A 60,160-nucleotide genomic window follows, 5' to 3' on the forward strand; every position below is an offset into this window, starting at 1 on the left:
TTAGCCGGATCCACTCTCCTCCCTTTCTTGAAGATCGGCACCACATTGGCCTTCTTCCAGTCTTCAGGCAGTACACCAGAGTGCCAGGAGTTTTCAAAGATCTGTGCCAGAGGCTGGGCTATGATGCTTGCCAGCTCGTTGAGTACCCTGGGGTGTAGATTGTCAGGGCCGGCTGACTTGAAGGTATCTAGCCTCTCAAGGTGTTCCTGCATGAGGTCAGCTTTAATGGAGGGTAGGGAATCACCCTCTCCTGGACCTCCCTGTCCCGTAGCGGGCATGGGTGTCCCATGAGACTGATGAAAGACCGACGCAAAGTACCCATTTAATAGATTGGCTTTTTCCTGGGCGTCAGTTGTTCAGTTGCCCCATCTGGTTCAGCAGGAGTCCAACGTTGCCCTTGCTTTTCCTCCAGCTCCCCACATATCTGAAAAAGGACTTTTTATTGTCCTTGATGCTCAAAGCTAGTTGGAGTTCAGTTGCAGCCTTGGCTTTCCTGCAGGACTGGACCTTTTACTCCCTGCAGGACTGGACCAGTGCAGAATAATCCTCCTTGGAGGTGAATCCCATCCTCCATCCTTTGTAGGCCTTTGTTTTTAGCCTCAGGAGGTTGGCTAGGTCCCTGTGCCCTCTTGCTGCCTTTCCTCTGAGATGGGATCGAATTAGCTTGTGCATTGAGGATCGCTCCCTTGAGGAGCAACCACTCTTCTTGAACTCCTTCCTCCCTGGGGTCGTGGTCCCTTAGGGCCTCACTGAGCTTGTCAAAGTTGGCTTTCCTGAAGTCAAGGACCTCCGTGACTTGCCAGCTTTATGGCGGATGGTGAAGGTGATCAGCTCGTGGTCACTGTCACCCAGCTTCCCTTCAATCACTAGGTCATCGATTAGGTCATCCCTAGTAGCCAGTACCGGGTTGAGCAGCACTTTACCTCTCGTTGGCCCATAGACTTGTTGAGTCAGATAGAGATCATCCACGCATGATAGGAAGCTTTTTGACCGCTCAGATTTTGCTGAGTGATCCTCCCACGAGATGTCCGGGTAATTGAAGTCACCCATGACAACCGTGGTCCTGGGAATCTGGGACCACCAGGGAAATTCCTGAGGTCCAGAAGACAGCTAAGGATGAGTCAACATTTAGAAAGGGTAAAGAGGATAGGTGACCCTGGTAATTATAAACCTGTCAGCCTGACAGATACAAGGGAAAATAATGGCACAGCAGATACGGACTCAGTGACTGAAAAATAAAGAGAAGGTAACATAATTAACACCAATCAGCAGGGGCTTGTGGAAAATGGATCCTGTCAAACTAACTTGTAATCTCATCAAAAAAAACCCCCAAAGGTGTCAAGTTTTGGTGATAGGCTAATAGTGTTGGTGGAATATACTTGGACTTTGGCAAGACATTTTATTTGGTACTGCCCAACATTTTGTTTCACTATGTAAAAAGGCCAAAAAATGGCATACGTTAGCAGGAATGTAAAAAAAAAATGGCTAACTGTTATATCTCCAAATACAATTGTAAACTGGGAATTATCATTGAGTAGGTGTGTCTCTAACTATATCCTGCAGGGGTCAGTTCTCAGTCCTATAATCTGTAAAATGTTATAAATAAACATCAGGAGTGTTACTCGGGGTAGCTGAGCCATGGCCAATCCTGAGCACCGACTTAGAGGGGGCACCAGAATGGCAGCCCCCAGGGAAACTTTGCCTTGGTAGCACAGACCTACACCACAGCTTTAGTTGCAGCAGGCCCTGTGCCATGCAGGAGCAGATGGAGGCAAGCAGACGGCAATGCAGCAGCCAGGTTCTTTGAGTCCCTGAGGTAGGTAAGACCTCTCTCAGGTCTTTGGTATCACTCCCAGGGTGCATGGGGTTTTGCCCAAAGTGCATAACTTATTTACACGTTTGATAAACATCAAGCAAAACAAACACTTTATGAGTGAGATGACCTATTACAGTTAGACTATGTTAAGAACACATTAAGGCTCATTATCAAGTGCTAAGTGCTTTCTAGGTATTTTAAAGTTAAACCACTTCAGAGGAGGATTATCTCTGAGCTGTGCTAACTAGCTTGTGTTAAATTAATTTCTGGGTATTCGCCTGAGATAAAACCACCAATTTGCAGCCCTCCCGTATCCCAGGAGGCACTACTCCCAAATGCACTAGCTATTATTCAGGACTGCAAGGCCCTGGAATGATAGCTGGGGACAGCTGGACAACAGCTGAGTGGGAATGGGGTGATTGGGGTAGAAGAGAAAAGAGGTAAAAGGGGGCAGGAAGGTGGAGGGGAGAGGGGGATGTGGAAGGGGTGAGGGGTGCATTGGTAGGACCAAAGGTCCACGTCTGAGTTTTCTTTAATAATGACCACATGTATATAATACTCAGTCTTCTCCAGTCCTCTATTACTGGCCCACCTGCTGAATCTCTACTGTTAGAGCTCTCCTAATATCTCACTTCTTACCACCCATCCAGCCTATATAGGAGGGTGGAGTGGGCACGCTCAGGGTTCAGATCCATTTTCTTTCAGATTACCCATGTACTGCAGAGGCCAAAGTCCCCTCCTATTTAGAATCATAGAAAGTTAGGGTTGGAAGAGACCTCAGGAGGTTATCTAGTCTAGCCCCCTCAAAGCAGTATCCCAGCTGAAGCTTTGTCTAGCCAGGTTTTGAAAACCTCCAAGGATGGACTCTGGGTAACCTGTTTCAGTGTTTTACTACCCTCCTAGTGAGAACATTCTTCCTAATATCTAACCTAAACTTCCCTTGCTGCAACTTGAGACCATTGTTCCTTGTTCTCTCATCTGCCACTACTGAAAACAGGCAAACTCCATCCTCTTTTGAACACCCCTTCAGGTACTTGAAGGCTGCTCATAAATCCCCCTTCAATCTTCTTTTCTCTAGACTAAATAAGCTCAGTTCACTCAGTCTATTCTCAAAAGTTTCCCATCCCTCTCACCATTTGTGTTGCCCTCTTCTGGACTCCCTCCAATTTGTTCACATCCTTTCTGTAGGGGAGGGCCCAAAACTGGACATAGTACTCCAAATGTGGCCTCACCAGTGTTAAGTAGAGGGGAATAATCACTTCCCTTGACCTACTGGCAACACACCTACCAATGCAGTCCTGTCAGCCTTCCTGACAACAAAGGGCACACTGTTGGCTCATATTTAGCTTATTGTCCACTGTAACCCCCAGGTCCTTTTTTATCAGAGGTGCTGCTTAGCCAGTCAGCCTCCAGCCTGTACTGGTGCATGGGATTGTTCTACCCTAAGTGCAGGGCTTTGCACTTGTCCTTGTTGAACCTCATGAGATTTCTTTTGGCCCAATCCTCCAATTTGTCTAAGTCACTCTGAATCCTAGGCCTACCCTCCAGCATATCTACTACTCCCTCCAGCTTGGTGTCATCTGAAAACTTACTGAGGGTGCACTTCATTCCCATCTTCCAGCTCATTGATGAAGTCATTGAACAAAACCAGCCCCAGGATCGACCCCTGGGGCACTCCATTTGATACCAGCTGCCAAGTAGTGATCAAGCCATTAATTACTACTCTCTGAGTCCGATGCTCCAGCCAGTTTTCTATCCACCTTACAGTCCTTTCGTCCAGCCCATCCTTCCTTAGCTTGCCTGCAAGAATGTTGTGGGAGACCATATCAAAAGCCTTTCTAAAATCAAGGTACACCACATCCACCAGTCTTCCCACATCCACAGAGCCAGTCACCTCATCGTACTTGCATTGTTACAACTCCATTGAGCCAGATCCTGCCCCTCATTACTAAAATGCATTCCAGAATACAGCCATGTCTTACTATGGAAATGGCTCCAAATCCATGTCAGAGTACATGGTACATTTGGCATTAAATAGTTATTAGGTAAAATGGTATTTACCTTGGGATCAGGGGCCAGAACCCAAACCATTCTCCCTTCCAGGGCTGGACCCTTCTCCCAGACCAATAGAGTGGGGCTTCTTTTTGCTTTTCTTATGACCTTATGACTCTTTCCCTCTTGGCCACTCAGTATACCATCTTCAAGATTTTGGAAGTGAGAGGTTGGCAGGTATTAACAGCCATATCTGTCCCATAGCTTGGTGGTTAGGGAGGCATGGGGTCAAACCTTCATCCCTGGGGTGGGGCCTAGAATCCCAGTTTCCCCACATTTTGGACAAGTATTCTAACCACTAGACTATTTATGGAAGAGAACCAGGATCCTTATGCTGCCTATGTCGACATCTGGCTGCCAGGACAAGAGGGCCCTGTTAAGACACATGTGCCTGATGCAGTCAGAGGGCAGAAGCATTCTACACAGACAGAAATATCATATAAATTTACCAGGAATGAATGGAAAGCCACGTACCTCCTGGTCAACTGATGATTAATTTCTGGAGACATCTAAGTGCTGCCCATTTAAATGAATGGGAAAGCTGTGTGCCCCTACAGAGCAAAGCACAGTGCACTCTCCAGGGGTTCATGGGCTATACACTAGTACCCCTTGAAAGGACAGAGTCTATTCCACCTATTGGGCAGCTAAGTGGATGATGTACCCAAGTGCAGTGATCCCACCCTATTCAACTTCATCTGACACTAAGAATGCGACACAAACAAGGAAGGAGGAGAACCCACCCACCTTTTGTATTACCTTATTTTCAGGGTGTCTAGTAGAGTGGAATGAAATCACTGTTATATGTGATCACATTCACTTACATGCTGAACAAGGCCCTAGTAAGTGAAATAGGATTTAGCCATGGGAGCTCAATCTCAAAAAGGAAAGCAAAGAACTGATTTGATCAGTGTCCACATGCTTGTAAAAGAGGCCTCTATCCAATTACTAAGAAGAGGGACATGAGGCCTCCAAGACAAAATATTTTACATGAAGAAAGAAAGAGCAGCTCCGAGCTGGAGATTATTAAACCAGCCCAGAACCTGAAGAGTGAAGGAGATTAGCAGGGTAAAGCTCACATGGAGATAAGTCGAGAACTGTCTGTACCTAACCTAAAATGTTTCGAGTTACGTTTCACACTTACAACGTTTATAAATTGACACCCTGTTTCAACTTTGTGATGTCGGTTTCAGCTTTGCAATACAACGCTTGATCTGACGTGACACCATACCAGCAAACAAGTTCGCTGCATTGCCCATGTTGCTGGAGAACATTTGTCCAAACTTGCTTGGACACTTTCTTTAAGAAAGCAGACGATACTCCAAAAAAACCTGCAGCCAAAACTCCTGAGGAGACTCCAGACAAGAACCCTTCAAAAAGTCCAGCAAAGTCACCTCAAAGAAGTCTTTCTAAATCAATATGATTGCTATTTACAATATAAATGCATTAATGTAGCCATTCATCTATAATTGATTGAGTACAAAATTCTGGGTTATTTTTGGTGAAAACAGGGTATCAGGCCTTGGCTCAGGAACCACTCCCCATTTATAACATTGTTTCCTATGGGGAAAACGTTTCCGAGTTACAACTTTTCGACTTTTAAGACCCAGTTTTCAGGAACCAATGATCTCGTAAGCCCAAGAACTGCCCGTGTTTATGTTTGTTGTGAGTCTTCTTTCATCATTAGACTTCTGAGTGGCTGAAGAGGAGTTGGGAGGCCACTGAAGAAGCCCAACAAGTGGGCATTGATTACATTTTAGAGTTTGTGAACACACAGCCTTGTGGATAGGAAGATGGATCCTACAGGCTACCTGAGGCCCCAGGATGGCTTGCCCATGGGGAACAAGCTACCAGAGGCCCATAAAGTCAAGAGATGCCCTGCCTAGCATCAGAGGCAAAGACTGGGCTAGTATGAGGTGGCCCAATGACAAGCAGGGGAAGGTGAGGTGCCTACAGATTTACTCAAATAATTAGGGGCAAACTCTTAACATTTGCATTTTTTCTTCCATCAGAGATGTGGCAGACAAGGACAAAGTGGTGCCCTGGGGAGATAAAGTGAGATGCAGGATCAGTGTGGCTGCTAGGAGCCACCCCAGCCAGTATTGAAGCAGCAGTTACAGCACTTATCTGAGGAACAAAGCACTGATAACAGTGGGTCTTTCAGTCTAGTAGACTGTCAGCATAGGGATGTGGGTCGACAGGGCAGGGTGGGGGGGAAGGGGTTAAGGGGTTGGGGTTAAGGAGGGGTGGGGGGAATCAGGGAGACTAGCCTGAAGGGTCATAGCATCAGAACCAGAGCTGGTGATCAAAGTTCAGAAACAAGCCAAGTTAGGAAACAAAAAAGATCAAGAGATATGCAGAATGACAAGAGCACAATCAAGAAAGGGGAAAAACCCCACTACCCAGGCACTTCCTGTTCCTTTCTCTAGCCCTCAATACACCAAGCTCCTGGTCAGGAGCTGTAAACCCGCCACTGAAAAGGGTGTCTTTACATGTGCTCGCAGGTGGAGGGGTATGTTTTAATTAGCAACTCTTAAGAGCCGCTCTTATTAAAGTACCCACAGCTTCTCGTGTATTCAGTGTCCCAAGCTTCAAAAAGGTGGCAGGGGCACTTTACCTAAAGCTCATTTGATAATCTTTTGTTTAAGTACCCCCACTGACATTTTGAAATGTGGGGACGCTGAATACATGTGATGCTGAGGCTGCTGGAGTGTGCTAATTAGCACACTACAGCAGAATCAATTAATCAAATCTGCTCCTATGCCTGCTAATTAGCATGAATCAGAGCAGACCTCCGACAGTCCCAGGGAGTGGGGCATAGTCTCAGGCACTGATCAGGGTCTTAGGCAGTTACTGTCCAGCAACTGCAGCAAGGATGGCAAGTCTGGATAAAGTGCTGTGTTGGTCAAGCCAAGGCCTGGTATTTGAGGCTGCAGGCCTGCCAGGACAAAGGTGGACAAAGGTGTATTTAGCCAGAAGTTGTATCTAGACAAAATCAGACTGAGGCACAGTTAGGTGCAGTTTTTAACCAGGAGTTGTGGTGGATTCTCCATCACTGCCGATCTTTAAAGGAAACTTGGATGTTTTTTCTAAAAGCAATAGCGTAGCTCAACCGCAACTACTGGACGCCAAGCAGGAATTAATTTGGAGAAGTTTTTTGTCCTGTGCTGTGCAGGTCAGCCTACATGATCACATTTTTCTTCCGTCTTCACTGCTTATGAATTCATGAAGGCATCTGGTCCTGACTTGACGTGTCAGGAAATGGAGACTCCCCACTGCCTTTGGTGGCTTGTTTCAGTGGTGAAGCCAAAGCATTTGCCCTGTTAAAATGTCTTTCTTTCTAACTGCAGTTTTTTCAGCTTCAGATCCCAGCCATTGGTTCTTGTTCTGCCATCCTCTGCTAGATTAAATAACTGTCTAGTTCTCAGTGCTTTCTCCCCATAAAGGTACTTATCTGCTGTAACCAAGTTTTTTTTTAATAAGCTAAACAGACTGAGTGCCTGAAGTTATTCATGGTAGGTCATTCTGTCAACCCCACCAATCATCTCTGACTTCTACCAGCTCTCCAAATTTTTCAACATCCTTTTAAAATTGTGGATGCTAGGACTGAAGGCAATATTTCAGCCTGGGTGTCAGCAGTGGCACATGCAGGGGTAAATTCATTTTTTTTCTACTCAATACACACCTGTTTCTCTAGTCAAGGCTTTCATTAACCTACTTTGACACAGCATTACACCGGAAAGTAATATTGAGATATTTGTCCACCACAAAACTTAAATCCTTTCCAGAGTCACTGCTTCCAGCCTGCCATTCTGCAGCTGTGGCCCACATCCCTTGTTCCTACATGTATTACTTTGCATTTGGCTATATTAAAACACAGACTGTTTGAATGGACTCAGGTTACCAAGCAATCCAGATACCTCTGTATGACTGGCCTGTCCTTCTCATTATTTCCCATTCTGCAAGTCTTTGTGTCACTCACAAAATTTATCAATAGTGATTTCTCTATTTACTTCCTAATCATTGCTGGAAATGTTGACTAGCATTGGACCTAATGCCAATTCCCATGGAACTTCACTGAAAACACCAGCATTCAATAATCATTTTCCATTGACAACTATTTTTGTGGTCTGTCAGTTAGATTATTCTAAATCCAATTCATGAATGTTTTATTGATATTGTATAGGGCTATTTTTTAAAATCAGAATGTCCTGTAGCAGTAAATCAAATACTGTACAAATATCTAAGTATATTACGTTCATACTGCTACTGCTATCAACCAAACTTGTAATCTCATCAAAACATAAAACCTGGTTTAACAAGGTCTGGTTTTCATAAAGTCATGGTGACTGTCGTTTCACCAAATTCTTTAGATGAATCCTCTATCAGCTCTTCCGTTAGTCCACCCATCTTTAATATCAATCCAGAAAGTGTAGGAATACCTGAGTTAACCCACACAATATTGGAATATTGGCACAATATTAGTTCACTTCTAGTGTTTCTCTGGAATTTCAGTGGCAATCCAAAATGTAGTAAAAATTAACATCATTGACCAGAAAACACCTACCCTGACTACACACTCCTCAGTGGGGACTGGGGTCGTGGGAGCACTGAAGCACATAGTTGACAGCCCAAAAATTGCAAGTTTAAGGCAATAGGAGAAGCACGCATGGTGTAGCTTGTCTGACTCCAGTGAATCTGAAAATACTGCTAAATACCTTGTTACAAGGATATGAAAAAGCTAAGTCCGGTACAGTCCTCCTGCCCATCTTTGGCTGTGCCCTCTGTCTCTCATTTCCCGCAAGGTGCCCAGTTCTCTCTTTCAATCTTTCTTCTCCTTTTTTGATGTTTACCAGTCAGGAGCCCTAACAGGCAGCCTGGCCAGTTAGCCAAACCTGCCAGAAGCTCTAAGTGGTCATCCCACCTCAGCTAATAAGCCAGCTGGCCACTGTTAGGACTTCCTGATTGCCTTTTGGGGAGAGCAACCTCCCCATTTAAGTCCACCTGTGGCAACCGAACTTCAGGCAAGATTGCTGGCTGGTTTGTGGTCTGCTATGGTAAGCTTTCCTGAATCCTATGCTCTTGGTTCGCCAACTTCTGACCCTGCTCAGCTCTGCTTCTGGAATCTGCCTGTTTGGAAATTCCCCTCAGCTTTGGTAATCAGTCTTGGATTCCAGATATCTGATTTGACTTGTGACTGGGGCTTTGCTTCTGTAATTCTCCCTTGGTTTGGGTACCATGGACTAGCTCCTGTCTCAGGCCCTCCACTAGTGGCCTACCCACTAGGCCAAACCACCTACACCCCAGTCTATACAGCTTCCTGTGGGCATCTCTTACTGGCATAAATTGTGTAATCCCCAGGGTGCGGATGCTCAGGGTAGGTCACCTGTGTTATCATGCCAGAAGGCAGGAGTTCAAAGCTGGGATTCACAAGCCTGGAGTTTGCAGCTGGATGTCACAAGCCTGAAATTTGGAGCAGAATCATGGTCAAGATTACAGAGATGAAGTTACAACCTGAGGCTAAGTACTAGAGTCGGATTAAGTTAGATGTTCCAAGAAAGCCAGAGGCATAGCACGGTGATCTGTTGCCCAGGCTGCTTGCTGTTATCTGCTCTCATCTTATAAAAACTGAAGCAGGTGAGGCCCCTGTGGGATGATGCATCCTGGTTTGATTGCTTTCACCCAGGGGCTGGGGTAGCATCCTCTCTAGGTCAGAGGAGCTGAGGTGAAAAGATGCTGGAGATGTGGAAAGCTCTAAGAATGCATTTCTTCCCATCATTTATGTCCAGGGTAACAGCCTGGACACATTGGGTACATCTACACATTAAGGCTATGGAAAGCTTTGGTCCCTGATTCGATTTGGCAGAGATTTGGCCTGATTTGATGGCTGAATCTCCAGATCCAAATCGAATCATAGGACCCTTTAATCTCTCCGAATTGAATTTTAACCCTCCAATTTGATTTGGAAAGATTTGGATATAGACACAGCTTTAACTGTTATTTCTACATACCTCTAGGTAGCAGGGGCTTGTGAACACTGCGATGCTGGGGCACATGGAGTGTCCCACAGAAGCATGGGGAGCTCCCCCGCGTGCTCAGCAGCAGACTCGGAGGTGGGCTAGAAGCACTTCTGATCCACTTCTGGGTCCACCAGGGAGCACGTGAGGGGGGTGCATCCCCACGGCTCAGCAACTGGTGCCTCCTGGATGTGGGGGAGGCACCCGGGGTCCCTCTGCAGCCAATCACCGAGCCAGGGTGGTAGCAGAGGGGGGGCCCCCCCGCACACTCCCCGACAGACCCAGAAGTGGAGTGGAAGTACTTCTGGTCCACTTCTGGGCTTGCTGCCAAGCACATGAAGGCCCCCCACCCACACTCCTGTGGGATGCCCCAGCATCACAGCAATCATGAGCCGTGCCTGCTACACAGCTTTAAAGCTGTGTCTATGTCCAAATGGCTGATTCCCCGAATCAGCATCGACTCTTCAGATCTGGATTCGGCTGAAAATCAAATCAGGGCCAGTGATCTAAATCAACAAATCAAATCACTGTCCCTAACTTGGACTGAATCCAAATCCGAATCAAATAGGGACTGTTTCGCACACCCCTACTACACATTCAATAATCTGCTGTTGCTACTGAGCACTAAATTCAATACTTCTAATATGAGGTAGTAGCTACATGTGCAGTAGGCTGTTCTAATGTGCAGTAGCGAAAGTGCACACTTTTTTAGGGATACTTAATGTGCAGTAGCCTAATTTTACTGTGCATTAGCATGGTAGCATGGTTTTTGCAATGATGCTCTAATGTGCAGTAAAATAGGCAACTACATATCAAAGCACATGTGCAGACACACCCACAGAGTGGAAGGGAGCTGTGAAGCTGATAAAATGGCATTAGAATGAGTTAAGCAGAAAGCAAAGATTAAACAAGAAAAGAGAGGTGCTAGCTGTGAAGTCAGTGTCTATAGCTGGATCTAGGACATCATGTTTTGGGATCATCTAGCTTTTTTTTCCAGTTGCTTCAATACAGCAATAATGGGTTTTGGTGTTTTCCTAAGAAAGTGAGCCATGCAGCCCTGCTAGGTGCTGTGACCATGCTATAATCTGGCATTAGACGGGGCAAGACTCATGCCCTCTGGTGTGTGTGGACTGAGCCTGATGTACTGCTTAACCCTATTTGATACAGGGGCTGCATCTACACAAGATGCTGACTGGGTAGTAGCTCATTGCAGCTGCACAGTCGCATTGCATGGCACAAAGCATGATGAGACACTACTGTGCAGTAGTAATGAGCTACTGCACAGTCAGAATCACCAAAAAGCCATTTGGGGACACTACTGCATAGTAACTCCAGTTACTGCACAGTCAATTAATACTTGTATATGCAAATATTAAATGACTGTGCAGTAACAACTACACAGTAGACCTGTGCGAAGCGGCTAGTATTCACTTTGGATTCGGCTGATTCAGGGGACAGTGATTCAATTCGGTGATTTGAATCACTATCCTGATTAGATTCAGCTGAATCCAATTTGGAGATCTGGCTGCTGCCAAATCTCCGAATCTCTGAATCAGCCAAGTCAGGCCCATCCCCTGCCCTTCTCCCAGCCTGGCAATGGCTGCCCTGCCGGCCCGAGCTCCTGGCACGTATTAAAAAAAAAAAGCCCCAACTCACCAGGTGCTGCCGGGCAGGGGGCGATCCCTGCTGCCTTCCAGTGCCCCACACTGCATGGGGGGCTCTGCACAAGCCCCCCAACCCCCCCAGCCTGTTCCCCCAGCCCCACCACAGGTCCCCCGCCCAGGCCAGTGAGGGGAAATTGGGGGGCTTTTCCAAAGATTTGGAGAGCTTTGAATCAATTCAGACCTTTAAGTTGGTCCCCTATTCGATTTGGATTTGGAGGTTTGGCCACCAAATTGCTCCGAATCTCCTTTAAGTTGAATCACCACCCGAAGCTTCACACAGCCCTACTACACAGTCAGCATCTCATGTAGATGCACCCAGGGACTTGTAGTCCTTAAACTTTGTCCTGCCTAGTTAGTAATAGATGTTTGCATCTACATGTGTGTTTTAATGCTTTTTAAAAAGTGCTTTTTAGTTAATGTGCATTAAAACATGATAATGAGCATTAAGCATAACTTAAAAATTATGGGCATATCTACACAAGCATTTCATAGACATTAGACATTAGACATTAGGGCTGGAAGGGACCTCAGAAGAGCATTGAGTCCAGCCCCCTCATCGAGTCCAGCATTAATGTGCTTTAGTTAATGTGCATTAAATCTAGTACCTCCAGGTGTTTATAAATATGCTCTGGGATTGGGCAGGGGGGAGCTTTAATTAGAGCAGCTCCAAGAGCCGCTGTAATTAAAGTGCCTGGAGCATCACGTGTATCAGCATCTCCACGCTGAAAAATGGTGATTGGGGCACTTTAACTAAAGCATGGGGAAACTGATACACATGGTGCTGTTGTCTGCTGGAGCACAGTAATAACCACATTTTAGTAGGCTTGATCAATAAATAGAGTCTGCTCAAACAGATTAATTACAGTGCATGAGAGCAGCCTTGCTGCATGTGTATAGGCCCCCTCCAGGCACATCTACACATGCATTAGCACACTTTAGTTAATGAACATTGCATCTAGTACTTCCATTGTAACGTACTAGGAAAATGCATATTAGCTTATCTTAATACACATTAACTAAAGAGCAAGGGGCACCTATACACAATGGACGTGTACTCTGACACATGCTACAAGTCTGCTGGAGCATGTTAATTAGCACACTCCAGAAGGCTCTGCATCACGTGCATTCAGCATCCCCGCATTTCAAAATGGTGTCAGGGTGCTTTAAGCAAATCTCATCAAACGAGCTTTAGTTAAAGCATCCCCACCACCATTTTGAAGCATGGGACGCTGAATACACATGATGCTGTGGGCACTTTAATTAGAGTGGCTCTCAGACGCTCTAATTAAAGTGTGCCCCCCTCCACCCCACCCTGGAGCATGTGTATAGATGGTCATGATTATTAAGTGATAATTAACCTATTTTAATGCACATTAATTAAATAACATTAGCTAATGGTCATGATTATTAAGTGATGATTAGCCTATTTTAATGCACATTAACTAAATAACACAGTTTTTTAGGGCATTTACATACATGTGGGGACCCTGCTCCAATGCACTGGAAATCCAGCAAGTCAGAGCGAGACTTGATTAATCAAGTCTGCTGGAGCACATAAGTTAATGCACTCTGGCAACCTTGCATATCATGTGTATCAACAGTTCAGCGCACTTCCACGCTGAGAAAATGCTGGTAGTGTGCTTTGAACTAAAACATGTTTGATGTGCTTTAGTTCAAAGTTCACTGCCACCATTTTCTCAGTGCAGGGACATACTGTGCAATCACTTTTAATTTGCACAGCTCACTAATTAAAAGTGCCTGGTGCCACAGCCTAAGCATGTGTAAAAATGCCCTTAGTGACACTTTAATGTGCATTAAAATTGCACTTTAAAGTGTATTAAAAGGCTAATGTGCATTAAAGCACGTGTATAGACACATCCTCCACTGTGAGATACTAGGAACATGTGCATTAGCCTGGCTTAATGCGAATTAACTAAAGCAAACTCTTTTTAAGTGATGCTTTGATGCGCATTAGCCTATTTTAATGCACATTAAATTAAAAGCACATTTTACGTGATGCTTTATTATGCATTAAAATAAGCCATTGCACATTAAAGCGCATGTGTAGATATGTTCCACGTCCTTTAGTTAATGTGCATTTAGACAGACTAATGCACACAATAAGGTACTGGATTTAATGCACATTAAATAAATCATGTTAATGCATGTGTAGACATGCCCACTATGTAGTCTTTCTAGGCTTAGAATAGGAGGACTGAACCGAAAAATCTGTAGCCTCTATACTACATGTGCAAAGCATGATACCCTCAAACCTTCGGACCAATTTCCCTTAGAGCATTCTGTGTCCCTTTTTGTCCACAAAAACAATTTCCCTTCCAAATTCTAGCTTTGTATCCCTACCTTTTAGCAGGTACCTGGGTCACTTAGTTATACCTACAGACAATCAATCTGTAAATTCTCCTTGCATTCAGAACGTCTGGGGCTAGGGTATTTACCCCTCAGTCTTTCCCACAAAATATTCTTGTTGGGCAAGAGATCCAATGAGAACATTTTCAAAATGGATTTGGAAGCCTAATTCCTACTTTTACAAATGCCTTCAGAGCAATGATCCAGAGTATTTTGGTACCTGGACAGGCGGGCAAATGTATGGTGGAATTAACTACTGCTTCCAATAGGAATGTATCACCCAAATCACTTCGGTGTTTTAAAAACCCTACCAAGCACTGATTTTCTGCTTTAGGTGCCTGGATACTTTAAAAATCTAGCCCTTAGGAGCCTATTTAGCTCGGATGCTTGTATAACTCTCTCAAGGCCCTTCTCTACATTTAGAAAGACACGTAGGTTCCTCAAGATCTAGCCTCAGAAGTGTAAGTCACTTCTGAAAATGAGAATTATGTTCCCAAGTCACTTAGGAGATTTTGAAAATGTCTTGCAAAAGCTGAAAAAAGGTTATCCCACAATGGGAATATTGCGGGGATCTGGATGACTGGAAGGGATACTAAACAGGAAATATGGAGGCAGCTTTAGTGGCAGGTGTTTCAAAGGCTCCTGCTCTGATACCTGCATGTATTCCTGGAAATGGAAGGTGGGATGGGCAGTGTGGAGAAGAAGGATATTAACAAAGGAGGAGGTTGGCATCAGTGGGCAGCGAGCAGTGGGTGAGTGCTGTGATACAGGCTATCAATTATCTGAAGTATCAGTAAAAGTTAAAAGTCAGTAAAAATAGTTATCAATAAAAATGTCAAGATAATGCAGGAGAAATATTTTTTTTCACTCTCTTGTACATGTTTCTAGCCTCTGTGATAGGTTTAATACATAATCCAGTTTTACAGGCTGTTTTATGACTAGGGTGGTAGGTTTAAAAAAAAAACCAGACTGACGTGAAGAGAAGAGGCAGTACCTCAACCACAAGCACTTGCGCTCCTGTCACACACAGATCATGGCGTGATGGTCCTGCTCTGCAGCCAGTTGGACCAGCTGAGCAGAATAGTGCCTTTGGGTCATGCAACCTACCCATAGCTCAGGAGCAGGTTCCACAGAGTGCATAGCATAGTGACTTACATTGTTATTTTCTTATTTTAAAAAATAGTCAAAAGCCCACTTTTCAATCATGGGCTCTGCATTTGGGAGCTCAATGCTGGTATGGACAGGCCATTGGCAAGTGAAGGCACACACTGTTGGAGTGTAAATGAATCACCCAAGTGCAAATTTAGCCACCAAAGAATGATAGTCTCACCTAGGCAAGGGCTGGCATAAGGCATCACTCACAGACCACCATTCAGAGTTGGGAGGTGGCAGAGAGGATGCAGTTACACATGGGAGCAGAAGGACCTTGGAGTAGGACAGCATTAGCTAGAAAGAGGATGATGACAAGGCTTCTGGCATCAAAGGGCAGAAGAGACTTGGAATAGCAGGGGGGCTAGTGGTATTGAACTGCAGAAGGGGCACAGGGTGGAGGCAGCCTGAGGAGGACAGGCAGGGATATTCTACAGTGGCGACTGCCTGGGTCACTGGGAATGGGCTGCATTCTCGGTGAATGACTCCTACTAACAGCGCAGCAATCACATGGAGACCCAGAGCCATTCACATGCCCAGCCACAACACCATCTGCTTTCTCATGTCCTTGCATGGCTGTGGCACAGACAACTGCTTTTTCCCCACAGAGGTACTAGTGCCTTCTCTACAAAACAAGTTATTTACTGAGTCTTCATGTTGCCCATCACCCTGGGTCCAGCCCAGCCCTGAAAGTGCTAGAGACTCTACTTTCCATCCCCAGGGCCTTGCTGGTAGGCCAGTGGCAGATCTGAGGATATTTGTTCTTGTCCCCTAGTGACCAGTTCTGATGTTCTGCATCCTGGACCGTCTCACAACAATGACAGCTGGGGTGAGAAATATCCCATCACCCCAGAAGGACCATCTAAACTGATGGGCATTTGCATGTCATGCTCTTCTTCTGAACTCCATTTGGTCTTTCATCATCCCAGCCCAAGGGTCATAGAGGACCATTTCATTGTCCATCTCTCTCTCTCTCTCTCTCTCTCTCTGAGTCACCATTATTGCTGCCTTCTCCATCCATTCTCATGCTCATGCACCAGAAAGCATGTGTGTGCCTGCACATATCCACACATGCATGCAGACCCAGGCACATACCTGTACACACACACACTGAAGCCAACAGCCAGGCCTGTAATATTTAAAACAATTTTATTCATGAAAATATGCTGTACAATGCACTATACACAGTTCTTTACATTGCCACATACACAAACTCTAATAGCACAATCAAGAAGGTTACATCGCCTACAATATATGTGCGGTGAGAGATAACAGCCTGTCAGAAACCCTCCCCCCAAGTCTGTACAGTTATAAATATGAGGGAAAGAATGAACCAAAACATCTGTATAAAGCAAACTGCTGGAGCTGGTCACTCCAGAGCACCCTCCCTTCTCCGTAGAGCCTTCTCCTCTACCAGATCGCTCACTCCTAGCCTGGGGTAGTGTTTGGGGTCACTGCAGCCAGGGACCACCAGAAGCCAAGGGAGCTGATCTGGTATGAAGTTCTAGGCAGAACAGCTGTACTTAGGCAGAGGGGGACAGACATGGCTTCCATCCTCACTGGAATGAGCTGGCAGGCTAAGGTCTGGATGGCCATGACCAGAAGAGGAGCTTCCTACAGGGTGGGGTTGTAGCCTGTGGTCCAGAAGTCATTTCCAGAGAGAGAATTTAAAATAAAACTTGAACGTCAGCCACAGATTTCTCCAACTCAAAGCAGTGAAAACTAAGACCCAACTTGCCCCTTCCCTGTGCTTCCCGCAATGTTAAAAGCCAAGCTCCTGGGGGTCTTCTATGTGGGGCTGCAGAACTGGTTCCTTGGCTGCAGGTATGCTACAACCGTTGTTCAGACTTGATCCCATGGCCAGATAATGCCTCTTGTGGGCAGAGAACTGCCATGTCCTCATCATGACAGAGAGCAGTGGACTAGTCCAGGCTAAGCATAGTTGTTCCCTCCTCTGGTCAGGCACACTGTAGAAGACAGCATGGCCAGCTCATGACCTTCCTAGACCTGGTCTTCCCTGCAGTCAACATGGGGTAAGAGCATCTGGCCACTTTGGGCCCTGCCTGCATGGCTGCTTGGGGCCAGCCAAGAAGCACCTTATAACTGCCTGCTTATGAGGGTTGTTGGGAGACACTTGCAAACTGGCTGAGTCTGGGGAGCCTTGGCCAATGACTTGCAGCTCTGCCAAGGGGAGCAAGTTTCCACCCTCAGGTACTGGGTGTAATCTGCAGACAGATGGCCTCAGACCACCCTGGAGAACATGGGCCACAGAATTTGGGAAAGGCCAACCCAGAGATGGATTTTTGTTCCTGAAGCAACCCTTCATTTTTTTCACCCTCCCCCCATCTGCATCCCTGATGATACGGCACTCAACATCTCTTCTTTCCCCATCCCTGAGCCGTCCTAGCCCCATGCACACAGGCCTACCCTATCTTGCCTGCTGTACTCTCTTCCAGTCTCCTGGGGCCACCTGTCTGTCCTGCCCTAGGTGTTGCAGAAGTCACCTCTAAACCATTGCTACATTTTGGCTTCCACTCCAGCTGGTTCCAGCCCTCTACTTAACATCACCCTCATACACCTGAAGCTGAACGGGTCCTTCCCTGGAGACTCAGGCATCACTGGGCTCTCTCAGGTGACCAAATGACCTGCCCAACTCTCCACCCACTGCCCAGCCCCCCCTTGCACTGCACAATGACGGTATACACGACGCTTACCAACACGACTCCACCGCACACACAACAACCCCACGGTCACGAACCACAAAGACACCTTTGCAATAAGACGTGCCTGGGGGTGGATTCCCAGGTCAAAAACACTGCGGGGCAGGGAAGGAGGACAGGATGAGTAGGGAGGAGCATGGCAGGCCTGGGAGGCACAGGAGAGGGGTCTTTTCTCTTACTACTACCCTGCCCCATTGCTGATGCGGCTACCTCTCAGTGCTATCGGATGGCTCAGGACCAAGTGAGGCCAAGGGGCTCTCCAGACCTGCCAGGGGCTTCCGTGTTCCTCTTCCCCTTTACTCAAAGAGGAAAGTTTACTGCCAGGTGTAAGCTCAAAGGTTCCCCTCACCCATCAGCAATGCACTCTAGGAAGTGTGTAGCAGGGGTAGAAAGCAGTAACTGAGGTTTGGAGGGAGCAGGGGCTAGTCTAAGATGGATGAAGTCCCTGATGCTCAGCTCCAAGCATCCTAGTGAGACTGTACCAGCACAGGGCAGAGCCAGGCCACAGACCTAAGCCAGCTGAATGTCAGGATGCCTGTTACCCAGCAGCCAGGTTCAGACAGGTGGGTAGAGTTTACCTCCGGTATTTCGGATTCTCCCCATGCTGCCCCTCTCCTCCCTGCCCCCCTCCCTACCAGCAAAAGCAAAAATCAGAGTGTCCAAAAGGAACAGAGAACTTGAAGCAAAGCCAAACTGGGCATGGACTGTGACAACCCATGCCGCCTGCCCAGCCACCCAATGGCCACACACCAAAATTGTATCCATCAATCTGCCTTCCTACAAAATAACCAGAGGCCCCAAGTGCCTGGCCAGTGTCAGCAGAGACTATAATGCTACCTGCAGGTGGCATATCTCTGAATGCCTCTGCCCTCTATTGTGCTGTTAGATGCATGTCTGATCACCTGTCTAGAAGAAACTAGATCCCTTCCCTTTTGTCCCAAGCACGGAAGGACAGTTAGGACACAGCCACACCCAAATGCTCACAGCACTTGCAAGGGGCCCCAGCCCTCAGTCTCCAGCATCATCATGGCAAGGAGGTCAGGCAAAGATGCCAGCCTCCTAGCTGACAGTCCCTGGCACCTCCACCCCACCCCCTGGGTGCACGGCAGGGTATTAAGTAACCACTTGTTATTAATTTCTGTTTTTGACTAATCAAATGTGTCTGAAAACGAAATCTGAATGTATAAAATGAATGAATTAATTTTCTCAACAAAATAGTAACTTTTTTTTAAAAAAAAGCATTTAAGAAAGACTATATATCATAGAATATATTAATTCTGTACATGATAAAACAATGTAAACATAATTAATTAACCTGTAATGTCTTTATAAATAGACTACGACTGCTATGTACCTGGAGCAAAGGTGATCAATGGTACATGGGGCTTCCTTGTGATTATCCACTGCAAACATGTTGGGCAGTTTGGGTACCAGATGGAACCTCACTGGGTAAGGGGGACAACTGGATATGCCCACCCACGGGGTACTGCCTTTCCCCAGGCAAGAAGCAGCTGCCATGACTGGGACATGTTGCCTGGACCTTGATGCACATGAGATAATGCTGAGGGCAGGGAGAAGGGAATGGAAAAGGGATGGGACTGAAAAAAATAATCAGTTGGTAATGAATGAATCCTTTCTCTGTTCCTAGGGGAGCCTTGGGGACTCATGGAAGAGCCAGTGACATGCTGAGAGAAAGAAGGGCAAGCTTCAGGGTGGGAAGGGGAACAAATCCCCCAGGGAAGGCAGCCCTCCCCTGGCATCCGAGTCAGGACTCCAACCCACCTGAGCTGTTGTACTCAGCTCCATGGATCTCTGTCTGTTCAGAACCAGGTAAGCCTGAATCTAGATCACAAGCCTTGGACCCCTGGATCAAAAGTGTCCTTTCCACACTGAAGGGGACACAGGCCCATGAGGAAGGATTCATCATAGCTACAGCCAGGCAGCCCCATGGAGTCAGGGACCCCTGGCCCCTAATGATGAGGCACTTTGCCACCTTGGCATCTAATGGTTGTGGCTCTTTGGTGATCCAGCAACCTCACCCAGATTGTGCCAGGTTCAGTGTCAACTGGACTGGAAAACCTAAAGCAAACCCCAGTAGAGTTTGCAGGAGCTGGGCACCAGAGCCAGGAGCTCCATTTCATTTTGGAGCTCAGCACCAGAGCTAAGACCGCAGGGAACTGCATGGGGAAGCTCAGGCTGCAACACTTGGAGCAGGTGTCAGTTTGACTCAGTATGGAGGCAGATGCTGCCTGCAGTGTGTAGACACTGCTCTGGGCAGGCTGGGCTCAGGCCTGCATTGGTCAGGAAGCTGGAAGTTCTGCACAGCTTGAATTTGGTCACCAGCACCCTCAGTGCCCAGCTCCAGCAGCATCACTGCTGCCTTCCCCCCCAGCTAAGACTTATCAGACTGGCTGGCCCCATTCAGAGTCCTACTGGGAGCCAGTCCAGAAGCCCTGGGCTGGCACCATTCTTGCTGAATGTGAGGAGGACCCTCCCCTCCCCATGAAAGCTGATCCCCTGCTTAGCATCCCAGTGCTCTTTGAACTGCTGTCACCTACTGGGCCAGCTCAGGTGTCTTGTGCCCATGGCAGCATTTGCCCAGGTGCAAAGCAGTCCCTCCCTTGGGCTCACATTGTTAGAACCCAATATTTTACCTTGGGGGCTTCTGAGATTGGCAAGCACCTGCCTCTCTCTCTCACTCACTGCCATAGGCTGGCAGTCCCCAGGTTCAAGCTTCATGGCAACCAGCACAGTAACCCATGGGGCAGGAATGGGAACATAGGTTAAACTAATGTGAAAACCCAGGGGCACAATACTAAAGTGCAGGATGGCAGTAGGAACATTGGAACCCTAAGCCCCTTTCCAGGGGACATAGAGAAGCCGGGGACCCTGGAGCGGAGCTGCCCCAATTCTGGAGCCATTTCACATTGCAATCCAGACCCAAGTTTTGAAATGCTTCCAGAGCCAAGACCCCCTGAGCTAGTCCCACCTCCAGATCTCAACACTGTGGCTGGAGCAGACTCCTGATATGAACCCACAATGTCTGTGTCCATTCATTTACCCTGTCACCGGTCTGAGAGCAGAAGGCAGTTCTCAGCAGAGCTCTCCTCTAGCTGCTTTTCGAACCCCATTATTATTCCATGGCAAGAGAGTGCATGAAATCAAATAAATAAGCCCCTATCTTTCACCTCCTCCCAGCCAGTCTGGAGTAGAGGGGCCAGGCTAGCAGAGCACCCAACACAGGGCCAGCTCCTGGCACAGTACAGTGGGCCCAAAGAACAGGCATTTGAGTGTGCAACCATGGATAAAGCACCTGCTTTGCATGTGCACACATGTGCAATATACAGACAACTTGCCAGTTATTGGTGTTTTTCTTGCAGGCACCAAGGCTGAAAACGTGGCCATCCACAAAGTTGGCTGAGATCAGAAGCCAGAAGCCAACTTTGGAGCAGGCCCCATGTGCGTGGGTGCTGCCAACATGCTGTACCAGCTGCTAGATCTACATAGTTCACAGGCTTTCCCTTGCTCACCAGATTGCCATCAGGTAACCAAACATGTTTTAAGCAGTACAAGGAAATCCACAATTTTGGTATGGACTTCGTGGGTGGAAGGGCCTGCAGACTGCAGCTCATTTAGATGACACACAGCAAAGGGATCTTGCTAAAGTGGTGAGCCTCCCTTGAGTAGAGGAGATCATTTTACTTGCAATTGGTACTTAAGTGTCTGAAAATGCTCAGATTAAAACAAGCCCTTCTAAAGGTGTGTGTGGGGGGGACCCGATCAAGGTACCCTGCTACAGGACACTACATCTACAGCAGGCTCCAAAACCCAGCACAAGGCTAGCAGATGTGAAGAGTAGGGGGAATCAAATAAAGTGGCAGCAAGGGGTGAGCCACCACTGGGGACAATTTGGAAAGGTTTTCCCAACAAATGCAAATCCCTTTGGGCCCAGACACCCAGCCTGACTTGCTAAGGAACTTCACAAATGGCACAGTGAGCTAGGGAACCTGCCTAACCAGTCTGGATTGAACAAGGCTGCCCTTTGCACCAATGCCTGTCTGCTCTCTCTTATTTTTACAGCATGAGGTCTAGAAGCTGGTGTGGGAGTTGCAGCTCTCCAGCAGATTCTGGAGGTGGCTTGTCTGGAGCACCCAGCAGTACTGTACCTGGAAATGGATGGGGCTGTGTCCTATGCCTGTACTGATGTTTTACCTATGGTTTGTGTTTAGTGTTGATCTCAAGTTTAAATGGATGGCTCTAGCCTGTCTTAACAAATAAAGGCAGAAGAGAAAAGAAAAAAAAAAAAAAAGAGTTTGTTTCAATGTTCCCCTTGTGACTGCTTGGTGGAGAAATTCTGGGTGAGCATCACCCTGGCACCCAGCTCTGATTGGTGGGTTGAGGGGCGCTGGGCAATGAGGGCATGTTGAGACCATTCTGTGGTGGAAGAGCCGAGTCAAAGTTAAAGTCCATCTCATCACTGTCCATAAAGTCATTAAGGATAATGGACTCCACGTCACACTCCAAGCTGCCATTGAACATGTCCAGATCAAGGTCTGCTGGGAACCTGTCTTGGCCCAAAACCGGGGGGTGAATGGCCCCTTGGTAGGGGCCCTGTAGGGAATCCAGCAAGCTCACATGTGCCCCTTGGTTATTAGCGTAGGAATGGAGATGCCCATGATGGGGCATGGCTGCCATGCTGCATGTGTCACTAGGCAAGCTCATAAGGCTGACAGGATTAGGTAAGGCACTGTTGTTGACAGCAGGATGGTGACTGGCTGGTGACGGGTGATACAAAGTGTTGTTCTTCATTAGGGAGGCAGAATGGGCAGGGTAAGAGGCTAAGCCCTGATCCCCACCTCCACACATAAGGGCATTGTGTCTGTGGCTGCGGGACTGCACCATGGTGCTGGCTTGAGACATGGGCAGGTCACCCTGGGCCATGCTCTCTTTGTGCGTGTAGGAGATGGAGGACAGCAGGTCCTGCAGTGAGGCATTCCTGTATGAGCTGACGGGTGAGAAGGTGGCTTGCTTGTTCTCCTGGATGGTCTGCATGGGCAGACGCCGCATCAGGTTCATGGCTGGCTGGCTATAGATAGTCCCACAGTATGTGTTGGTGGCAGCCCCCATGGTTGAGCACTTGGAGTTGAAGGTGAAGCTGGAGCTTCTCTGTCTGAGGGCTCCTGAGGGGAGCTGCTGGGAAGGGCTCATGCTGTAGTTGTCCTGCAAGTCATCCAAGAGGCTCTCCCCGAGCCCCTCATTCAGGTTAATGGTGCCAGTTAAGTCAGTCAGCCGGGGCAGCTCCACAGAGCACCTGGTATTCAGGGAGGGAGACATGGTGCTGGATGGACTGGGGTACATCAGTGGGGAGGATGGTGTCCCATCATCGTCCTCCAGGTCATCTGGCTCATGGTTGGCCATAATCGGTGAGAGGCGCCCACTCATTGTGCTGGCCGAGGAATTGGCCCGTGTCCGGAAGTCGGCCCAGGCATCGTACTCATCACTGGCGTGGGATGCAGGACTCTCAGACCACTTGGCCTGCTGGGAGGATGGGCTGTCTTCCCCACGCTCCTGCGTGGCCTGGAGTTGCTTCTTCTTGCTGGCTTTCCCTTTGATCCTCAGGAACTTGCTGTTGTTGTCCATGGACACTGCCCGCCGGCGAGGCGTCTTACCAGTCTTGCCCCCCTCAGGGTTCAGCATCCACCAGGAGCTCTTGCCAGTGCCCTCGTTCTGCACACGGATGAACCTGGTGTGCAGGGACAGGTTGTGCCGTATCGAGTTCTGCAGAGACAACAAAACACAGAGAACCCTGGGTCATTAGAAGGCACCAGCACCCTGGTCCCCTCATGGCCACACCTGTCACAGCTGAAGGAGAGCTTCCCTGGGCTGAGCACAGGTCTGGGTAGCAGCCATAGGATAAGGCCACCTGTTTCCAAGTCCTGGTTCACTACAGAAGCAGTGTGCACTCTCCAAAAAGCACTAGGTTTAGCCAGACAGGGACTCCTCAAAGGCTCTGACTGCCTTGGATAATGAACACCTCACCCCCTTAGGACAGGAGCATCATAAGGGCAAGCTCTTTGTTTCAGCCTCCGCCCTGGCCAGGTGAAATCATGGGGCAGTCAGCCCCCATCACTCATTTGGGGCTTGGCCTCTCTATGGCTGCCGAAAAAGGAACTTGTGAGTGCCATGGGAAAAGTCTATAACATGGACATTGCACTGATACAACCAACCCCCTGCACACAGGCCACTGGACAGACCCCATTCTCAGGCATGATGATGTTCTCTCTGAAGGATAAGCCAGGAGTGGCTCCTTGTGGAGACTGACCCTAATGTCAGAAACAGCAACATGGGAGTAAGAATCAAGACAAGCCCTGAGCACCTGATAATATGAACCACCCCCTTCCACCCTCCTCGCTTCCCCCTTGGACCCCCAGCTCCTACTAGCAGAGCCTGCCCTCCGATACCTGAAGCCTGCTGTCTGCCTTCCAAACACGGCCAGATGAAAGTGCAGCTCTGGCTTGCTGCTGCCGGGTACCTGGGAGTCCCATGTTGCCAATCCCCATCCTGACTCTCTCAAACACACTTCCTCCCTCTCCCTCCCCAGCTCTGCTGGGTTCTTAATCCCCACTAACAGCTCCTCCCTCTTCCCCCACCCCACATCAATCCGTGCTCATGCTAGCCTCTGGAGCATCCTCGCCCTGGAATCAGCCGGCTGGAATGGTCAGGGCACACCAGATACAGCCCACCAATTGGGCTGGAGGCCTCTGCACTCCTTATCTAGGTGTCTGGTTCCCTGGCATGTATAAAAAGCATACATAAAATTAGCAGAACCTTCTGAACCAGTCCTGAATAGGAGCTGTGTCTGGCTGCACCCCCAGCAGTACTGTGACTCAGACACAGCTCCCTAGTCACTGCCTTTTATTCCCTTTTGCACTGGCATTCACATCAGTCAACCAGTGCCATAGAAATATTTGTGGAAGAAGATGTAGGGTGCCGCCCAGGTGAATATTTATTTGCATACCACAAAGGTTAAGTCAGCCATCTCAAAAGCTTTTTTTGGCCTTGAGGAGCATCCATTCAAGAGCATAAATAAGAGCAGGTGACTTAGGTGACTGCCCATACATTGCCAATAGCAATTCACAAGCAGCTGGGATGGCCTGTAGTTCCCCGGTTGTCCAGCTAGTAACTTCAAGCAGTTGGCCCAGTCAAAGCAGGTCAGAGCCTGGCTCTGGGTAATTCATAAGCAACAAACAGGGCAGGAATGTCTCCATACCTCACTTCCCTGGCTCAGGGGCTTCTCACACTTCTTTGCAGCAATTTTTCCGTCCCAGGCAAATGCTGCTATTGTACTACCTTGTGACAGCTCAATGGTCATTGATGCATGGGGCATGCATACTGGATCTGATCTGGATTGTGGGTCTGGGGCCCACCTCTAGTGCAAAGACATACTGGGAAACTGTGTTACTGAGGGCAAGCTTCTGCCACATCCCTCCCCCTCCAGCCCCCAACTCCTGTCCTGCCAGCTGCTTCGTTCCTGCCCCCAAGATGTGAGGAGGAAAGCTGGATGTGCACAGGAGTCAGCACAACAGAACCTAACCCTTTGCTTTTCCTCCACCCCTTTGAATTCAGGAGCTAGGGTGGTTACGTGGAAAGTTCCTGCTTACAAACAAGAGCCACTTCAGATCCCTGAGTACCTCACAATTGCGGCTTCGCACAGAAGTTGGGCCGGTTCAGCACCAGACCCCCAGGGAGAAAATGCACATGTCCTCCCAACCCACCCAGGGATATGCGACAAAGCCTGTCCCCGCTGCACACTGCCGGCACCCGCTGCCATTTGAGAGATTTTTGACACCGGAGAAAGCAAGTTTCAATGTTGCAAATGGAGCGACAGGAGGAGGCCGCGCCCACCGACTCGTACCACTGCTTTGATGCTAATGCCGAGCGAAACAGCAAGAATTCGATCCAAGACAAACGAGAGAGTCTGTGACCTGTGGATTATCCCTCGGAGTCCGGGGGAATTTTCCCATGGAAGTCCCAGTGGGGCTCCGCGCAGCAGATTAGCCCCGCTGACAATAGCAAGTGTCACTTGTGGCGATGCTGAAGAAACCCTGGCTACCCCGCAGCAAAGGGGTGAGTGCTCTTCCTCACGCCCCCGTGCACCAGGACCTACGAGCACTGTGCTCTGCCCCCTCAGAAGTGTCCTCTGCCCCCTCCCAGCCTTGGGTGCCCCTTCAGAGACCCTGCAGAGCAGAAGAGGCTGGCAGACGAGGGCAAGTAGCAGGGGTGGAGATGCCCGTGGCTGCAGAACTGACTTGCCGAATGAGCTTGGGAAAGTTGCCTTCATGCTCTGTGCCTCAGTTTCTCTGGCTGTCAGCAATGCTTCCCTGTCATAAGGTTTGGAGCCCCCCCAAAAAGGTGAGAGCCAAGGGCAAGGCCCAGGAGTGGGGTAAGATACTCCTAATTCTTCATGTCGGGAAGCCATGGCTGGAGCTTCAAGTGACTCGCCAAGGGACCTGTAGCTGCCACAGTAGGCAGCTAGCTGGGGCTAGGGGTCACAACAGCAGGGTGCCAGTCTTAGCTGAGGGGGCTGTGGTGAGGGGAGCATCAGGTGAAAAGGTAAGGGTTTAGCCCCACTACAGGAGGCAAAAAGTGGACAGGGAAGAAGTTGCTGAGGTGCCGGGGAGAAAGTTTGGTGCCTTTGCCAGCATACAGTGGAATACTAATGAAGAGGCGAGTGAGTTACAGGCCTCATATATCATATTATGTAATGGCTTACTTCTCTGCACTTCATTTATTTGGAGATTGCTCCCAGCCTGGCTCCTCGCCAGCAGCCACCAAATCCAAGTCTACAGAAATCAATCTCGCGCTGACTGATTAAGCCGTGTTTAGAACTAATTGCTCCTTCGTGTGTGGGGAGAATAAATTACGGGCTTTAATTTCACATCTTTAAAATGCAACTGCAGGTACAGGCTGGCCATTAACCCCTTCCTGGGCTGCCCTCAGCACAGAGCAGGGTGAGGACTCAGTCCCATCCCTGCCAGGTTGGGTTGGGAGGGTGGCGGAGGGGTGGCTTTGCTGTCCCCTGCCCCACAGGGGGGCTTTGGAGTCCAGGCAGTTCTGGGCTGTGGCAGCATGAGGTTATTTGCCCGTGGAGGCAGCACCTGGCACTGCAAGGGGGCTGATGAGGAGCCAGCACTGGCCCTCTGCCCCCTCCGATCTGGTGGCTGTACACAGAAAGGCTTGTCATCATCCCCAGGCAGGGATGGCTGCCAGCTGCAGCTGGGAGGCAACCAAGACACAAGCAGCCCCTTGGATGCACTCCCCAGCCCAGTCCATAAAACCCAGAGGAACAGTGGTTGTGTCCCTGTCTCCACATTGCACCAGCTGCTCCCTGGCTCTTAGTCTGAGTCCAGGGCTCTCCACTTCTCACACTCTGCCCTGCACTCTTGAGACCCCCCTTTTCTGTACCCTTGCCCCTCCTTCCTCTCTACGCCTGCCCTGCACGCATCACCCCCTGCGGCTGGCCTTCCCACTCCAGCTCTAGTTTTGATCTCCCACACAAAGCCATGGGGGACACTTGATAGTCCATCCCAGGACATGCATGTGTAACCAAAGGCAGGCAGAGCCCAGGGTGCAGAGGGGAGCCAGCTGCTCTGGAAGTCAGTGATACAGGGCCTGAGGGTAGGTCCTGTAGTTGGCCTTTTGTAGTGGTGACAGCAGGGACTGGCTGTTTCATGCTGAAACCTGGTAGAGGAAAGGCTGCAGAGACTTCAGCATGCTCTGTGCTGTGGACATCCTGAGCTTGACTGAGGACAGCAGGGGGCAGGTTCCCCATGCCACAGCTGGGACTCAGAGTTGCCTTGGGGTGATGACCCCATTAGGGAGGGGGGGTACCCAGACTCCTTCTGCCAAGAGCCGGGTGAGAAGCTGCTTGCAGATGGGTGGAGCACCAGAAAGGCAAGGGGCAAGGTGGGAGCAGGCACTAGATGGCACTAAGGGGAGGCAAAGGTGCTGCCTATTACTCACAGAAAGAGAACTGCTGGGCAGAATGCCACTTCATGCCCATTCTCCCTAGCCCTGTCCCCCAACCCCCCAGCCCCCAGCTGCTGCACACAAGCATTCCCCCTTCCAGTGACCTTGGTTGCTAAGCACTTCTGATGCCTGTCATGCACTCTGGTCCAAGGCATACTCAGAGCCACGGGCACTGCCAGCCACCAAGGACCTGGGCTTCAGTCCAGTTCTAAATGTGACAGACACCACCTCCCCCAGCACCCTGGCTATGCAGTAACCGCCCCTTCCCAGCAGGGCTCACAGGCACCTGTATCCATGCCAGGATGGATGAATACCCTGCCACAGTGCCTGAGACGTGCCCAGGGGCAGCTGCAGCCTCCTGCCTGGCCCCTGCTCCTGTCACATCTATTCGGCTCTGCAGGTGATTTTTGTGCTGCTGTTGAAAGCTCAGGCTTCTTGCTGCCAATGCCTCCTGGGGCACTTTAGTCGTCCAGAAAAGGCAGCCAAACAGAGAAGGCTTGGCAAGCCATGCACACAAACGCAGGGTATAGGACCGGCCACTCTTCACACTACAGCCACAGTGGATATCCAGTGCAGAGTGAGATGCCGTGGTATCTGAGGAAGAAGGGGAAGCACAGCACAATTCAGATCTGAAGCCTTATCCCTAGGAGGGACCATGTGCAAGCAGCTCTGCTGCCATCACCAGCCCTGAGCCTTCTCTGCCACTGAAACTAGCCCTGGGAGTCTCAGCAGAGATAGACTGCCAGTAGCCTCAGTCATTTGTTTGACCTTGCTTGGGACAGTCTAATCTATACTGGTTCCAGTGCCACAGCCCCAGCTGTCTTGGGGCTCTCAGGTGCCATAAGCAATGGTGTACAGAGTCTGCACAGACCTCTGGTGAGGGTACGGCTCCTACAGAAGGGTGGAGATACTGCAGACAGCTGCATATCACCCACTGATTAGGTTGTAGGAGCCTAGGGGCAGGACATCCTCAGATCACCAGGCAGGAACTGCCTGGGTAATAATTACCCAGTCCAGGGTTATCGATGTCTCACGCAGAAACCTGCTGTAGCCTAGGCAATACCAGGGCATAGAGTCCCAGCAAGGGCCACTAAGTGAGCCCAGAAATACTAATCTGCCAGTCTCAGAGGGGGAGTAGGACCGGTGGTCCTGGTGCTAGTGGGGTGGGGGCAAGCTATGCAGAGGCTTGTCCAAGAAGAGTGACACTTTGTAGATGCCAGATAGCTCTCTGGCGACAAGACGTGGCAGCCACTCCTGCTCTCAGCTAGATCCAGCCCAGCATCTTTGAACAGGACTGCAAGCTGTATGATCTGTACTCCCACCCACCCAGACTGAAGTGTTGTGTCAGGACTGAGGCCTGCTAGGGCAGGGGACAGGAGAGCAGCTGGGTGGTGGTTGCAGAGCCATGCTGTAAGGCATCAGGGCCTCCTCCAGGAGAGGCAATGGAGGATGTATGGGATCCCTGTGGGCTGTCCCATTGCTCTGCCACTGAAGGCTTGGCAGGTGCTGTGATGTGCCATGGCACTGCCAGGGAGTAGTGCCTTGCACTGTTTGCTGAGCTCTGCAGGAGTGCGTGCTTGTCCCTGCCTGCTGGCCTAGCTCCCTCCCCAGAGCAGCTGCCCCTCAGTCTCCCCAGTGCCCACCAGGCCAGACACACACAAACCCCATGCTCCTTCACCAGGGCTCCTGTGCTTTGGCCTCCAAGCCACCCAGACAGACATTTCAAGGTGCTAATCCCCAAAGATGTTCCCATGATGGATTAGCTGTGGCAACTCCATTCTGCCTGCTCACTGTCCCTCCACCCCCCTTCCTGGCTAGACCTGGCCAGCTGGACTCCTCTGTTGCTTGTTCTAGCCAGCTGGTCAGCTGCAGTGACAGCTGTAGTGCCAGGGCATCAAGCTGGCAAGGCAGAGAGCTGGAAGCACTTACATTATGCACCACTGCAGAACTGCCCAAGAGAGGGGTGCTGGGCTGGGGCCTTTGCAGGGAATACATGTGCCCCTGAAGACCTTCTACCCAGCACTGCTCTTTGGCTTTTCCAAGGGACTTTCCACACTTGAACACTCCCTCCAGCATCACAAGGGAATCTCTGACACTGAAGAACCTTCCTTCTGAGCACCCTTTCCCCAGCCTATGACCTACAGCTTCATCCTGGCAGCATGGACTGAAATATCCCCTCTCCTCTCCCAGAGAGCACCATGCCACAGCCACCCCTACTGCCAACCTCTGCAAGGCACAAGCCACAGTTACCTTCCAGCAGCTATACCATGGTGAAGGGGACAGAGAAAGAGACATGGGCAAAGCCAGGTGGTTTCCAAGCAGTTACTGCTTTAACCAAGGGACACTTGCCCCAGGCAAGCTCTAGTACCTTAAACCAGTGTGCAAGCTCCGTTGTCATCCAGGGGCTGGGAATGGCCTGGGACTGGTGAGAGTGGGCCCCAGCAGCTGCAGCCAGAGCCTGTGGGCAAAGCTGCTTGGCAGCCTCCATCCTGGCATGTCAGACTGTGATCATCTAGCTCCAGGCTGGCCATGTAGCCCTGTGAGGTGCTAGGTATTGGCTCCAACCACGATCCTTGGGAGCAGCTCAAGGCAGAGCTTCATTCCCTAGATGCAACAGGCTGAGCAGGGCTGCCCCACCCCTTGTGCCAGGGACTGATTCAGAAAAGGGTCGTGGGACTATGCATCCTGCACTGGGAGACACCTACTTACCCTGCAAGTCTCCAGCACTCCCTGTGTCATGGGCATGAAGGCCTGGGGCTGTAGATGGGTGAACAATGCTGTTCTAGCCTCATGACTCAGTGTACTCAAGCTCCTCTGCAAATGACTGTGATAGCCTCCCAGCTCTAAAAAAGGGTTAAGTAAGGCCAGTGCTCCAGGGCACACACAAGGCAAAGGGAATTTGTCTTCCCCAAGGGTCTGGCACTGGAGAGGATGGGAAAGCTGGGCAGAAGCATCACCATGGGGGGAAGCAGGGGGGAGGGAATGCCTGGCTCATGCTGGGGGGCTAGGCTGCCAGCCAGGAAGGGAACTTAGCCAGAGCAGTCACGGAGAGGTAACACTAAGGCCAGATGGAAACGTTCCTGCACTGAGATTCCCCTGCAGTATTAATGACTGAGCTGTAGTGTCAAATACCGTCCCAGCTGCCCACTTCTGCTGAGCATTTCCAACCCGCTGCCTTTCTCCTTTTTTAGGCAATTCCAACAAGTTGGAAATCGCTCCCTTCTGAGAACTTGGCACCCAAAGCCACGCTGGACTTGGTAACAGGGCTGGCCCGGGGTTCTGCAGCTGGGCCAGCATGCGTGTGGGGATGAGTGTGGGGCTGGATGCTGCAGACTCATGAAGCAGTGGGACCAGGCTCCGTGGGGGTGGGGAGAGGCTGTAGCTCATCGGCCATTGCAGGCAGGGAGGCTGATGCTTCTTGCTTCAGAGAAGGTTCATTAAGAGCAAAGAGCAGCAGTAATTAATTCTCACTGAGCCCTGGCTGGGGCGAGCTGGGGAGTCAGAGCCGCCAGTGTCCAGCACTCTGCTTCATTAGCACCCTGATGCGCTTTGCTTGCTGCGTCTGTGTAGGCACTGGTGGCAGGGCAGAGGGGCCAGGCAGGGAGAGCGTGTGTGGAGGCGGGAATGGGGAGCTTAATTAGCAGAGTGAAATAAGACAGTTTGCTTCCTGCTTCACGCCTGCAGCAGCAGCCTTGGGGTCAGATGCTCAGCCCCAGAGCCAGTGCCTTGAAGCGGCAGTTCTCTTCTTTTGCAAGCAGCTCCAACCAGCCCCCCAAACCCAGGACTGAGAAAGAGGCCTCTCCTGGTCCTGACCTTGGCTCTCAGAGATGAAAGCCCTAGGTGATGACTGCTGTGAGGTTCTCCTCCCATTCAGCTGCTCTGGACACAGCTTGGTATCTGGATGGTCATAGCTGTAACCTCTCCAGGGTACAAGATCCCAAAGCCCAGTGAAATCCTTATGATACTGAGGCAGTCCTGCCTGCCTGCCTCCAAGCACTTCCCTGGCACAGCCCACCCCAAAGCTGCTGGAACTGCATGCCAAGGTCCCTCATTTAGCCAGCCTGCCGTATCTTTGTTAGCCTATGCTGTGGTGCCAGACAGATCCCATTTGCACCATAGCCACCCATGGCCAGCGACCTCAGCTTGCAGGGTCAAGGACAGAACCACCCCACCGTGGCAGTACAACCTCTTCCTCAGGGTTTGGTCCCAGGTCACCTGGCCAGAGCCAGGGGATGGGGCAGTGTGCGCCAGGGGGGCGGTACTCTGGGCATAGGACAACAGGGAAGTGGTTCCATAACAAACTGGGCACCTTGCCCTTTGCTCTATTGCCCACGAGAATGTTACTGCCTGTAGGACAGTGCCAAAGGGACCGGCCAGGTCATTCCTGACCAATCACATGTTATCACCTCCTGCAAATGAGTGCAGTGACAGGAGCCCAGATGCTTCTCCCCACTGTGCCTCGAAGCCAGCTCTGGAGTGTGCCCTAGGCTCACTCTGACCCACTGGGAGCAGGCACCACACTCACCCATCAACCCGGAGCAGAAAGAGGCAGGTCTGCTCTCTGGGGAGTCAAATGGTGCTGTGGGGCAGCGGGGAGGTTGCAGAGCCTGTAGTTTGTTTGACACCCATCTGTCTATCTGTCCATCCATTCATCCAGGCACTGGTCTGGCTGAGCTCCTCTGCAGACCTCTGGCTGGCTCAACAGTGTAAGTAGGTTGTTTCCTTCTCTCAGGGCCCCAGTCATTCACCGGCTTGTTTGAAACACACCGGGCAATCTCAGTCCAGTTCTGAATGAGCCCATCTCCCCATCCCAGAAACCATCAGATGGCCCCACCAGCCCTCTCACTGGGCTGCCCCAGATGAGCTGTGCAGAGATGAAGCCTGAATACAGGAATCCTCTGGCCCCGGTCTGAGTGAGGCACAGCATGTATGGAGCTTGCAGGGCTGGCGCCATGGCTAAGCCTCTCCAGGCTGCTGGCCCAGCCATTCACCACTGCTCCCTTGCTTCCAAAGGGATTTCTGCTATAAAACACAAAGGATCCCGAGTCCCGCTAGCCTTGGGCCTGACAAGTCATCTTCACCCTGACTGTTCTAGGGAAGGGCATAGGGCACAGGCACATTTTTGCCCTCACTTCACTGCCCTCAACTTCATGGGTTCTGGGTCTGGAGTCAAAGACACCAAGTCCTGGCTGCAGGAAAGGAGTACATTTACATGCACATGAATATTTCAGCATGAAGACATGTCTGTCTGAATTATCTGGGACTTCGGAGACAGCCTGGGTACAGCAGGGCAGGGGAGCAGCACAGCACCTGCAGCCCCATCAACATATATCTACCCACAACCACATGAGCCTCCGTTGATCAGAGGAAGCTTAAGAGCCAGTGGCTGTGGTTAACCTCATATTCATTCACTGCAGCTGGGCACTCAGGAGGTGGGGGAACAGAGACAAGAGATGGTCAAGATACTGCCTCAGCCAAGGCACTATTTGTCTATCTGACCCCAGCATTGATCTCAGCCCTTGGGGGGGAGGGTATAAGATTAATGTGTGTACAAGTGCATCATTGTATGTCAGGACTGAGGGCACTGACTGGGCTGCATGTGTGAGGGGTGTGCAGATCTCGTGCTGAGTTGCTCAGAGCTTGGCACGTACTGAGCCCTTGGCACTTGCAAAACTCTTCATGCACTCCAGCTAATTCACAATCCCAGCCCTCGGCAAGGGGGCTAACACCCCACAGTCTCCCAGAGAGGAAGCTTCTTGCTCAAGGCCACGTAGCAGCTCTGTGGTGAAAGTGGGATGAGGGATGCGTAGCTCCTGTGAGCCATCCTTTACCCCGTGCTGCCTTTCACACAGCAAAGACCTGCTGGTGCTACAGGTGTCGCAAACACAAGCCACATCCAAGTGATAAAATACACAGGAGGAGGGACAGTAACAGCTCCCCTCCCAGACAGCTCCAGTTACCCCAGCAGCCTTTCCTACTACCACCATCCTTTTCCAATAATACTCTTCTCCCCCTTTAATGACTTCCAAGCTCCAGATGTTGGATGGTATAGCATGGCTATCTTCCCAAAGCCTGAATGGCAGCCTGCATGGGGGACAGATGTGCATAAAGTGGCCATGACAAAGGAGGCACTCCAAGGCCAGACCTTCAAAGCTTTTGCCGTGCAAGGCCCCACCACTGCCCAAGAGCACAGAAGCAAAATCACGATGTGCAACTCAGCTGACCCAGAAACCCAGCTCAGAGGGCTCAACCCTGCAATGCTTGCATTGCTGGGAGGACGCTGCAGGATCAATGCAGCTGGCTTTTCAGCATGGAGCCAAAACAAAGTCAAGAGCCAGTAACTAGAGCTCCAAAAGCAGCCTGTAGCCTTTGGCTGGGCAACTCAGCGAGAGTATCAGCTCTGCACAGGTGGCAAAGCAGAAGGCAAGCCTTTCTGTGGCTGAAAATAGTGCTGGGGATCTAGTCAGGGTGCTCTTCTCTCCGTCAGCACCCAGATGAACCCCAAGAATATGCGAGGGTGCATTGCTGAGGGAGGCACCGCATTTCAGATGCAAAATGGAGCAACATTGCTCACCCAGGTAATCCCTGCAGACCATGGGGCAATGTTTGCAGAAGCTGGGGGCTAATCCTTATATTCTGAACCAAAAGAGTGCCTTCCCAAAGCTCGCTCCCTGCAGCTCCTGTGGGACATGGTGTAGTTCTGTACTTCCTGTCCTAAACAAGCTACTCTGCTGCCAGGTGCTGTTCACCAGCTGCCTTGCTCCCCCTACGCAGTGGGTCTGCAGTGGAGCAGGAGCTGCCATTGTGTGATCAGACACAGCAGCTGTGTGCATGTACATGCTGGGTCCCTGGGAGAACTCTGGACTTGACTAGGAGAGTCCCTGGTTGTCAGCAGAGCAGACACAAGTCAGAACAAGGCGAAGGAGCCAGGAAAGCCAGCTGCCCTCAGAGCCTGCATAGATGGGGCCATAACAGGCAGATGGCAAGCAGGGAACACATTACTGTGGGTGTGGGAATGGAGGGGTTTCTCAGCACAGCAGAACCCCCCCGCCCCCGCCCCCCCAACCAACCTCACCGTGAGCTCTGCTCCATAGATCCTGCACAGGCTGAAGGAAATACTCCCAGAGCAGGAAGGCAGCTGTGCGCTGGGTGCACAGGCAGTCCCAGCATCAGAAGACGTGCCGCCAGGGAGACAGCTCCCATCCCCCCAGGAGCCATTCTCCAAGGAGCCTCATTGTCAAGGGAAACAGCCAGTGTGAAATCGGTCTGATTAGCAATTAGTCCCATTGTAAAAGGATTAGCCGGACCCCATTGTTTTGATGAGTGACTTGACTATTAATTTGCATCTGGAAGGGGCTGTGCTGGGTACATTTGCTCAATGTCCTTTTGACCGGACAGACACTGTCTGCTGAGGTCCTGCCTGGCAGCTTGGCCTGGCATCCTGGACAGGGACAACATGCAGAGGAGGCAGGGCCAGACAGCTAGGGACACAGTCGGGGTGAAAATGTCAGAGCAGAATGGTTGGCATCTAGTGTTATCCTGCTGCATTGCTTGCCCATCCCTCCCGCGCTCCCTTCCTCCATCAGCCTGTGCACTGGTCAGTTAACACAGGAGCTGCCCGGCACTGGCGCTGAGCTCCTATTTTCTCCTTCCAAGTCAAGAAGATCTGTGGGTCTGGACACTTATTAAGTTACTTGATCTCAAACTTCATTTCAAGGCCACTCAACTCAGCCCTGTCGCTATAACCACACTAAGCACTGGGATCAACTCAAGTCAGGCAAGTCAGTGAGACTAGGCACACGGCAGGTAATGAAAATTTTCCCCAGAGCCCGCAGCCCCTAGGGCTCAGGCATGCACCCCCAGAGCAGCTCCTATTGCCTGTTCATCACGTGGAGCTGCATCCACAGGCCATAGCAATTGCTAGTGAAATGGTGATGGGGTCAGAACCAGCAACCTCCCCAGTCATGCCTACCTCCTGATGCCCTGCCTGCTCCATCACAGACAGGCTTCAGAAGCCCAAGGTTTGGGGACTCAGCCATTCCCAGCTTTCAGAGCCAGGCTGGATGGGATACCCTGCCCATCTCCTCTTGCACTTCAGAATGAAAAGCACCAGTGACAGGAGGCACGGTCCAGACCGCACAATCCTAATATAGATCTAAGCTCCCTGAAGTGCCAGAGCAAAGTGAACCAGCCCCTATTCTGGCAGCCGCTAGACATAATGGGGGGAGGAGGGGGGCTGAGGAGGCAGGGCCTGAGCCTCCAAGCAGGAGTGAGGGGGAAGGCAGGTCCCACCCTGCTGCAGAGGCCTCCCTCATTCCTCCTCCGCTCATTCCTGTCTCCCTGCCCTGAGAAGCCAAACAAGCAGCTTCCTGGTTGAGAGCTGAGAGCGGGCTGCACACAGCAGGGCTCCCTGCTCCCTGTCACGTGTTTGTCCTGAGATGAACTGGTATGAGGCAGCTGCTGATTTAGACAAATGGGCCCCCTGCTCTCCTTCCTTGTGCTCAGGCCTGGAGGGGGTCAGTTTTCTCAGGCAGGAAAGGGTAGGCTACGGCAGCAGATATGTGTGCATGCAGTGTCTACCCTGCTATACAGCGGGCATTGGCCTCTCCTGCACACACAGCTCAGGGCAAACACAGTGCAATGGATGCCTGGTTTACCTGCACACCACTGGTTTCTGGGCCCACCCACGAGCTGGGCAGGACCCTCCAGAAAAGTGGTCCCGCGTATCTTCCCGAGGCGGCGTGCCCACCAGCCAAGCACTCACCGGCTCAGAGAGGACGACTGGGAATAGCTGGGGGAGCTGGCAGGGTGGGGAGGGAGAGGAAGATCATTGAGCAGGTGCTCTGCATAACTGTAATGGTTAAAGGTGATGGTGATAGGTAAGTGGGTGCATAGGAACATGGGTGCGCGGTGCAATTGTGTAACAGGAATGACAATGGTGTAACTGTAAAGGTGTGTTTTGGATTGTCAGGCAAACCACAGCTGTCCCAAGACAGGTTGGCAGTGGTACAGCTTTACATATATAAATACACCCCCCCCACACCCCCCCCCACACACACACATGCATATTTTTTTTTCTTTCTTTCTGTATGTGTGTGTGTGTGTGTATACATGCATATAGATTTTTTCTTTCTTCCTTTCTTTTTGCAAAAAAAAAAGAAGAAGAAGAAAAGCTGTTGGCTCCTGTTTGCTCAGCTGCTAGGGTTCAGTTTTGCTAATTCAAATCCACCTCGGGTGGTAGTGACCACACTGAACTCCCACCTATACACTGCCCATCGCCCTGCTTGAAAGTAGCTGGTTGGTCCCAAACCCAATTGGTGTCAGACAGAGGAGGTCAGTTCATTGCTGGTGAGGTTTGCAGATACCCAGCCAAGCACGAATGGGGACCATTGTTTCTGCAGAGGAATATATATGGCTTGGTCAGGATGGCCTCCCTGGACCAGCATGTGATTCAACCCAGCCAAGCACAAGGCTGCACAGCTATGGACAAGGAACAGTGTCACTCTCTGAACTGGGCTTAGGGGTCAAAATAGAAAACTGACCCACCACAAGTTCCCACTGCAATGCTGTAGTTATGAGAGTGAACCTGATCCCTGGGTATACAAACAAAGAAAATGTGTGTAGTTGTGGAAGGCGGCAACCCCTCCTTGCACAATGCTCAGGAAACCATTACTGGATGCTGCACCTAGTTCTGAGGTATACATTCACAAAGGATGGGGGCAAGGTAGAAAGCTTTGCCACGTTCTAGGTCTGTAATACCTGTCTTATGGCGTGAGACTATGCAGCTCAGTTTATTGCAGTTCAGCCAAGTGGTTGGAGCCCACAGTGTGGGGAGACAAGCTTGCTGTGTTGTAGTGTCCATATTGTAGATAAAGAAGGGCTTTGCCCTCTAAGGCTATCCACCTAATACCTTCCCCTTGCACTAGATTCACTACAAACTGAAGGACAATGCCTTGACCACCAAAGGCTGCCAAGGAGCAGCCAGGAGGCAGCAGCTGGATAATGGACCTGCCTTTGGCCCAGGGCCTGCTCAGAGCTGTTCCCCTCTCCCTCCTGCCCCACACCCCATGGGCCTCTAAGAAGTGGAGGAGAAGGAGGTGACTCTAGGCATGTCTGTGCCCCAGAAACCAAGTGTAGCTTTAACCTTTTCTGAAAAGTGTGCCACGAAAGTAACTGCATCCCCTTGCTGTTCTATAGGCTGTGTCCCTGCCTTTCACGATCACATTTAGGGGGACAAACAGGTTTTTATCTACCCTGAACACTGCTATGCCCCACAGGTGAAGAGCATGGCTAGAACCAGGATCCACAGCACCAGCACCAGCCACTGTGACTGGAGGAGAAACTCCTCTGCCCCAGAGCCTTAGCAAGCTGCTCTCCTTCGGGGGAGTGCAGCCACTGGAGGGAGCCCCCATCATGGCCAGCCTGAGGCCGCATTACAGAGCTGCCTTGTGGTCTAAAGTCAGACTTCTCTCCAGCCCGGGAAGCACAGGTGAGTGCTCTGGGGCAGCCCCGTGGGAGCGAGGTGTCACGGATAGAGTATCAAGACTCCAGTCCTTGCAACCATTATCCGGCCTTAGTTGTCAACCTTGCCGTTGGCTTCTTTCTGCGTAGCCAATGTTTTGAGTTCCTCCATAGAGGAGAGGTCAAGGATTGGGCTCAGGGGAGGGTGGGGAGCTAGGCAGGTGTTAGCATGGTAGGGCTCAAAGCTGCAGGGCTCAATGCCGCGGGCTGGCCTGGTTTGTCCCGTCACAGGCCTGAGCCACCTAGGCTGCTCTTGGCTCACAGTGCCCCTCACAGCTCCCTTATCTACAGAGGCTGATTCCTGTTGAGAGCTTCAAGCCAGGCCCGGGAATCTCTGACAGTTCACAGCATTTGTGGAGGGCACCTCCGGCTAGACCCCCAGGTCAGAGGCGCACGCTGCCTCCAGGGCTCCCTGCCGTCTGCCAAGTGAGTAGCAGCGGGGTGAGTGCATGGGATTCAGCGCTGCTGCAGCGTTCCAAGAGCTCTGTTATTTATCTTGGCACAGGGAGCCCTGGACGTGCTCAGAGAGGGGCCTCTTATGTCGCAGAAAGCCCTGATCCTCCTGGGTCGATTCCTCTTTCAGATAGCAGCCATCCAAGTGGCCTGGCCGCTCATGTGGGACCTACCAGGCTCTGCACATCAGGCCCAGCTGCTGGTCGTGCCAGCTAATGAGCCCCTTCCCCAGCTAAGCCGCTTGTACACTTATACCAGTTAACAAGAGGAAGCAGTGACAGTCCACTAATGAGACTCGTCATCGGAGAGCACAGCCGGGCACTCGCTGACGGGATAATAATGCGCGTGGCTCTGGGGGTTAATTGCTGTTTATTTACTTTTCACACACAAAGATTGTAGGTGTTGGAGGAAATATTCCAACTGCCTGAGCCACAGCCAAGGAGCCAGCATGGTGCCCTGCCTCATGGAGAGCCAGCCAGGCCAGAGGAGGGTCAGATGATACCCAACCAAGCAGCATGATGCTGGGCTACTGATATTGGAGGACAAAGCTGTTGCTCTTGACCTTTCGGGAATCTGGCTCTCCCCTAGCCAAGATGCTAACTCATATAGCCATATCCCCACTCCACACCTAAGAAGCAATATGTACCAACCCTGTCTCACACATCCCCCCAGCACTCACTGGCAACCTCTCCAAGCAAGCTTGGGGGGCAGGATATTAGTTATAGCTACCCATCTCCAACCTGCCCATCATGATGGCCTCTGGGCATCATCCCCACAGCACTCGCAGCATAAGCCACTGGCTTAGATGCAGTGAAAGGAGAAGGGAAATGGGAGACACAATTGGTTATTAGCATTATTTGCATTACAGTACTGCCTAGAGGTTACACTGAAACAAGTGCCCTGCTGCGCTAGGTGCTGTACAGAGTTCTAGCACTGCTAATGATGGTGTTTCCTATTTCTACAGTGCCTTTGACAGCCTTGCCAAGGTGTGAAACATGCCTAGAGCTCAAGGGAAGCACAGATGGCAACAAGTAGACTGAGAGAAGAGAGATGCTGCAGATAGATAACCACTAAAATGCAGCTTTCTCTGGGTAAAGAAATACCATTGCTCAACAGTACATAGCAACTCTATAGCACAGTTCAGAAAAGGGAATGAAGACAGGTCCTATCCCTAGCAGTAACTTCCAGGGAATTGAATGTGGGCAGAACGTGGCCAGGCCACCAGTTCCCACTACAACCTTGCAACACTGTGAGGGGTGGTCTATGAGGGCTCAGACCATCCTCTCCTTATTCCTGCTTTGAGTTTAGGGCTTGAAAAAAGCTTCAATAGAATTAGCTGAGCTTCAGCTGGACTCAGTGTAATGCCCACAGCTCAGCCTGGGCTGGTCCTAAAGATTGCTGAGTCTAAACCGAGCGCCCAACACTGTTCCCTTCTCTCTGGGCATGGCCTGCCCTATACTCATTGAATAGACCAAGAGAGTCTGGGCACTGCCTTATAGCCAAAGCAAGCACTGCACCCTGAGCACAGGTGAGGACCATTCATTGCTGACCCCAAGGCCATACAGCCCCAGTCCTTCTCCTTTGGGGGTCAGATGAAACCCTGGCATTCAGCAGAGGCCCAGTGGGACGGAAAGCAACTTCAGTCTCCAGATACAGCTGCACCCTGTAAAGCAGGAGGGGACAGATGTCCCAGTCTGGCAAGTCAGAGCAGGAATCCACCACCCAGAGCAGGGCGAGAACCCAAGCTTCAGCCTGGGCCCAACAGCACAGTAGGAAAATGCCCCTTCCCATTTAGGCACTTGTTCAACCTGCCCGTTGCCCTCTTCCCAGGTAAGGTATCAAGTAAGATCGTGTTAGTGCTTGTCATGTGGAAGAAACACTTTGCAGGTCTCAAGCACAACACCAGGCCCTGTCATGCCAGGTGCAACTCAGCCACATAGAGATAGAGTCTGATGCAAGAAGCATTTCAAGGTCGTGGGAGAATCTCATCATCACCCCCAACCCTCCTCCCTGGCTCCTCATTTATCTTTGCCAAATGGCTGGGACCCTGAGCCCAGAAGTGGGGAATACTTGGAACCAACTTGCTGGAGCAGCTGCTGCCAGGCAAGAAGGGTCTGAAGTAAGGGAGGGTTCAGGGAATGCCCATGGCATTCACACATCATCAGGCTCCCAGCCTAGACCCCATAAGCAAGCCCGGCAGCAAACTGCCCCTGAGTCCCCATGGACACAATTCAGGCTGCGCAGATTGGCTTGCTAGGCGGTATCACGCCAGCTCTGTAGTGGAGGGGCAAGGAGCCATGCAGAGCCAGCCTGGTGCTAGACCTGGGTAGAGCAAGGCAGGCCCCTCATAGCATGGGGTGCTGCCCCCTCTAGCTGTGCCCCCTTCTCCAGCCCTGCCCCAAGCACGCTACGTAACCCTGCAGGGCTTTTAGGAAAAGAAGCATCTGGTGTCTGGTGAGGCCTATGGTAGGGGAGGGACTGTCTGTCTACCAGACAGCTCCTGCTGCCATGTAGCCTGGGGCAAAGGTCTTCTGGGATCTATGTCTGACTCTGCTGCTAACCCACTCTTGACCTAGGCCCAGACCCTTGTCCTGCTGTACCCCAGTTTCCATCTGTATACCGCAGGGATAATACTAACTGCCCCACCCTGGTAGGTGCTAAGGCTATTACTGTCTCTCCCTGGCCCTGCTGCTTGGCTGATAGGAGGTGCTATCAAAAGGCTAAAGGGGCTTGGCCCCGGGGCTCTGTAAAAGGTGGCAGGATTCAAGTGGAGATGCAGAAAGGAGCATGGGTCAGGGAGTATGGAGAAAACGGAGCAACCAGCAGATGCCATTAGGGTTGGGCAAGTGGGCAGGATGGTTTTCTGGCCTGTTGGTGAAGAGAATCAGGATGCACATCCCCTGCAAGTGGGGACTTCAGCATCGCACAGCTGGCTATTGCCCCTGGCTTGCCAGCTCAGAGCCAGAGAGCCCCTGCTCTTCCCATGGTACCCGAGGGGGAGCTCAGCTGAAACAGAACTTGCTCCCATCACCAGCTCAGCACCCAGGAGCCAAGCAGGGATAACTGCTGCCCTCCCCCCAGCTATGGGGTGTATAACAGCCAGCAGGCCCAAGAGGCACTGCACACACATTTCAGGTCTCTGCCACCCATGGTGCTGCTGTCAACCTACTGTGGCCTGTACTGGTCTCACTTACAGGAGGGCTTGGCCAAGGGCCTGCCAGCAAACACCTGTGAGTGCTTTCCTGGTGATGCCACAGGGTGTGTGTCCCCCATACGGAAGGAGCTGGCAGAAACACCCAGGCCTGCATACGCCTTCCCAAGGCCACAGTCTTGTACCCAGCCCATCGACTATTTGGGGCTGGGGCTGAATCATGACAGCGGCTCTAGGAGCTCACTCTCCCTTTAAAAGGAAGAGCAGCCTCATCTTTGGGGCAGCCTGACAGGCTGTCAGGGCTTGCTGACATAGCTGGGTGCTCTGGTATGCCAGACGGTACTGAGTGTCCTGCTGTTTGGGCTAGGGAAGTGCTCTGAACTGCCTGGTGCACACAGGGGACCTCACCTATCCTGCCCCCTCCCTGCAGAGCTGGAGTCAGAGGGTGAACCCCCTCCTGGCATCCAGGGTTGCAGGGGAGGAGAGTATGTGTGCTTTGGCTGCCACCTAGTCCTTCAACAGGCTTTCCCAGATCTGAACTACAGAGCACCCGGGCAAGGACAGCTCCAGGGCAAAACAATACCCTGCACGCAGCCAGCTGCTGCAGGCAGCCCCCAGAGCTGGCCTACAGGACCTGGGGAAAGGGAGCACAACAGCCCAGAGAAAAGGGCAAGGTTCCTGCTTGGTTAGTCAGGCCTTTTTGCTCTACGCTGCCCAGAAAGCCTCCAGACGCATGGCCAGGAGCAGCTGGCAAGAACACAGACAGCAGAGAAGACAGGCAGAAACTCCACTATCTCCAGCCAGTCAGTCCTTCGCTGATACATTGCTCCTTTCATCCTTAATTAATTTTCTAACTCCCTAGAAATGCTGCTCTTGCTGTGATAATCTTAGCTCGCAGCAGTGCAGCTGGGAGCTCCCTGGGCCCCGTGTTCCTACAGAAGCCTGAAAAGCAGATCCTTCAGTGCGGAGACAGGCCAGGGGGGTGGCAGCACCCTGTGGCCCGCGCCCAACAGCTCCACCACCACCCAACCCAAGCTAATGCTGCTGCAGCATCCCCTGCAGAGCATCCCCCACTCACACTGCTGCATCACCCCTTTGCTGAGCACCTCCATGGCACGGCATCACTGCTACACCTCTTGTGAGAGGCTGGGACTGAATGCCCCCGACCTGCATTCCTGACCACCCTGCCCAGCACCATATTTTGGGGAACAGTTGCAGCTGAAACAGCTTGGAAGCCATGCAAGCAGGGTGCCCCATGCCCTGGGCACTTCCCTGAAGTGGGGATGGAGGGCAGAACCTGGGTTGCAGCAACGGGAGATTTGCTGGAACAAGAGGCAGCCACCCCAGGGCCCTGCCTGTAGCTGCTGAGCAGAAGCAACTATTCTCTGGTCAGTCCCTCACCTGATCCAAAACTGGCCTGACGTCCTGATAATTAAACCAAACGCCCATTAGAGGCGTGATGGACTGTGTCAGTCACAGAAGCCTCTGTTGCAGGTGGCTGACATGCACAGCGCCCACGTCAGCTCGGAAGCAGCCCCATGTGTCAGCCCAGGCCTATCCAGTGCCTCTCTCTGCTTGTCATGCATTAAGGACCTGTGTGCACTCTTGTGAGTCAGGAGCCTGGCCTGCATCTCAGTAACATATCTAACCACCCTGCATGTGTTGCACAGACCCGGGGTGGCCAGCATGTGACAGGTAGCCTATGCTCAGGGGAAATAACCCTCCATCTCACACACCTGGAAAAACACAAGGGACACCATACTGGCTTGGAACCACAGGCCACAGACAGCTCCTCCTGCCAAACTGGATGGGATAGCTGCTTCTAGCCCAGACCCAGCCTGCTGTCCCGCTGAGGGAGGGTGGAGACATTGGGTCTCGCCACCATTCGTGGCTTGGAAGATGACTCACTGGGCAAATGTAGACAAGTCCCTTTCCCCAACTTGTGCCTTGCTCCTACCCTGGGCAAGCCTGAGGAGACAGCTGAACTCATTACTGGGCAGAAAGCCTCGACTAGAAGGAGCTGCTGAACTGCGGAGTGCAATCAATGGAACTGAGATAGGAGCCCCTTAGAAATGCATTAGCAAAACTTTTCCTTTGTCCCATCCAGACAAGAATCCTCACGCAGTGGGCTTCTGTTCACCCCAACCAGGTGTCATCTGGCATCCAACAGCGGGAAGGAGATGCCGGGATGATTAGCTGCTGCAGGTTCTATAACAAGCGCCCACCCTCAGTCTCCTTAAGCCCTTGCTTTTTTGTATGTGTCCAACTGCTCTTGTGCCAGGCCAGATTGGGGGGGGTCTCAGAGGACAATGTCTCTTGACAAAAGGCTCAGGAGCTTTGGACCTTTGGCTAATCCAGGCTGTAGCAGAGAAAGGCCAGTGTGCACCCAGTGTGCAACATGAGCCCCACTGATGCGTATGTGGCTTGATCTGAAGCCCACAGGAGTCAAGAGGAGATTTTCCATTGATCCAGTGGGCTGCAGATCAGGCCCTCAGGCAGGAAATGAACACTGTCATAGCTGTTGTCGCTTCTGCGATGGGTCTCAGGAACAAGGCAGGTCTCCATTGTCTGCGCCTTTCTGGCTGGAAGGGAAGGGGTTGCCCACTGAGTGATGCTCGCCTAGTGTGCTCTTGCCATGCCAACTGCTATCAGGCAAATGCGAGCATGAGGCTATGCTACAGCAGCCTCACAGGGATCAGGAAACCCACCAAGCATGGCCACTCCTGTGCAGACCACGAGCAGGAGCTGCTGAACTGACCAAGCAGTGGCGCAGGCTCATCTGCTGGGCTCTGGCAAGATGCTCCAACCTCCCCACCCCTGTGGACTTGGCAGCTGGGAGACTGCTTCACGCTTGGCTCGGCTCCCTCCTCCCTCTCCTGACCACGAGCTATGCAAGTTATTTTCAAACCAACAGGATAACGGACTGACGCAAATCAAACCACAGCGCCCGCCCCCACCTCCGGCTCAGTCCCCTCCACGTCTCCCTCCTCCGGAGCTTGCAGAGTGCAACTTGGCACCTGCCATATAGCAGGAGACTCCCATGGCTCTGGGACATCTGCCGCGCCATTCCCAGTGTTCCCATTAGTGACTGCCAGGGACCAAGTCTTTGTGCAGAGTAGGCTGATCTGGGGCTCTCCGGAGAGCTGCTGCCTCCAGGCCTGTGCAGTGACCTGAGACAGCAGCAGCAAGATGCAGTGGCACCAAGCATGGCAGGGCAGACCCTTTGTTTCCCTCTGTGGACCCAAGCAGCAGTCACGTCCCCAGGAGGAGGATAGGGAGTGGGCACTGCCCACCAGGCATCACAGCACATCCCTCTCATCATAAGACACAAAAAGGCAGTGACTGTGGACACCTGGGAATTGCCAAGCCAGGCTAGAGCAGGGCCCATCCAGCCCAGGTCTCTGCTGCTCCAGTGCGGGCAGGGCAAAAACACCCTGTTGCTGGGGAGGTTGCCCCTTAGCTCCTATCACTTAGGGCCAGCAGATCCACAAGCCCAGGTGGATGCTGAGGCCAGCTAATCCATCTAGGGGTGACAAGCACTTCCAGAGACACTGTACCAACCCTGGTTACTGGGCTGCCAAACAGCTGGTTGCTAAGAAGTTCTGAAATGGGAGTGTTTCTGTTGCCATAGCAGCAGATATATTTTAGCCAACTGCAATCACTTGATGTCCGCTCTGAAAATAAACCAGACAGAGCAGCGTGCTTGACCTCAGGGCCGAGGGGCATGTAGTGGCTTCGTGGGGGATCTGGGCCCCACGCCACTAACTTAGCAGATGTGAACCCTCAGCTGCAGCCACCCACTACCTGCTGCTCTCCAGAAACCGCCTTCACCTGCTGCCCCATGAGGTTCCCTCAGCTGGCAGAGCATGCAGCGTCTTGATGTGAGCCAGCCTTTCCGCTCTGCCATCCACAGGGGGAGGCGCACAGGACAACTTCGTGGTATCATCACGCCCAACTGCTGCTGGATTCATTTGCCCTGGCTTTGTGACCAGGCCTCGGCGACCCAGCCCTTTGGTCAGGTTAAGGCTCTTTCCAGCCACAGCAGCTGGGGTTGAGGCAGGAGGCATGAGTCACAGTCAGAAAGGTTTGCAATTGGTACCAAATGACATCAGTCCCAGGGGACAGCATCACGGGCAATAATTGCAACACCTGCAGCAAGGGAGGAGTAGCTCCAGAGAGGCCTGCAAACAGTGCTGGGCCATCACCAGGGAAGGCAGAGCTCAAGGAGTGGCTGCCTTTTAAATGCTGAGCTCCTCTGGGGCTGGCTGTAGTGCTGCACCAAGGAGAGAGGTCTCAGTCAGTGAGATGCACTGCCATGGTGGCCTTGCCATGGAAGGGAAAAGTAACCCTACATCCTGGGCTGCAGGCCAGCTTATGTTGCAGGTGCAAGGTGGTGATGGGTAGGGGACAAGCTCACTCTCCAGCAGAGATAAATCCCACTAGCTTGTAGCTGGTTTCAAAAGGTCCTGACCCCTATTAGGAAACCTTGCTTCAAATCCACCGTTTCCAGCTTAGTTTAGCTCCTAGCTGTTCCATAGCTGTTTGCTGGAGGCTTCTATGCTGGGTTTTCTTTTGTGCTTATTGTAATTATGAGTCTGAATTAGGGTAGAAAAGCAAAGCTGCTGGGGGCCCCACAGGGTTGCTGCTAGGCTGGCCAGCTGCAGGCTCCAAAACTGTTCTGCAGCAGTCCTGTGCATTAGGCCTGCTGCTTCTCTGACTTCTGCCCCAGTAAGCATGAGGGATTCTGGGCCTGATGCGCGACAGACAGGACCTGCCTGAGGCTGTACACACCGGCCTTGTAGCCAACGGGTTCTTTCCAAAGGCTGCCATCAGCTTCCACCATGCCTGGCTAGACTGGCTGAGTCAAAGCTGTTCTCGGGGCTTGCACTGCGGGGACAGGCTTTAAAGACACTGGTGCTACCTCGCATAGTGGCTCCCTCCAGGACACAATTCAGTCAGGCTTTCCACCGAGAGTACTTGGTGCTCTACAGCAATCTCCTCAATAGGGCCATGTCCTGCACAGTCCTGGCTCCACCATAAGAAGGGCACCAGGGGACAAATATGGGAGTAATGAAAGGGGCACAGGAACACAGCATGGTCCTGAAGGTTAGCTCAAAAGTCAAAGGCGAAGTACAGACAGTCAAAAAGTTTCAGGCTGAATTAATTCAATCTTCACAGCTTAGTCGAAGCTGCATAGACGGAACCAATAAGGCAAGTGAACAGGATTCACTTTTTGATTCTGGAAATGCAGCCACATGCCTGCAGTGGCGGAGACCAGAAGCCAGGGGGCACTAAAGCAGGCCTCCCTAGCTTGGGCCAAGGCTAAACTGCCAGCCATGCAAGGGCCAGAGGGAGGGGCGATTATGGGGGAGGTGCAAAGCATCCTGGGATGCCAAGGGACTGTGACTTAACTTGAATTTAGAGGGGACCTGGGACAGAAGTTCAATAAACCAATTTTACCTAAATCAGTCAAGTCTGATACTACGTCCATCCAAGTTTATCTTAAACTGGTTTCCACCATTTTGAAAGTGGTCTATGCGTACTGAACTTCTGTTCTGTTACAGATTTGAACTGGTTTCCAATTACTTATACCAGTTTATGTGTAATGTATGTCCCTAGCCAAAGGCACAGACTCTCCTGTGTAGACAGGTGGGTGGTATGTTCACCTATGATCATGTGTAAGCATGCCAATGATGTGTATTTTCTCATGTCTGGAGACTGTGTGTAGAGCTCCATGCTTGGCGGTGGGGGTGTATGATAGGTTGTCCATCATGTACATGCATGCATTAAAGTGTGCTACCTATGGGACTGGCTGCAGGTAGGTTTTCTCTGTCTATATGTCAAACTGTGTTGAGTGTGCATGGATGCTGCTCTGTTGTGCAGCTGTGCTCTGTGCACGTGCATTTTGTCTACAGATGGATGGTATGGCAGGTAATGTTGGTGTGTGCACTTGCATGTGTGCATGTGTAATAATATAATCCCTTTGCTTCTCCAGAAGAAGCACCGTCTCCTTGAATCCCCCCAGCACTGTCTGTCCCACCCCATGCGCTCTCCAAAGGGCTCATTAGATCGAAATGTGCAGAATTTAGATAATGAATCCAAGTGCTGCCTCCTGGGGAACGCAGTCAGCAGGAGCGGGGGAAGGGAGAAGAGGGGGGGGGGTGTGTGTGTGTGTGTGTGTGCATGTGTGCGCACACACATGCCAGGTGGGTGCACTGCATTTAGAGCTGTTTTTGCTCAGAGCCACCATGGGAGATGGCGGCTGGGGATGTCAGCAGGTGGTAGCCCGTCTCTGTTACATGCTATTGAAAAACCCTACCCCCAGCCCACAGCACTCGTTGCCTGTTGCCCTGAAGTTTAGCTTTTTAAGGACATGCTCTCAGGTTGCAAACCCTGGCAATTAGTAGAGCAAGCCTAGGTTCAGTGTAACAGAAGGAGGCTGGCCATTCCCAGAGCTCTCTATGGCCCCAGGGCCCTTGCTGTAACTGGACTCCTGGGCTGCACCAGACAGAGGGCTGCCTATGAGGCGGGTGTGTGTGCCTACACGTGCACACATAATGAGGATGGGGTGTTCCTGAGGTTAGGGTGTGTGTATGGCATGATGTGTGCATGAAGGGTATGCATATGTGCTTATGGGGAATGGGGGTGCTGCAAGTGTGTGTGGGGGGGTGGTGTGCAAGTGAAGACTGAGTGTCTGCATGTACTATGTGTGAGAGTGTGTGTGGATATATGGGGCTTTGCGTATGCAAGGTGCAATGCCTTGCTAGAAGTGGGTGAACAAGTTACCTCCTAATTCATGGCAAGGCAGGGCTATGGCTCTATGTCTGCCTAAGAAAAAGACGAGGTAGTGCTTAGCCAATGTCAGCCTCAGGGCCTGGGCTTTTGTTGCTGCCAGCTGCCACTTGCTCAGATATGAGCCTTCTGGCCTGGCTTGTGCTACAGTTTGAGGAGCCAAACCTGCCCAGGCTCACAAGCCTGCACACTATTCTTGAAAGGGCAGTCAGACCTCTAACACTGTAAGCACGGCATGCATGTGGCAGGAACCTCAGACCATGGGGCTCTGTCTGATTCTATGCTCACATGTATGCACCCACCAGCCCTGCCCTGTCCTAGAGCATAGCAATGAGGGGTCCCTCAGACAGACACACACTGAGCCCTGGGAGCAACGTGACTTTGGGTTAACCACTGATTATCTGCTGCCGCCGTTGATGAGCAGCTCTTCAGACAGGCGATTGACTGGTGGCTGATTAGACGGCTTAAGCACCGCTCCTTGCAGCTATTTTTAATTTAGCTAGCGGCAGGACTCTCCTGGCTAAGACATGGGCTACATAGCTCTCAAAAGCCACCACCTCTGATGTCTGGAGAGCCACGAACAAGCAAGCTACAGTCTCTCTCTGTAATACAGTGCAGCATGCAGACAGGAGAGACAGGTGCAGGGTGGAAAAGTGGGTTTCTGGCATGTTTAGCCCTTTATTTTCCCAGATGGAGCTGCCTGTTACTATGAGTAGGGATGAAGGAAGCTCTTGCTTCCAACCTCCCATTATCCAAATGGTAGGTGGCGTCACAATTTGGGTGAGCTCCCCTCACTGCTGCTCCTTGGCACCAACCTGCCAGGTGGAGTACAGAAAGCCAGCCAGGAAATTACTCCCTGTTCCTGCAGGAGGTCTGAGCAATGACAAGTCAAATTCCTGTGCCTTCAGGGGAAACTCCCAGTAACCAGCATCAAGCATACAGAGACCTGGGCACAACCTAGTGCGCGTTGCATTCTGCATTGGCTCCTGTCCAACACTCTTGGCATCTTTCTGGGACTTGATCATCACGGATCCAGTTCTCATACACATCCCTCCACCCAGTTTCCCCTGCCAGCAGGGGATGCTGTGGCGGATGAAAACAGCAGGGGCCTGGCTCAACCATGTTCAGTCACAGTGCAAGATCACCTACCGCACTGACAGATGTGCAGGTCCCCACTCTAACTCATGGTGCTTTGCATAAAGTGCCACGAGTTAGAGTGCCCCCCTCTCACCCAACAGATGTTCACCTGTGAGGGGGAGGAGCGTGGGGGATGTGGAAATTAAGTCTGCCTGCCTGTCCTGTGATCAGGGCTGGGCTGATGCAGTCCTGCCCCTCTCTCCCAGCTCCCATGCTCTCTGCAGAAAGGGAGGAAGGAAGGAAGAGGGGGAGGGGGAGCTGCAGCCTGGGGTTTGCCTGGCCTGAACTGAAGCAGTAGGGGTGAGGGGAGTTCCCCAAGGCTGGCGGGGGGGCTCCGATCCACCCACCCTTCAGCCCACAGCTCCCCCTCCTCCTCCCCCCCCCCCTTTCATTCCTGCAGACAGCACCAGGGGCAGGGCTGGGCTGCATCAGCACAGCCCCAGTGGCACTCATGGATTGATCCTAGGGAACATAAGTTCCCTAAGCAGGGGAAGTTCCCTAAGGTGCTCCACTTTGGCTCACCTTCATCAGCTCCCTCATTAGATAAGGGTTATAATTTGTTGTACCATCAGCCATTTTTAAAGCAGTCTACACATGCACATGTGTCATGGTGTGGCTGTAGAGCACTTTCAGGAGGGCAATCACATGACAAATACAACTTCTGTCTGTGCCCTTAGTTGCACTTGTCCCCTTCTTCCATCAAGTGTTGCTGGTGGAAGCAGAGCTGAGCAGCACTGTCCAGAGAAAAAACACAGCTGCCCCAGAGCGCAGTACAGGGCTTCAAGCAAGGTAAGGGGAGGGGAGAGTCTCATTAGGAGACTCATGCTGGTGAGCTGCTTTGGGAACTTGACTGTATAGGACCATCAAAGGGGATCTCAGCCAGTCCCTTCACTATTGCTCAGCCAAGGCAGGAAGAGCCTGGTAATCCTATTTCCCTGGGAGAGAACCCACTCAGGCTTTTCTCATGAGTTCATGAGGACAATGGTCTCTCTGATCCATGTAGAGCTGTCCCTGCCCTTCCTCCTGCCACCCATGCCCACAAGCATGGCAGTGCTGGATAACAACGCTGTGGGTGCATCCAAATGCACAGAGCACAGTGTTGAAGCTGGTGGAGGCCTTTCCTCAGTATTTTCTCATGCTGCGCCTGATTCACCATCCAATGTTGTTCCATGGTATTTATGGACTCTGGGAAGGGACTCCTCAGTGACAGCCACACCAGAGAAATTAGGCTGGGCCCAAACCCATCCCCTGGAAGCCAGTGTGCAGAGCACTCACCCCTCTGAGTTCTCCTTAAGGGAGCAGAGCAGCAACATGGGCATGCAGAGCTCCTGATACTGGGCTTAACCGAGTATTAGCAAGAGAAGCCATCCAGGGACTTACAGCAAAAATCCCAAAGGTCGCACCAGACATCCCAGCCTCATGCCTACTCCCAGCCACCCCCACAGCAGAGAGTGTTTCTGGGAACCAGGCCTTTATTAGGCTCCCCTTTTCCCTGACAGAGCAGTGCATACCCAAAAGATGTCTTCCCCCTTCCCTCAGCCAGCTCTTGCCCAACAATGAGAGAAGCCAGCTTCAGCTGCCCAGGGGTGCAGTGCCCCCTTGTTGCTCTCCCCGTTACTGTGAGGCTCATGACAGTTCAGCAGGCTGGGTCACAGAGCCTGTCCATTGTCACTGGAAACAATGCCCCCTTACTGCTCCCCTCTGGTTCCCTGCACAGCCTGATTTCTAGGGAGCACTGGAAACCCCCGTGGCAGGCTCAAAACTGCCCAAACTCTGCTGTAGGGATGGATACCGGAGGCTGCTACCCCAAGATGTTGGCCTTAATCTCAGGGCCCACCAAAAGCAGCCCACAACAGGTCCATTCAGAGACTGTCCCCCTCGCCATGGAGTTAGGCAGGGTCATTATCTTCACTGCAGACAGGGTGAGACCAGAGCACAGAGAAGCCCAGGTGACCCAGTGACACAGTAGGGGAAAGGACCCAGTGCTCTGTCTGCACTCACTCCTCCAGAACATGCTAAGCTTCCTTGTCCAGAAACCCACTCAGGACCCCAGCCGAAACAGGCCCTCCTATCCAGGCTTATTCACCAGTCCCATCCTGCCAGCAGGTGCACATTTCACTCACCGATGCACCCAAGGGTGTGAGAGGATGGTAGTACACAGACTACAAAACTAGCTTTAGCCCTGGGCAGGGTGTCTAAGCACCTTCTTGCCCCTAGTATCAAACTACCTGGGCGGGAAGGGGGGTCCCCCAGGTGGATGAGACACTGATCCCAGCTGAGCATGGTTCAGTCCAATCTGAGCCCCTTCCTTGCTTAGCACAGCTGGCAGAGACAAGGTACCTTGAAAAGACCCCTCTGCACTACCAGCCACTTATCCAGTAATACTCTAATTACACCCCAGAGCTGGCCACCAAAATAGCTGCAGTAAATCACATGGAGCTGCCATGTAATTTTTGCATGAAATTACAGTATTTTTTCCCCTGGGTTCAATTTCCTCCACACCAAGTTCTTACTACAGCTAAGTAATTAAGGTAGCAGCACTCCATTTTCCTCAGGTACTTTTTTAATTCCCCTACTGTTGCCTTCCTCCTGCAGCTTGGCCTCTACAGCTCCAGGGCCATTCTTGGCCAGGGAGGTAGCATGCGAGGAAGCATGACAACAGGGTGAGGTAGGAACCCCGCAGTTATGACCACCGACCGAGAAGAAGGTTGCAGGGGCTGCAAGGCAGGAACACCCCCAAGCAATAGCTTGCAGCCTATTGTGCTTGCTGCGAGAAAGGCTTGAGAAGATATAAGAGGTAAGCTTCAAGTCCACATTGATGGAAGGGCTTGGCGACAGGACTGAGAAACCCTCACAGGAAACCAGCCACAGGTACTACAATCTTGGGTCTAATTTCCAGAGAAACTAAGTGCCTACAGTCCCAAACAAAACCCAGACAGTACTCAGATCTCAGGACGCCAGGCTCTCACCTTGCCCTCGGCACTATTCAGAGGCTGCAGTCTAGAAGAGATGAGCCCATCAGTGTCTTCATTCAATGGCTTATTGTATCACCCAGAGCTTCATGCCCTCCCAGGGAGCTACAACCTAGTCATTCCCATACTGCAGGGTTCAGACCCCAGAAAGAGCCTCTTTAGCTATCTCTAAATCTTCCCAGAGCTTGGATTTTCCTCTTGTCGTGTCAGCTGATCTGGGAAACACAGCAGATGTGACCGCTGGATGCCAAGCAGCTGATCGTGTGGCAAAGTGTTCTAGGACTTGGGCAGACAGTGCTAGTCTGCCATGGACTGGCTGTCCTGACAACCAGGCACTTGACATCCCTGAGATTTTACCTCCAGATGTACAGGAGACAGATGTGTGCTGTGGCCTGGCATCACATATGGGCAAGCCAAAGGCAGCAACTCCGGAGAATGAAAAAGAGTAAGAACTAAGCACAAGGAAGTTAAAACCTACCATAAGAGCTGAGAGTCTATATTGGGGTGACCCTTCTGAAGCTCAGCGTATGAGCAAAAACAACATAACACACACATATGCTACACTGCACTCCTCAGAGTTTGCCATTTATTAAGGAGCAGTAGAAGCTGGGAACTGCACAATAAAAGTTGTTAGTCAGCACCAATAATACAATAAGGATCTGGGCTCCAGCCAACAGAGGGCAAGACATTGGCAAATGAGAAGCCGTTGAAGCAGTCTGGCCTTTCCTCCAGCATGGTGTAACAGTGTACACCCCCCAACCCCATACACACAGGTGTGCACATCCACTTGTGCCTTTCAACAGTCAGCCTTGGGCTAATGTGAGATAACTCACCACGGGTGGCATTCCTGCCATGGCAGACTCTAGGACTTTCCTGGGATGTGTTTAATTCATTGCTTTTCTCACGTAGAGGGGGAATTGAGTCTGAATGTCAGAGAGAAATATTTTGAGAAGAAGAGTGCTAACACGCCCCAAGGAAGAGAGGGCAAGCCCCACCGCTTGGGACACTCTGAACTCAGGCACAGAGCCCAGGGCAGTGGACCCAGGAGCCCAGGCAGATGGACAGATCTGGAATGGAAGGACATTCACTTCCATAATATCCACACTTCTAGAATAAGCCCCCACCTTAGCCAATGGCAGGGGTGAGGCCTGTGTTACCCTCAGTTCTGCTTGGGTGGTGCCTCAGCTCATTTGCTCTTCCTAAAAATATAGTATAGAATAGCTATTTAGGAATAGCTGCAGCCACGGATCCTGTAAAATTTGCCCAGCCTGGTTTGGATGCCTAGGAGAACTAACCCCAGCCCACACTTGAAAGTAGTTTAACTTACATTAACAGGCATTTCCACCCACTCCTCTGAACTGGGCAGGGCTGAAACACTGAATCACTGCAGGGAATGCTGTTTCTCCCACTACCTCTCAGCCAACCCCCGGAGAAGTCCTCTCCTGGAAGCCGGCTGCCGTGGAATTCCCAGCCCCCAGCGGGAGCGCGTTTTAGGGGCTGTTCTGAACCTGCTCTTTGGAGGCTGCCCCAGTGCTACTTTCATCTGCATTAGAACTGGACTGTTTCCAAAAGTGCATGGTAACCTGGGCACCGGGCCATCCACTAGGTTACAATCACACCTCGAGGGCATGCAGAAGAGACATGACTTGGCTACAGACCCTTCCTTCCTGATGGATCCAGAACATGGATATTCCAGAGCTGGACACAGCATGACCACGTGGATAGGTTCCCCGCTGAGAGCCACTTTTCCTTTTCTAGCCTTCCTCCCCATCATCTTACATTCTCTCCTGGTACCGCATAGGGTTTCTCCCACAGCATCAAGTCTAGCTTCCTAGGTGCAGTAAAATGGGAGCACTATACCACTTGCATGGCTGAGCTCCAGATGCCAAGAGAGCTATGTTGAACTCCATAAGCAATGGGCAGGAGCAAAGCCTCACTCCAAATTTTCCAGCAGCACATGGTCTGTGTTTAAGAGGAAGCAAGTAAAGAGCCTGGTCCCCTTCTCCTCCTTGTCCTCTCTACCTACCCTGTCCTAGCTTTCCCCCCTTTGCTTGCACTCTCTACAGAGCATGGATGGTTTCCAACCCTTTGGTGGACAGCCCTATCCCAAGGCCACTCCCCTGCCTTGCTAACTCCAACCAGTGCAGCCTGCTGCCTGTTCCATGCCATTGAAGGCTGATGGTAGCTGCAAAACCATCTAGAAAATCACAAGCACTGCCCTTCAAGGCAATAAGAACTCCCATTCAATGACCAGGCTGGTTTGGCTGTTATGAAGCAAGATACCTCTACGTGGAAAGGTGGCACTGGAAAGAACTGTCCTGCAAACCCATAGGAAAACGTGTATGGTTTATGATTTAGACTCTCCCTGGCACAATGGGAGCTGTAGGCACTCAGTCCCTCTGAAGCCAGGGCACTTGCTTAATGGACTCGGCATGAGCTAAGATGTACAATGTAGGGATTTAAGGGAATATGTTCAGAGGCAGTAACGTTCCCCCAGGCTCTTGCTGGAAATGTGTTTTGGGAACAGCCAACCAGCAAGCAACAGAAACCTTGACCCCAAAGGAAGGCAGGAGATTCCCCAGCCCCAGCTGCAGCCGTGCCAGTTTCCTCTCTAGCAGGATGATTTTGGTGCCTTTGAGAAGCAAGTTGCCAACAATAACAGTCAAAGCTGGGCATGATCTGGGCGGGAGTCAGGTAAGCTGCTCCCATGTCATAGGTGGGAGATCTTTGCTACCAGTCGAGACTCACTCAAAACCATGGGGCCACGGTCATGACGTGGATCGGCATTTGAGAAGTTTGCAGTACAGCAGGTCAACATTTTGCTGTTGTGATGTTTTGGGAAGAAAAATGTTGGGAAAAATGTCTAGGGAAAAAAATGTGATTTTCAAAAACATTGTTTTAGGTTTCAGGGGGAAAGCCTCCCCTCCGCACCCCCCCCCGCCCCAGTTTCCTAAAAGGAAAAAAAAAGTTAAGGAAAGAAAGCAACCAGAAATTTTGGAAAAAATAATATTAAAAAATTTGCCTGTGGAAATAATTGCCATTTTCCAACAGTTCCACTTGGCTCTGGCAAGACATGCTGCTGAAGCTATTTGCATTTTGCTCTTTCTCTTCTACTGATTATCTTAGAAACAGGCTTTCCAAAGAGTAAATGCTGGCTTAGCAATGGTTTCTTTAGAAACACCTGACTTTAACACACCTTCCTTTGAAAAGCAACATTTTCATTTTGTGGAAGGAACTGTAAATGCCAAAGATATGGCAAACATACTTGGTAAATCTATATATTCTAGTACAAAGAAGGGTTAGAGATCTCCAAACCCCACGCAGGTCCCTAGGATTTGCTCTCCCTCATCTCTAGCACCCAGAATCCTTTTCAATTTCTATTGCATTCTCCCAGTTGAAATGCTGCCCGCAGTTTCAGCTTGGATCTGCCGTTGCTCTCTACTTCCTGACTTCAGGTGTCCTGTGGTGTTGCTGTGTGCTGTTAAACAGAAGCCTTGTCCATCCAAGAGTAGTACCTGTGTTTCAGTGATGTGAAAAGTGATCCCTCTGTAACCTATATCTTAGTTTGGTAAGATTTTAAAGTGCTCTGGCATCCTTCAGGGTGAAAGATGCTTTCACATGCGAGCTTATTATTACCAGTATTATTTATTGCGGCTGTGTCAAAGCCCCTCATTCCTTAACTAAAAATACAGCACCGTCCATTCTCCCCCCTAGCCTTGCCAGTGCACCGCAGTCCTGCCTGGCAGCCCTCCCCTCCTCCAGTCCTGGGCCCCAGTCAGACTCTAGTAGTGCCCCCAGCTCCGTATCCAGCGCCCCTGTGATTCTTATCTTAGCGCTGTGCTAAGCAGAGACCAGTGACTGTTGCAAACAAGACACAGGCCCTTGACATGGGCAGGTCTAGGCCTCACCCCAGTGCACCGCAGAAGCCTGATAGGGAAAGTAACCCAATTCACCCCAGCCTTGAAGTGTTTCAGGAAGCAGCCTTCAGATTAGGGCGCAGACCGCCATCCCTACACATACCTTTCCCCCATCACCTGCCCCATTCCCTCCTCAAAGACCCTTCCCACTCACTGACTACCAGAGCTGCCCTTCCTCACCAACCTGCCAACCACGATAGTCCCACGTGCTTCCTCCCACAACACTGCGCTGGCCCCTACGCAGACCCTCGCCCATATCCTAGCTCCCCCATGCAGCCTGTTCTCTGTCACGCTGAGGGATATGCATGTGACACGTCAGGCTAACACTGTCCCACCCCATGCAGTTCTCTCCTCTCTGTTGGAAATAGGCTTTGATGAGTGTCCCTGGGAACCCTGAGGGGCAAATATCTGGTAAGAAGTAATACATCCCACCCCATGCATCAGTCAAGGAGAGCGGCAGCACACTGGCTGGGGCCTGGCCCCAGTGTCACCAAGACCTGGGACCAGATGCTGCAAAACAGGAAGATTCTAATTAAAGGGAGAAAATGAATCACCAAGCAGGGGATGCCCACAGCTAGTCCCTGACCACACAGAGTTGCCAGTATGCTCTCCACCCAGGGCTGGGCATAACCCTCGGCAGCTGGAGCGAGACAGCTCCACTGAAAGCATCCCTCTGCACAAGAAGAATCCTCCTGAGAACGCCAGAGAAAGGCTGCTCATGCCAATTCCCTCAGCAGATCATGCTGCAGACAGAAAAGAGCCCGCCGGGGTGCTGCTAGAGGGGAGCGAGCAGCGAGCAGCGAGGGAAAAAGGGGAGTATGCCTGGGATTCTCTGCCCCTCTGTCTCCCACCCTGTGGCATGTGGATATGAAACTGCCCAGACTTGCAGTCCCATCCCACTAATCCTGCTGCACGGTGTGGCTGTAGAGCTGCCCCTCCTTGCCTGGCTTGGCAGGGGGGTCTCCATTAGTAAGCAAAGTGCCCCATGGAGAAGGGAACAAGCAGTTGCTTGTGTGAGTCTCCTGCCAGCTGACTTGCCCTCACCCACCCCAGCTCCCCTGAGTTGTTCTGCTTCCTGGCCACTGTGGGCAGACAGCTGGACTCAGCGCCACTCAGTCAGTGGAGAGCACAACCAGAGCTTGCCTCTCTCTAAAGCAGGACACTCAGGCCCACAGCCTGGGATAACGGCAGGGGCTACTACCAGCCTCTAGGATCCCAGAGGTCCCACATGCTGCAGGGTGCTGAGGGGAATGGTGGCCAGTTATTAGTTCAGTGCATAAAACATGCTCCTTCCAAAGCTAAGGTAGACATTGGGCATAGTCTACCTGACAAGTGGAGCAGGGCCTGATCACTGCACATGAAAAAACCCATCCTCCTGTTACCTCACTTCCTAGATGAGGGAGGACAGAGAAGTCAGTCTCACAGTCACAAAGGCCCGAATACTTAACATGCCAAGAGCCCTGGGCAGGCAGAGATGGGGGCAAAGGGGCCAGGACCTGTCTGAGCTTGCTGAGACCTCTCTGGCTGTGGAGACAGGATCTGGGGCTGCACCAGACACCTTGAAGGTGGCACAGTCCCCATAAACAGCATGAAAGGGCCTGGCACCTATGACAGCAGCAGGCAAAAAGCAACTGTTCATCCCATCCAGGCGAAGAGCTCAGCAGCCCCCCAGGGCACACATGTGTACTCACACACACATCACAAACGCATACGTGCACCAGACCAAGACATGTCACTGTCGCAGGTCACAGCTGCTCCTGCTGAGCAGGAGCCACTACTGCTTAAGGAGAGCCCAACCAGCCACTCCCCAGCTGAAGGGTCCTGGTCTCTGCCCACAGTCACGCTATGCCATTCATAGCCACAGAGAGGCCGGGGAGATGGGATTGCAAAGGGAAGGAGGGGCAGAGTGAAACCCCCTTGCCCCCAGGCATCCAGCTGTGATGAGCCATGCATGATATAACCGTTCCATCCAGAGACCATTACACCCCAAGCACATGCTCGGCAGACCAAAGTCACGCAAGAAAGGGAAGGTTACTGATGGATGGCAGAAGCCCTGAGCCTAAGAGTCACAGCTGCTACAAATCCCAGAGTAGGCAAGTAGACTCCTTGTCCCTGTCATAACAGAGGGGACAGGAAGTGCTAGCATGCAAAGAGCTGCACACAGTCCTGGAGCTGTTTGGGAAGAGGGTTATGACCATGGGGCAAATCGAGGCACAGAGAGGGGACATGACCAGGTCACTGAGATAGTCAGCAATGGGCCTGGAATTAGAAGATGAATTCCCTCTTGCTGGCCAAGCCTGGCTCATGGCCCCAGGCAACCCTGCCTCCCAGTCACTGCAGAGCCACAGAGATTGGACTTCCTCTATTTCCACTCCATTCAGCTCTCTGCCTCTGTCTCCATCCCCACATGTGTGCAGGGTACATGGCTTCACAGCAGTGAAAGTCAAAAGGGACCATTCAATCATCCTGTGTGACCTCCTGGACAGGCCATTACATTGCACCCAGAAACCCTTTGTCAATGCCAAAACTTTATTTAGGCCAATACCAGTCTACAAAAAGAAGACCCCAAACCCAAAAAATGACACTGTGCGCCACAGCCAGAGAACAGGATATCCTGATATCAGCATCAGGACACCTGCATCAGGGAGGTCAACCTGCAGCTCTAGAGCCATCATGCGGGTTTGGGTTTCTACAACCATAATCCACACTTCCATGAGAGAGGCATCCTGGGACAAGATGGTCTTCATTTATCTTCTAAAGGTAAGAGTCTGATCTCTTACAGGTTGGCTCATCTCCAAAGGGCTTTAAACTAGGTCCATTGGGGGATGGGAAAGCAGAGGATAAAGAGAACCTAGGATCAGCAAGCCACAAGCAATGCACTGGATCAGCTCAGGTAAGCACTAAGATAAGCACTAAGGGGCCTGACAGACATCAAGACAGTGGGGTACCAAGGGCAGCCATCGGGGGGCTTAAATGTCTCTACACTAATGCATGGGGAACAAGCAGGAGGAACTTGCACTCCTGCCTGCAGGCAACAACTTCAACCTGGACTAACTGAAACCTGGTGGGACCTCACTCACGATTCGGCAGTAGGCATTCAGGGTTACAGGTTGTACACATGCAATACAGTGGGGAAAAAGGGGTGGGGGGTGTTGCTCTTTATGTAAAGGAACAATATACATCCTCTATAGTCAAGATGGGATCAAAGGAGGGCCAAACCGCGGTACTGTGGGTCAGGATACAAGGGGGTTGGGGACTTCAACAGGGATGTGGAGAATCTTGAAAGGGTCCAGAGGAGGCCACTCGTATGGTCAGAGGCCTGCAGGCAAGACTCTACAAGGAGAGACTGAGGGATCTGGATCTCTTCAGCCTTTGCAAGAGAAGGCTGAGAGGTGATCTTGTGGCT

The 60,160-nt window shown here is 51.3% G+C and overlaps 1 protein-coding gene across 1 annotated transcript; it reads right to left on the bottom strand.

The window, feature by feature from the left end:
• Positions 1 to 16,194: 16,194 nt before the first annotated feature.
• On the bottom strand, positions 16,195 to 36,712 carry FOXO6 (forkhead box O6). Its single transcript, XM_019547873.1, has 2 exons — positions 36,576 to 36,712; positions 16,195 to 23,588 (listed from the first exon to the last, which is right to left on the bottom strand). Exons 1-2 carry the CDS (start codon positions 36,710 to 36,712, stop codon positions 22,148 to 22,150), a joined length of 1,578 nt encoding a protein of 525 aa, XP_019403418.1. The 3' UTR covers positions 16,195 to 22,147.
• Positions 36,713 to 60,160: the final 23,448 nt, after the last annotated feature.

Source organism: Crocodylus porosus, unplaced genomic scaffold (assembly GCF_001723895.1).
Source record: "Crocodylus porosus isolate Cpor-Errol unplaced genomic scaffold, CroPor_comp1, whole genome shotgun sequence".
NCBI classification, from domain to species: Eukaryota; Metazoa; Chordata; order Crocodylia; family Crocodylidae; genus Crocodylus; species Crocodylus porosus.

Bases quoted from the DNA above. Each gene is read 5' to 3' on its own strand.
- FOXO6 (XM_019547873.1), bottom strand. From the start codon at position 36,712: ATGTTCCTATGCACCCACTTACCTATCACCATCACCTTTAACCATTAC. The intron at 23,589-36,575 runs GTGAGTGCTTGG...CTAATGACCCAG, and splicing joins CAGTCGTCCTCTCTGAGCCG to GGTTCTCTGTGTTTTGTTGT.